A 72,089-nucleotide genomic window follows, 5' to 3' on the forward strand; every position below is an offset into this window, starting at 1 on the left:
AAGTTTGAACTGGATTACATTCTCGAAGACCATACTTGGCAAGAGGGTCTTGTATACTACAAGCGATACATTGACGATATCTTCATAATATGGAAACGGTCAACTGCAGATCTAATTCAAAACATCAAGAGTTTGAATCTCGCAAATTCCAGAATTCAATTCACGCATACCATCAGTAAGGCAGCCCTATCCTTTCTGGATGTATGGGTAGAAATTAAAGGCAATTCAATCAACACTACCCTCTATAAAAAACCTACAGACAAGAATACGGCACTATTGTATGGAAGTTTCCATCCTTCAAATCTTATCAACAACTTGCCAGTGTCCCAATTTATGAGGATTAAAAGAATATCTTCTGACAAGGAGAGTTGTGATAAGCATATCGAAGAACAGAAGCAACGTTATTTAGATAGAGGATATCCGAGAAAATTGCTGGAAGCACACGTGGATAAGATCAAGACAATCCCAAGGGCAGATCTCTTAAAGAAAAAAACACGGACTGAGAATAAAAGAATGGTGTTTGTTTCAAAATACTCCACCGCATCTAGAGATATAAAACGTATCATTCTGAAGAGGTGGGAGATTGTACAAGTGGAAAAAGACGTTGGTACCTTGTTCAGTGATAAGCCTTTGTTTGCGTACAAGAGAGCGCAGAATTTGAGAGTTATTGAATAAACCCACACGTAACATGGGCACCATCCAGCAACAAGAAGTGTATAAAGGTACTACACGCTGCTATAACTGCAAAAATTGCAACAATGTAATACCTGGGAATATCTTATTGCATCCAAAGACAGGCGAAAAAATTCAACTCAGGCATAGCACAACTTGTAATTCTGAACATGTGGTTTATTCCATTAAATGCCCGTGTGGCTTACTATATGTTGGAAAGACGGAGCGTAAACTGAAATTGGGACTTTCAGAGCACAAAAGCCGCATTCGAAATAAAAATTTAACATTGCCACTTGCGAAACATTGGTGGGAAGCTGGGCACACTATTGCGCAGCTGAGATTTCAGATTATTGAATTACTTCCACAGCGATTAGGTTTGGACAACTCTAAAATCCTACTCCAAAGGGAAGCTTTTTGGATTCGTAAACTACAGACCTTGACCCCAACCGGGTTAAATGACAAAATGGATATGGTATGCTTCTTATAGCGAAGTACATGAAAAATTATCAAATAGGTCTCTACAATACTGCACCCCACGGGACACTAACAGACAGTGATACATATAGACACGTCAAATCGAAAGTTAGTCACACTTTTAGTCTTTTGATAAGTGTAGGACCATAATATGTATATGCTAGACTGTATTGATTAGATTGTAAATAGGCAGAAGATACTCTGATTCTATTGCTAGCTGCAATTCTCTGTATATTTTTCTCTATTGTTTTTCCTTTCCCCCTCCTTTTTTCTTGTTCAAATTATTACACTGAAAAATATATTTTTAATTTTTTTAATTTATTCAAATATTGGAATTCATACGTGCTTACAAAATTCATTTGGTAATGAACTTCTAGTTTTATTCACGTATAGGTTAGCAACATATATAAAGGATTTCTTTTTAACATCAAAAATAGACTTGAAATAGTGAAAGACACCATTCAGTAATGGCGCTTATAGATTTCCAGTCCTACTTTCATTTCGAGTGAGCGAAGCGACAGAGATGAGGGACTTTTTACACAACAAAGTTTGGACTGAGCGTTGACGCTTTTGTTTCCAGCCGCGTACAGCAGAGACTGATGGCGAGTACATCGGTAAGCTTAAATCAATCATTAGAGCATTTATTAGCGAGGTCTCCCGCTCGCTATGACAGCTTGTCTAATACTCGTGTGTACCTTTTTTCACGCAGAGTCATTAAAATATCAAGCGGGACCGCCTTAACCCCTAAACCCGCAGGTAAGCGGATGTGCTATACCGAGTAGGGAATGTTTAAGAGTTGTTATATTCGCACGTTACTAAGGGCTGTACATTGGTCTCAATGTTTCACAGGCAGAATTGTTTAACGAGTGAGAGAGCGGGGTCAAGTTATAACCGAAGCCCTGCAGGTAAAAAGAGCTTCTTTATATATAAAAACTTATACCGCTTTTTGTAGTATTCAATAAGAGGAATTGAGATCCACTTATTTGCATATTTCAGATTTGCCGGATTAAGGCCATATTTAAGAAAGCAACAGGTGAGCCCAATATAGCACTTAAGATGCTGAAATATCATCGTTTTTACTTTTTTAATGAGTCCTATTTCTTCAGCAGTCTGACAATTGATAACCTGTGACTATTATTATTTTTCACAGACTCTGTACACCCAAGAGAGGATCAGGTAAATTCAAGGATATTTTACTTTTTCAAAAAATTATTATTACGTCCTCAAATACACAAAGGATAAAACACGCTTTCTCTTTTCATTATAGAATTTTTCTTACATGCACTATATTATATAGTGGCATTTAATACTTGCAATAACGAGGTAAGCTCAACATTATAAAAGGTAACAGTCAGCAACATTGATTCTCCATAACACCAAAAGTAATAAGGTTTCCTTTTTCTTTCTTTCTTTCTTTCTTTAACAGACCCCTGACGAAGGGGCTGATGCCCCGAAATGCATCGGGTGTTATTGTATTGTTTTATTACATTCAATGTATAGATTTATACTTCTGTTTTTCGAATGTAAAGCAAATCACATAACTTTCAATGAGTATTCTTTCATGATGATTGTAATGTTATGAACCTTTGATGACTTATATTGGATAAAAGTGAATAGTAACTTGATAAAAGGAGTATTTCATTTCCTGTAATGCGTGTTGGAGTCCTGGCGGCCTTTTGGCCCCAGGCCACATACAAATTATGTACACTGAATCAAACAAAACCACAGAACACAGGAAGAATAAAAGGAAACCCATGGGTTTCAAAAAAGTCCTGATACCTAGTATTTAAACGGTAGACCCTTCAGGTGTCTTTCATAAGCCTAAATTAAGTATAATAATTAGAGATAGGTGGGGGGAATCCTTATCATAATTGTTTGAAATAGCTGTGGTCCTGTAGAATCTATGGTGAGTGAGGTAAAAATTTAGCTGCAATGAATTCTGGGAATGCACTTTATGTTGTGTGATGAAGAATGACTAGTGAATTAAATAGAATGTGTTGGGAAATTGGAAGTCAGGAAAGAGTTCTAAAAATGGGCAAAATACAGACTCTTCTAATGTCAGGACCTGGGCTCAGATAGCATCACAATCCCCTCCTGCTCCCTCTCAGTCACAACCCCTCTTGCATCCTTTGCGTAGGGGTCTAGCACGCAGGGCTCATGTTGCTTTACCCCTATGGTGCACCATGCACGCTATGATATTTTAACTGATGTTTCCCCAACACGCTCATGGCTGATGCTTCCCCTGCATCCTCATTACCCATGTTCTCCAACACCCCCATGACTGATGCTTCCCCAGCATCCTTCATAACTGATGTTCCCCCAGCTCCTGCATGACTGATGCTCCCCCACCATCCCTCATAACTAATGTCCCCCCAGCTCCCTCATGACTGATGTTCCCCCAGCTCCGCATGACTGATGCTCCCCCAGCATCGCTCATAACTGATGTCCCCCCAGCTCTTTCATGACTGATGTTCCCCCAGCTCCCTCAATACTGATGCTTCTCCAGCATCCCTCATAATGTATGTTCCTTCCAGCATCCCTCATGGCTAGTAGTCCTCCAGCACCCTCATGACTGATGTTCCCCCAGCACCCTCATGACGGATGCACCCCCAGCATCCTTCATGGCTAGTGTTTCCCCAGCACCCGTAATTTCCATTACGCTTTAACTCTTGCAAGTGTTCCCCACATTCAGATAACCAATGGAATAACATGCTCTTTCTGCTCCTAGGGTCTTCGTGTGGCTTTCCATTATATCCTTGAAAGCTTCCCCCAGAATCCTGCGAGCCAATGGCAGCCTTGCTCTCGCTGTTACCTGGGCCTTGGTGTTGTTTTGCAGGTTCGAGCAATAACTATACATTTGTTTCCTGTTATTTGGTTCCGATCACCAAGTTGCACCTGCCCATTCTGTAAGGTTATAGAGAGTGTACTAACAAGTATTTTTCCACAAGATTCGAGAACTTTCCATACTGATCTAGCTCATCCTTTGAACCTTCAAGATGGTATATAATCCCTACCCAAAACCAAATCGTGGCTTGAACTTACTCACTGCAGAACAAGCTTCCCCCTTCCCACTCACCTGAAGAATCCTGCCGGAACCAAGAAGTGCTCTAGTCTCTTTAAAGTCCATCTGAACCGGTGGTTCCCATGGTACCCTGTCCTTCGACGTCTTCTTTCTCCCTCCCTCCTGCACAGCTACTCCAGACCCCCAGCATCTCCTTGAGTCAAGGTTTAGAGATCTACTTCGAACTTCAGGTAAGTTGAAAAACTAGGCTGAGTATCTGATGTCAGGTTTGTGCGCACCAAACCTCCTACAGTAGTAAACAGGATTGAGTATCCCCATCTTAAAGGACTATAGACTTTTCCGCCATTTCTTCTTTGTGATTTATCCATCGCTTCATGTGTGTTTAAACTCCGGACCCTCCCTACAACCTTGATGCTAGAACTGTGACCCCTCAAGGTTTAAAGACTAGTCCTGTGATTCTCTGATGAACAGTAATGCCAAGAGAAAGCACTTTAGAGTCTTTGATATCTGCATCAACCTTGTACCCCATCCTGTGTTTCAAGTGTATCCCTAAGAGTGCAAGTCACTCCAACCTTTGCTCTGGATGTATCCTTAAGAGTTAAAGTCACTACAAACTTTGGTCCGAGTGTATTTCGAGGATAAGAAAAACTTCAATCTGTATTTTTTTTAATTTCAAATCTTTTTTATTGAAGGATCAAAAGTAGGAAAAAGAAACGAAAGGATACACAGAATAATGCATCGCGGACACATATGATATATACATAAGGCAATAACGTCCAGAGACATATCACAAGAGAAGTAAGTATGGCAATTCAGGAGTAGACATTTTACAGTCAATAAGTGCTGACCATGAAGCCATGCATGTGATGTTGGACTTGGAGGACCAAAAATAGAAAGAGAGAGAAGAGAGAAAGAAAGAAGAGAACTGCGGAAAGAAAAGGGAGAAAAAGGAAGAAGACTGAACAGCAGCCGCATGACCTGGTACACTAGCCTTAGGTCCAGACAGCTGGTTCACAGCGTCGGTATAGATGTCCAGTTGTGTGGTTAAACGAGGCCCGGGGCAGAGGTGTAACAGCCAAAACAGGCCTACGATTGATCGTAACAGAGTTCCAGTGAGTCAAGTAAGCTCCAGAGCTTGACGTGGGGTTTTTGCCAAGTTGATGAGTGAAGAACGTCGTTATCTGCACCCCTTAGTGCAGCCAGCCACTCCTGCCAGATTTAAAAATCAACCTCGGATGCACTCTTCCATTTACTCAGCACAACTTTACATGCCAGCGTTACCATGAGATCTAAGAGGTGTTTCTCATGCTCCTTTGTTATTCTCGGGTCAGTCACCCCCAATAGGACATACTCAAAGTCTCTGGGCGGATGGAAGTGAAAAATACGTTGAATATAATTATAAATCCTGTCCCAGAACGTTTGGAGAAGTGGACAATAAAAGAGCATATGAGCCAGGTCACCCACTTGGGATTTACAGCTCCAACATAGGGGGCTATCAAGGAGATTGAGTTTAAAAAGTTTGTCTGGGGTCCAGTACGATCTCTTTATCAACATAAATTTGGTCTGAGAGAGTATCGGAGATATTTTGTTAGAGAAGGGGGTGGGGCAAATCTTGTCCCAATCGAAAGTCATGGTAGAGGAATTAGCTTCTTTTTCCCAATCTCTCTCGCACTTCATGTGTGCTTTCTGAGGCATAGGGAAAATAATTTTGTAGACCTTTCGAAACCATGTGGCCTAGTGAAATGAGATGAAGTAATTTATTGCAAAGTGAAGGCTCGTGAGGTAAGATGGCTCTGGCAGAGACAAGAGCTTTGAGGCGTAGGAACCTGTAAAAATCAATTGGTTGGAGATCAAATCGTGTTTGTAAGGTGGCAAAAGATAGCGGTGTAGGTCCATCGTAAATATCTTTCAAGAGGTTCAACCCCTTCTGAGACCAATTGCTCCAGATTTGGCGAATTTGATTTTGACTTTACAGTGTCTCTCTAGGGTTAGTAGAGCCCTTTTAGTGTTAAGGAATATATATTTGGATCGGCGGTATGCAGTGACATCCTTTGGCGGATGGAGGTGATAAATACGTTGAATATAATTGGCAGGGAGCGGTAAGTTGTTGGTAATAGGCTTCTCAACATGGGCCCATACAGGAGTGTAGTCTTGGTGCGTTTGGAACCAATGCGCTCCTTGTTTAAAGAGGTAAGCCGTTTGGTAGAATCTAAAATTCGGTAAACCTATTCCACCTTTGTCTTTTGGAAGTTGGAGTTTCTGCATGGAGATTCTTAGTTTCTTCCCCTGCCATAAGAAAACATTAAAAAGCTTATATATCTTATTGAGGAAGTCATCAGAGAGTAACATAGGCAGCATACTTATTAAGTAATTGACAAGGGGCGTGATCATCATTTTCAGCGTTTCCGCTCTACCCCACCAAGATAGAAATTTCAGGGACCAACCGTCTAACAGTGAGGAAATCTTTTTATGGAGGGAATGCTCATTAATTTTAAGAGTACTAATTAAATCTTTTTCAAACTCTATTCCTAAGTATTTAAAGCTCTTTGGTTGCCAACACAAGCCCGAGCTCCCCAGGATGCTTCTGTCACCTATATTATTAGGCAACTTTACCTCTGTCTTATCTTTATTGAGTTTATATCCTGACACCTCTGCAAAGTCCGCAATAGTGGACATCAGAGCCAGGATTGCTAACTCCGCATTCTCTGAAACCACCAAAACGTTGTCCGCATAAGCCGAAATTTTGACTGTAAATCCTCCAAAACAGATTCCTTGGATGTGGTCATTATTCCTGAGGTAATAAAGAAAGGGTTTGATTGTTAGTAAAAAGAGGGAGGGAGAAAGGGGACACCCCTGTCTCCTGTCTCGTGCCTTGTTTCAGCTCGAATGAGTCCGACAGGCATCCACCTGCTCTGACCCTCGCGGTCGGGTTAGCGTATAAGGCCATCACCATTCGGATGAAATCGGGTCCCAGATTAAATTTACAAAGAGTGGCTTCCAAATAAGACCAGTCGACTTCAATCTGTATTTTAAGTTTATTCCTAGGAGTGCCAATAACTGCAATCTGTATTTTAATTGTATTGTAGGAGTGCTAATCTTTGATTTTGGGATTTCCGCTCTTATGCCGAGCTGCTGATGAAACTTGTAGATTTGTGTAATTATAACTTAATTTAATTTATGTTCATTGTGTGTAAAGACGTGTTAGTGTGCAGATGGTAACTGCTCCTCTTGTTATTTGCAGTGCATTGCTCCATTGCAAAGCCAGAGGTTGTGGTTCAGTGTACAGCTACCTCACAAACGTAGGAGGTCTCAGAAGTGACAAATCCTGTTACGCAGTATCACACAGCCACTGAGCCGATCCAGTAACACATGTCTCTCTTTTCCTAACTATCCCAATCCCCTTTCCCCCCCAGGGGGCATTGTGAGATCTAAGGTTTTGGTTCTTTGACTTGCATTGTCCTCGGGTGGAATAGGAGGTCCAGCATCAGCTCCCGTGTCGTCTCCACGGTTGGGACCAGGTGAGTGCACGATGGATAGCATTGAGGATGTTCAGACTGATCCTACCTCCTCCCCCTTCTTGTCAGATCATCCTGTGTGGTTATCTCATTGTCTGTGAAGAGGAGAAGAGAGCGAAAGGGAGACACACTCCTGCAGAATATTTGCTGGAAAATCTGGACTGGATTGTTTTGGCACAGAATCTTTGAGCAAGGTTCAAGGGGTCTGTAATTCACCTAGGAACAAGATAGTACAAACCAGAAATAACACACTAAAGACAACACACTAAAGGGGTACTGCGAGAAAGTGGCTCTATATGTACTGGACCAAAGTAAGGTACAGTATGTATAGAGTTCACAATCCCCAGAGGTATAACAGAGGTTAAATTAAGGGCTGACCTTACTCTCAAAAGTGGTAGCTTGGTTGAGCAGTAAGGCAGTACCCGAGGACAGTGTAAAGCATTTGTTGTACACAGTCAGCAAAAGGTTTCACACACTCAAGGACTGACCTTCAGGCCAATTGTTTTTATATCAAAAGATATAGTTATTTTATTTTTAGAACCAACAGGTATCAAAATATAGTTTTCTCAATGTGAGTATTCTCAGGTCATTACTTTGCAAAGAGGCAATACACTTTGTAAATACAATAGGTATAATTGTTGCAGAAGGCAATACAATTCTACACATAATTTAACATTGAGCTCAATGGGTTTTCTACATAAATGCAGCTGATTACTTTATAGATTACTTTTGTAACTTCAGGACTGGATCCTAGATTCAGTCCTGGGGTCTAAGCTGAAAGCAGTTTAGTAAAAACGTTTAAGTAATTGCAATGATTTTTAAAGAATATAAAGGTATTTTAAAAGTTGACCAGCAATGTTATCCAATGGAAGGAAATTCAAAGCACAGGTAAAGTAGGTTCTTGTTACTTTTGTAATCCAGTACTGGACTCCTAGGACAGGTAAATAATTACGTTTTAGTAGTTGGTACGATTTTTAAGAAATATTTGTAATTTTCAAAAGTAGACAGAAGAAATTTCACAGAAAAACAGTCAATGGTTTCCTATGGACGAAATTTAGATTACTAGTAACCACAGTTGTGATTACTTTTGTGGTTCAGTACTGGGCTAAAAGATACAGCACTGGCTTCTCTCCTGATTACAGGTGAGTACTTCGGATTTCGAGATTCGGCTGATTTTAGATGAATATTTTAACATTTCAAAACTTCACACTTGGAAGAAATTTTGCAGAAAAACAGTCAATGGTTTCCTATGGAAGAAATTAAATTACTAGCAAACACGGTTGTGATTACTTTTGCGGTTCAGTACTGGCTTCTCTCCTGATTACAGGTGAGTAATTCGAAATTCGTTATTCAGCTGATTTTAGATGCATAATTTAAAGTTTCAAAACTTCACACTTGGAAGATTTTTCGAGTCAAACCAGTCAATGTTATCCTATGGCAGGAAAGTGAGTCATCGGTTTTCAGGTGAGTACTCGACTGGTGAAGTTAAGGTTCTGGGTATAAACTCAGGGGTCCCCCAGGGTCAGGTAGGTACAGTTGGAACACCCTCAGCGGCACAGGGGCAGCCGGGTGCAGAGGCAGTTAGGCCCAATGTTATCCAATGAGAGACAGGGGGCGTTCGGTTGGTGGCTGCTGGCTAGCAGGCCACGTGGCTGTGGGAGCTGGGCTCCTGGTCACTTGCTCAGGGCAAATAGGGAAGTAGCATAGGACAAAGGTTGCACTGCCAGGGGCACTCTGGCGGATGGGTGCAGGGTGCTGTTGAGCCGTCGGGCGCTCAATGTTATTCAATGGTGATCTTGAAAAGGGAACAAAGGCTGCAGGCTCGGGGACAGAGGATCTTCTGGTGCAACCAACACTTCGAGGGGTAAGTTGGGATCTTGGAGGATAGGTAGGCACCCAGGAGTTGGGCACAGGGGGCCGTGGGGCGCTGGGTGCAGGGGTGTCTTTTGAGGTCGGGAAATCTTGCCCCCTGCTGGTCGCGGTTGGAGGGGTTCTTTGTCTTGAAGCCGCAGGCGTCGTCGAGGTCATCGATGAGGGTCCTTGAGCACTGGATTCCAAGTCAGAATCGCCGGGGGGGACATCCACGGGCCAGGCTTGGTGGGTGCAGATTGTGTAGGGTTCGCGGTTCCGGGCTGATGCCAGGGCTTGTTACATGCTTTGAGCAGTACCACTGCTCGTGGGAGACCCAGGTAGTCAGAGTCACAAGGCAGTCAGGTCCTCCGGGATTTTTGAGGTTGCCGACCACTGGAGACGCCAGGGTTTAGCAGGAGCAGGTTCGAGGATCGACAGGCCGGTAGAGCTGGGGCCAAATAAGTTGGTGTCTTCCTCTTCTGAGCAGCTGCACGGCATGTCTTCTTGTTTCTTGTTCTTCTCTCTTGTTTCAGAATATGGATCTGTGGAAATAGGTTCCGGGTGCCCCATAATACTACATTTAGGGGCGTTACAGGTAGGGCAAGGGCAGGGACCAATGGGTCCCTGTCCTGGGGTGGGTACACCCCCTAGCCTGCTCCTCTCCTGTGGGAGGGGGGCAGGAGCCTATCTGTGATTGGGCAGGGCTCCCCATCTTCAAGATGGCTGGAGCCCGGGGTCGTGCATCACTTTGCCTCTTCTATCTGAGGGGTGGAGTTGGCACAGGCTGGCACAACCCCCTGTCTGACATAGGGTTTCCCACCAGTCTTCCCGCCAGAGTGGGGGTCAGAACTGGTGGGGGCCAGTTGCTGAGTACAGCAAGTGGTCTGGAGAAGCTCACAAAGGCAGAATGCCTTTGAAGCTTCTCCTGCCCATCCCTGGGGAGGAGGCTTGGCAGCTCGTCCCAGGATGTGCATTTTTGCTGGCCCAGGAGAGCGGGTGCTCTCCACTCAGGGGTCCAGCAACATGTCTGCTGTGCTGCAGCCTAGGCAGCCTCTTAGACAAGACGTGGATTGTAGGTTAGGTTTCAAGGGGCATCTCTAAGATGCCCTCTGTAGTGCTTTTTACATTAAATCCCAGATTGGCATAAGTGTGGGTTTAATGTGCTGGGAAGTTTGATATCAAACTTATCAGCCTTCAGTGTAGCCATTTTGGTGCTGTGGAGTTCGTAATGACATCCTCCAAGCACCATATACTCTTAATGGCATCACTGCACTTACAGTGCCCAGGAATGGCCCTGGGTACTGTAGGGGCACAGGGCTCATGCACCCGTGCCCACACCACTGGCTTAGGGCACCCAGCTAGAGGAGTGGCTGATGAATGCCAGTGCAGTGGGTTTGTGGGCATGTCGACTCTTTGTTTAGTTCTGTACCAGGACACTCAGCCTGCAAAGGCAGTGTGTGTGTATCAGGGTACAGGGCCCCTAAGGGTGGCATAATAAGTGCTGCAGCCCTTAGGGGTCTTCTCTGGTCACAATGCCCTGGGTAACTAGGGTACCATTTACTAGGGGCTGACATGCGACCAGAGATGCCAATTGGGTTTAGGCTTTAGTACAGTTTTTGAGGAAGGAACACAGGCCCTGGGTACCTGAGTGGCAGGGACCCTGGGCACACCAAGGAAAAAGTGCATTAGGTATCAGGCAAATAGTGGGGGGGTAGTGGGCGTGGCTACGGCGGCTGTCATGGCAGACGCAGCTTTGTAGAGCTCTGTCCCGCTGCATCATTTTCTGGCCATTTATCCTGCCTTCACCCATGCCTTTGCCCATCCCGCGGCATTAATAGACGGCGGAGGGTGTCCGGCAGGTGCGAGGAGATTTCTAGCCGCGCCGGAGGTGCGGATCGGGCGTGGCGGGCCCCGAGAGCAGTGCGGCCTGTGCCGGCAGCTGCAGCCGGGCCGTAAATGTTGGCGACGCCCGAGAAGTGAGAGGGCGGACAGCGGCTGAGGAGGGGCAGTGGCGTTGCGGCCCTGCCCCACTTGAAACTTGGTCACTGTTGAGGGGCCGCCAGCGGAGCTCCGGGCCGGACGTGGTGGTGCCCCTGGGGGATCGAAGAGCTGCCGAGAGGCGGTTGCCGATGCGGAGCTGCTCATCTGACTGCTGGTGGCGGCGGGGACCCAAGTGAGGCCTGGATCTAGTGACGCGACCCCGGTGCTAAGTGTACACTGGGGGCGCGAGGCGGGGACTGCACTAAGCGGAGGAGGGACCGTGGGGATTCCGGCGGTCAGGTCGGACCGCGGCTGGCCTGGTCCTTGAGGTGCGAGCACGCCACTCTTCCACAGAGGCGCTTGGAGGGTGCCTGATCTACTGCCATAGAGGCCCACGACTCGGCGGCTGAATTGAGCCGCGGCGTGCACCCCCGTTGGGAGCCCCCTTGCCGCGGAGCAGTGACCTGGGGCTTTGGGACCGAGGTTTGATACGCCACCCCCGATACTGGCCTTCCTGATCGCGTGGGGACTGCCGGGGCGGCGCGGGCCTGGTGGTTATGCTGCCACGTCCCGATCACGGGCCTGTGGAGCTGAGTGGTAGCTCGGGCGAGCTGTAAAGACATTTGAGACCTGCACAGCACGGTGAGAGTGGACTGTCTGTCCTGGCGCGCCGGACTGTGAATTCACTGACCGCTTGTGCCCGAAACTCCACCGGCGGGCGGCTGGCGGAGGGTCCTCCCGGGTTGATTGAGAGGGGCAGTTTCCTACCGAGCGGTCTTCACCGGCTGTGGACCATGACCAGAGGCGGAGGAGGCAGCGGATCCTCGAAACAAGGCACCCTTGATAAATTTACCGGGGCGGCTGGGGCTGCCGGGGGCCCTCCGCCCCAGGAGTCGGACACTGCTGCAATATTGGCAGCAATTGCTCAGTCTAGAGATGCCCTGGACGCCAAGATAGGGGCAGTCGGAGCTGATGTTACACTGTTGCGCCAGGACCTAAGAAACGCAGTGGAGTGCATCACCGAGGCCGAAACAAGGATCACCGGGGTGGAGGATGACGTGGCCATATTGAAGAAGAAAGTCGCCGCCATGGAAGGGATCCAGAAAGGCCTGGCGCTTCGAGCGGAGGATGCCGAAGGGCGGGCCTGGCGCAACAACCTCCGGTTCGTCGGTTTTCCGGAGGGTTGTGAGAAGGGAAACATGGAGGCTTTCCTCACTCAATGGCTGGAGGGATGGCTGCCGGCGGAGTCCCTTTCTTGCTGTTTTGTCATTGAGCGGGCGCACAGGGCGCTTCCTCCGAAGCCGCCAGTTGGAGAGCGCCCAAGACCGGTCATAGCCAAACTACTTAACTATCACAATAGAGACTTTATTTTAAAGCAAGCTCGGCTGAAGGAACCTCTCATGTGCGACAATCATCGAATCATGATATTCCCGGACTACACTAAGCTGGTACAGCGTCAACGGCAGTCCTTCACAGAGGCCAAGGCTCGCTTGAGGGGACTCGAAATCCAGTACGCCCTCCTCTACCCGGCCCGCCTGCGTGTGGTCTTTCAATCTCGAACCATGTTCTTCAATTCTCCGGAAGAGGTGTTAACATGGACTGACGAGACGGTTCGGGTTCGACCACACACTCCACCGGCCCGGGACTCTGCTTCATCCTCCTCGACGGAGCCGCAGCAGACCCACGACGCTCACGCAGTAGGAGCAACTGGCGGTCCTGCTCCACTAAGGGGTCCCCGGCCAAGAGGGGCGAAGCGGGGAAATCTGCTCCTCAGAACTCCCAGGAGTCAGCTTCTTGAAAAGAGAAGAGCCTTGCGGTTCTTATTTGTGTTGAGTTGTAGAATGGACTTTGCAGGCTACTGAGAGTGGCCCAGCCTGAGATGTCGGACAATGGCCGAAGCTCTGCTAACCTGCATTATGGACTAGACAAACAGTTCTGAGATGTGGGGTGGGAGGGGGTTGGGGGGATGGGGAGGCGGACTACTGCCACAGGGTAGCAGCAGTACAGTCGCCCGCAGACGTTCCTTGCCCACCTAGTGGGGCTAGTTGGGGGTTGAGGGAGTGGTTAATGGGGATCCATTGGAGTGGGTGGCCGCTGACCTCCCGTTGGGGGTTAGGGCACTCCTGCACCGCGACAGATACTTCAATGTTGTTGAGGTATAGGGGAGGGGGGAGGCCAGTTTTCTGGGAGTTGGTTTGGGGCTGGGTTCGGGGGGGAAGGTGGGGCGATGCAAACTATTTGGGTCCACAGGGGTAACTTCTTCACGCACGATGGTCCACCTGGTTGGGTACATGTTTTATGGGTCATTGCACTCACGCACACCCAGGCGATTACTGCTCTATCTAGTTGATGGCGGCTAGAGGTTCTGCTTCGGAGCTCCCACGAGCTGCGCTACGAATTGTGAGTTGGAACGTGAGGGGCATGCTAGATAAAATTAAAAGAGGCGCTGTGCTGCGACAGGGGAAAAAGGAGAAGGCTGATGTCCTACTGTTGCAGGAGACTCATCTCCTAGGTACCAAGACTCTGAGTTTGCAGCGATATGGGTATCATCAAGTATTCCATGCTGGCTTTGTACTGGGTCCCCGGGGTGTGGCGATCTTGGTTCACCGCAGGGTGTCCTATGTTCATTCTACGCATTGGATAGATGCTCAGGGCAGATATGTTTTTATCAAAGGAATGATTGATGGGAAACAGGTGGTCTTTGGTAGTGTGTATGCTCCCCCCCCCTACAATGGTCTCTGGTGGAGAAGCTGTTCACTGTTTGGGCCGAGTTTCCAGACGCGCTTGCGGTGATTGGAGGTGATTGGAATGACGTTATGGATGGAACCGTGGATCGTTGCAGGCCGGATGGCGGACAGCTGGCGGCTGCCCCTACGAAACTGAATGACTTGGTGAGAGGCATGGGATGGATGGATGCCTGGCGCTATCAACACGCACACAGTCAGGAATATACCTATGTTTCGGCAGTCTATCGGTCCTTCTCACGGTTAGACTACCTATTTGTCCCATGCGTCATGATGGGAAGAGTGACATCGACGGCCATACTGCCGCGTGGGCTCTCTGACCACTCCCCTGTTGCGATTGACATCTTCCTTGACAGGAGGCGGCAGCCATTCCGATGGCGCCTCTCTACTTGGCACCTGCAACAGGACGACTACCAGTCCCATATGCGGGAGGCCATCGCTCACTACTGGGAGGACAATGAACGGTCGGATTCAGACGCGGTGACCCTTTGGGAGGCCATGAAGCCTACGCTTAGGGGAGTGGATATAGCCTGGTGCGCGAGGGCCCGTAGGGCATGAGGGGAGGATCTGGAGAGGGCGGCGGATCGCGTCCACACTTTAGAGGCGCGGTCCACGGAGACTGGGGCTGAGAAGGACATACGACGTCTACTGCAGGTGCAGAGCGATGCTGCTTCCCTACATCTTGAGGAGCCACGCCATATCTGGCTTGCAACGCAGAGTAGAATATACCAATGGGGGGACAAGTCAAGCTCAATGTTGTACAGGCTGTGCCAGAGCGGGTTCCAAGCTCAGACGCTGCCGGCGCTGAGAGATGAAGCCGGAAATTCTATAATTGACCCAGGGGTCATTGCCGACAGCTTTGCGCGCTATTATGAAACACAGTACGCCCCCGAGAATCTCTCCACGCGGAGGCCGTGGACAAATTTCTGGCGGACCTCCCACCACGGGGATCTCCGATGAGGAGCGAGATGGTCTCGAGCTTCCTTTGTCCACAGAGGAATTAGGCGTGGCACTCGGTGAATTGACCGCCGGGAAGGCCCCGGGGCGAACAGTTTCCCGTGCGAGTTTTTTCAGAAATACCATCTTCAGTTAGGGCCCCGTTTCAAGAAAGCATTAGATGCGGCTAGAGAGTTGGGTCAGCTGCCGCCAGATTGGAGGCACGCCAAAATCGTAGTGTTCTGCAAACCGGGAAGACCGCCGGAACGCCATGAATCGTACCGCCCTATCTCACTTCTGAATATCGAGGCGAAGATACTGGTGAAAGCGCTCACCAACCGCCTCCTCCCACTGATTACCGCCCTGGTCCACCCGGACCAGGCTGGCTTTATGCCACACAAGGCCACTAGACACAACATTAGGCGGGCCCAGGTGGCCTTGGAGATGATGCGGGCCACAGCCTCCCAGACGGCGCTTCTGTTGGCGGATATTGATAGAGCCTTTGATTCACTGAGCTGGGTCTATTTGCAGGCACTACTACCCTGTCTGAATCTCGGCCCTCATTTTCTCTCGTATGTTCGGCTGCTATATACTGATTTGACAGCGTCTGTGCGGGTGGGCGGTGCAATTTCGGACGCCTTCCCCATCGGACGGGGTACCCTACAGGGATGCCCGCTCTCACCGTACTTATTTGCGCTCGCGATGGAACCTCTTGCGGCCTGGGTGCAAATGGACGCGCAGTTGAAGCGATTTGAATGGGAGGCTGGGCCGTCAGACCGGATCGCGCTCTACGCGGACGACGTGCTGTTCTTTCTTACGGATCTCAACAGGTCAGGCCCAAGAGTTCTTGACATTATGAGGGTGTTTGGTGAGGTTTCAGGGCTTAATCTCAATGTAAAGAAGTCCGTCCTGTGGACCATGGGCAGCGGAGTGTCTCTGGGAACTTGGGCATCCGCCTTACAGAGGGCGACAGGAGGCTTTAAATATCTTGGGGTCTTCGTGACCGATATCCCTGGAGTCTCGTGGGAGCGCAATATCGTTCCGGTCTGGGACAGGGTCCGGTCGGATATGAGAACGTGGTCCCGTATGTCCTTGAACTTGTACGGCCTGTCGGCCATCTTTAAGATGGTGGCCCTCCCTCGTCTGCTCTATCAACTACAAAACCATCCCTATCCTATCCCACCACAATGGTGTCGCCAGGTTAACTCGGCGCTGGGCCCCTTCCTCTGGGCTGGGGGGCTATTCGTGTGGCCCTCTGCACCTGTTTCCTCTCTACTTACTGCGGTGGCCTAGCGTCTTCGGACATCCTCTCCTACTACCAAGCGTCCCATTTATTGGTACTCAACGAATGGTGGTACGGGGATCGGGGTGACCCGGAGTACGCCCTGGAGAGGTACCTAATGGACCCAGATACTTTGCACACGTTGCTCTATTCGGCGGGGAAGAGAAAGAGGCTCTCGGTGGTCACGCAGGTTGTCTTCCAGGTTTGGCGTCGAGCACTTAGTCATATGGGATGGTGGAATACGCTGACTAGGGAGACCCCGCTATGGCAAAACGGTCGCCTGCCGGCCTTTTCGACTCTGCATGGGTTTCGCAGCTGGGACTCGATAGGGATCTCGGCGCTGGGGCATGTCATGAGGGGCACAACCCTTAAATCCTTCCAGGAGCTGAGGGACGAATATGATATGCCACGTGCCCAGTTCTGTAAATACCTGCAGTTCCGCCACGCTATCTTCCCCGCCTTGGAGGGGTTAGACTCTCTGCCGGAATTTAGTCCGCTCGAAGCTAAACTATTTATGGGAGACTTGACAGAAAAGAAAATATCCTGCATCTACCAATCCCTTGTTACCCATTGTTCGTCCTCACTGGATGGCCTGCGGTCCAAGTGGGAGAGGGATGTTGGAGAACTTGATGAGGAGGGATGGATGGAGGCCCTTGCGGCTCCGAGGGAAGCGGCCGTAGCCGTACGACTGTGTTTTATCCAATTTAAATACCTGCATAGGGCACATGAGAGAGAGGCTGTGGCGAGCCGGGTTGATTGCCTCCCCTGATTGTCTGAGGTGTGGCAGAGAGGTGGGCACGTTCCTCCATACTGTGTGGACCTGTGGGGCTCTGGAGGGATTTTGGAGGCGTATATGGGACTGTTTGGACGAGGTTCTGCATTGGCAACTCCCACATACATCACAGCTAGGCCTCCTTCATGTTTTGGAGCAGGTGGGTGGCAACATCTATAAAAGACACTTGTTACTCCTGGGCCTTACATTGGCCAAGAGGGACGTGGCCCGCGCCTTGAAAGACCCTAGGGCTCCCCCAATGGAGGTATGGAAACGGGGCATGGACTATTGTATGGGGCTGGAACGCCCAGTATTTGAGGCTCGTGGTTGCCCCAGAAAGCATTATAAAATCTGGAAGAGGTGGGCCGATAACAGGGGGCTGTGGCTGGAGCTGCTACGCCGCGACAGAATGCAACTGAAGACCAATTGTCCTGTGAACCGGGGTGAGGGTGTGAGTGCTTTACCGTTATTGTATAGACTGATTTGCGAAGATCCAGGTAACCATCGTGGACAGGGCTAGGGTGGGACCCGGGAGGGGGGGGTTTTATGGGGTTGGGGGGGTTCGGGTAATTCAAAGTTAATGTCTTATCCTGTTTGCAGCATTGATTGCTTTGCACTGCCTCTTGATTATCTGCTCACAGCCCCTTCGGTGTTCGGAGTGCTGTGAATATCTTGCAATCATATCTGAAATGTCAATAAAATCTAGTTCTGAAAAAAAAAAGTGGGGGGTACTGCAACAGCAACTCACTTTCTTACAGGTACTAAAAGAATTATTACAGGAATAGCATTTTTACTTACCTGAAACAGGATGAAGGCAGACTGTAACTACCCCCAAGTATACAAGGTGTCCTGCTCAAGAGACGAAGTCACATGTAATGTCACTGCAGCACAGGGAAGGAAGGAGCCTAGGATGAGAGAGATTAAACTAACAAACATATGATATAGGCAGGCCATGGGAACAATCTATATATAAATAAAAATGTAAATATTTGTTTGTTCAAAATCGCAAATCTCCGAAAGTTCTTCAACGATTGCTTTGAAATTTTGACACAACGTTGGATTCGAATACGCGCGTGTTTTTATATACACAACATTGGATTCCAATACGCCTGTGTCGAATACTCTCGTGTTTTTAATCGAAAGCCCGAACAGACACATAAAACTGTCAATGTTCGTTTGTTCAAAATCCTAAATCTCCGAAAGTTCTTCACAGATTGCTTTGAAATTTTGACACAACCTTGGATTCGAATAAGCACGTGTATATATATACACAACGTTGGATTCAGATACATGCGTGTCCAATACACATGTGTTTTTAATCGAAAGGCCGAAAAGACCCTATTGATTTGGTTGCTGCGTAACAACTACAAGGGACGGATTGGTGACGTTACAACGCAGGCTATTACAACGCCTGCTGTTACAACGCTGTTTTTACATCGCATACCATTACAACGCATAGTGCTTTTAAGCGCTGGATAGTGAATTATTTAATTTACTATTCCAACTCCAGTCCCCGTGGATAGTAGGGAAGGTGTTGGATAGTAAATTAAATATATTCCCTATCCTAGAGCGCCCCCCAGCGCAATGCGTTGTAATGGTTTGCGTTGTAATGGTTGCGTTGTAATGGTAGTGCGTTGTAATGAATGCGTTGTAAGTGATGTTTCCCCAAGGGACGCATAGAGACAATAGTCTACATATATTAGGATGGACAGTTGGTGTCAGGATGGCAGACCGGGAAGTGGGTGGAGGGAAGGGGGAGGAGTTGGTTCACTTTGCAACATTAAAAAAGGATGCATAGAGACAATAGTCTACATATATTAGGAAGGACAGTTGGTGTCAGGGTGGCAGACTGGGAAGTGGGTGGAGGGAGGGGGGAGGAGTTTGTTCAGCTTGCAACATTAGCTCGTGTTTATATATACGCAACGTTGGATTCGAATAGGCGTGTGCACAATATGCGGGTGTTTTTAATTGAAAGGCCGAACAGACCCTTTCGATTTGGTTGCTGCGCAACAACTACAAGGGACGCATAGAGACATTAGTCTACATATATTAGGATGGACAGTTGTTGTCGAGTTGGTTCACTTTGCAACATTAGCGCGCGTTTATATATACACAACGTTGGATTTGAATATGCGAGTATACAATACACACATGTTTTTAATCGAAAGGCCGAACAGACCCTATCGATTTGCTTGCTGCGCAACAACTACAAGGGACGCATAGAGACAATAGTCACAAAAACCATATTGTATACCCACAAGCATTGTGAAATTAAACATATTAGAAATGTGCGCTTACTCTTTTCTTTCTCTTCCATTTAACTAGACTGAGCCACAGCAACGCTTGGCCGGGTACAGCTAGTAAGAAATAAGGAACTAAAGCTGAAGTAACAAATGGGCAGAGTGTGAACCAAAGAGTAAGCAAAGCAGTCATAACAACCACTGTTGCCAGACACTTTGAATCCACACATGGTAAGTCTCCCTCTCCTAGTACTGACCAGGAAATGCTCCTGCTAGAACTCGTCCTAATGTGGATGGTGAAGCTCCAGTGATCTGCCTCCCTCTGGAAGCAATGTCTCTTACTATACAAGTCTATACTTTTCTTTGGCCTGTCGACCTGTTCTCCACCTTCTCCAAGTTTGAATTCTTTGGGGGCTTTTACCAGTGAATATGTCAGGCATACTGACACTTAGTACCAGTCATTATGATGGCTGGATTATGTACCAGTTGTAATCGTTTTATCAGTTTGTATGAAAGATTCAGCTATACCGAGGCAACATTAGATTAGAATATTGATGAAAGGAATATGCTGTTCTCTGTTGAGAAAGGACAAACCATTCTGTACAGTTTGACTTGCCAAAAGCATGTGCTAGTAACTTTTTCTACTTTTTCCTCAATCCCTTCCATGCGTCAGATGGCCCCCGGCCGTCCGATGTCACAGTGTGCGTTGGGGAGGATGGCCGGGGGCCATCCGAACCCAGCCCACTCAATAAATCACCAGCACTGCGGCGGAATTTGTGCTGCGGTAAAGGTGCTAAAGGACAGACTAGGAACAAAATACATACCTAGATTGCATATGGTATTAGATGGAACTAGAGGAGAACCTATAGCATCAGGCCAGAAAGATGGAATGCATTTATTCATGTTATGTTGTTGCTGGTGTTAAGGGACTCCATCCTAGCTGGATTAAGTTTCAGCAAGTGAGATATCATCCACCAGCATACTGTTACTAAGACATTGGTGAAAAAATATTGAAAAGCTATGCCTGGGCTGATTTTATGGTTGTACATCTAGATTATTAGGGTGTTGTCAACATAGATATAGGGCCCGATTCACAGAGTGAACTTAAGACTCAATCCTAAACTTACTACTGTTTTGGTATTCACAGATTGCACATACTACTTTTGGTATTCACAGAATGAACTTACTACTTTTGGCATTCACAGAATGCACTTACTACTTTTGGTATTCACAGAATGAACTTACTCATTTCGGTATTCACAGAAGTTAGGACTCCTAACTTTAGGACTCCTAAATGCCTTCTGTGAATACCGAAAGTCTTAAAATTAGGATTTTTCTCAATTTAGTAGTAGTAAAGTTAGGACTACTAACTTCAGGACGCCTAAATGCCTTCTGTGAATACCAAAAGTCTTAAAATTATGATTTTTCCCAATTTAGTAGTAGTAAAGTTACTTTACTACTACTAAATTGGGAAAAATCCTAATTTTAAGACTTTTGGTATTCACAGAAGGCATTTAGGCGTCCTAAAGTTAGTAGTCCTAACTTTACTACTACTAAATTGAGAAAAATCGTAATTTTAGGACTTTCGGTATTCACAGAAGGCATTTATTATTATTATTATTACATTTCTTATATTATTATTACATTTCTTATATAGCGCCAGAATCAACCCCCGAAGGGGTATCCCCGCGCTTGCCTTGGGAACCCGTCCTGGTTTTTCCCTGTGAGATAGCCCCTACAGGGCATCCCCAAGGTGAAAGCCAGGCATCCCGCCGCGGGGGGGCCGTTGTGGAGATTAAGCAAGCTTAATGCCCAGAGTTGCAGAGTGTGAACCCATGATTAGGTCAGGCACCGAAGCGAGAATTATCAAGTCCATGGACATTTGAGCTCAAGACCCTGCTGCGTCGGGAATTGAACCCTGGTCCCGGGTCTGACCTCTGCTTCAGGGTCTGCCTGCTCTAACCAGTGAGCCACACTTCTCAAAGGAGTCCTAAAGTTAGGAGTCCTAACATTACTACTACTAAATTGAGAAAAATCCTAATTTTAAGACTTTCGGTATTCACAGAAGGCATTTAGGAGTCCTAAAGTTAGGAGTCCTAACTTCTGTGAATACCAAAATGAGTAAGTTCATTCTGTGAATACCAAAAGTAGTAAGTGCATTCTGTGAATGCCAAAAGTAGTAAGTTCTTTCTGTGAATACCAAAAGTAGTAAATGCAATCTGTGAATACCAAAACAGTAGTAAGTTTAGTATTGAGTCTTAAGTTCATTCTGTGAATCGGGCCCACTGTATTAAACACCCAAGCAATGCAAAGGTTTGACCAAAGGCAGCATATTGGGAATAGCCTCTTGGACAGATCAGAGGTGTTTCCGCTAAATGTATATTACTTGTACACTTATTGAGAGCGAAATACTGAATTTTTAAAAATCCCCGTTTTGTCCGTTTTTTTGCTGTATTATTTAGGCACTGTACCCTGCTTTTAAAAATCATTGTGACTGCATACCTGCACCCGTTTTTCGCCACATTACTGTGTTTAGAGCTGAGCTTTTCTATCAGGGAAGGGCACCACACTGCCTGAACGGCAGACATCTTTGGTGAGGGCAAGGATCCAAAGCAAGGATTGGCTGCTCTAGTTGTCAGAAGGATGCTAGAACAGTATTTAAGACAGGCAAATTAGGCGGCCAACTACTTGGGAATAGCCTCTTGGACAGATCAGAGGTGTTTCCGCTAAATGTATATTACTTGTACACTTATTGAGAGCGAAATACTGAATTTTTAAAAATCCCCGTTTTGTCCGTTTTTTTGCTGTATTATTTAGGCACTGTACCCTGCTTTTAAAAATCATTGTGACTGCATACCTGCACCCGTTTTTCGCCACATTACTGTGTTTAGAGCTGAGCTTTTCTATCAGGGAAGGGCACCACACTGCCTGAACGGCAGACATCTTTGGTGAGGGCAAGGATCCAAAGCAAGGATTGGCTGCTCTAGTTGTCAGAAGGATGCAAGAACAGTATTTAAGACAGGCAAATTAGGCGGCCAACTACTTGGGAATAGCCTCTTGGACAGATCAGAGGTGTTTCCGCTAAATGTATATTACTTGTACACTTATTGAGAGCGAAATACTGAATTTTTAAAAATCCCCGTTTTGTCCGTTTTTTTGCTGTATTATTTAGGCACTGTACCCTGCTTTTAAAAATCATTGTGACTGCATACCTGCACCCGTTTTTCGCCACATTACTGTGTTTAGAGCTGAGCTTTTCTATCAGGGAAGGGCACCACACTGCCTGAACGGCAGACATCTTTGGTGAGGGCAAGGATCCAAAGCAAGGATTGGCTGCTCTAGTTGTCAGAAGGATGCTAGAACAGTATTTAAGACAGGCAAATTAGGCGGCCAACTACTTGGGAATAGCCTCTTGGACAGATCAGAGGTGTTTCCGCTAAATGTATATTACTTGTACACTTATTGAGAGCGAAATACTGAATTTTTAAAAATCCCCGTTTTGTCCGTTTTTTTGCTGTATTATTTAGGCACTGTACCCTGCTTTTAAAAATCATTGTGACTGCATACCTGCACCCGTTTTTCGCCACATTACTGTGTTTAGAGCTGAGCTTTTCTATCAGGGAAGGGCACCACACTGCCTGAACGGCAGACATCTTTGGTGAGGGCAAGGATCCAAAGCAAGGATTGGCTGCTCTAGTTGTCAGAAGGACGCTAGAACAGTATTTAAGACAGCCATGCTGACGCACAGCGGGCACGCGCGGCGGGCTCGCCGGAGTGTCGCCGGAGTCGCGCCAGAGTCCAGCCCGTCTGCGCCCGTCCGCGCACGGACGGGCTCGGGGGCAGGGACCTCTGGACTAATGCGCTCCTACACCTCGGAAGACCTACGTAATCTGGATAAGGGTGAGGCTTGCCTTGATAACAACACCCTGAAGATACTAAGAACCCATGCTATCTACAAACCATTGAACATTATACATCAAGATGCATTCTCCACCCTGAAAATAGCATGTCTAAATACCAGATCACTCCACTGCCACCACGTCGAGGTCTATAACCTGTTGCAAAACAACGACACTGATATACTGACCTTAACAGAGACCTGGATGAGTGAGAGCTCAATGCCAGACATCCTGGCCGCTCTCCCCAGCGGCTATGATGCTTTATGGCAAAACCGCCCAGGAAACACACGGGGAGGAGGGGTAGCTGTGATTTTCAAAAAGATGCTGTCAGTAGAAATCCTACTATCAGAGACAGTCGACCTGGCTGATCTGCTTGGGGTGAAAGTCACAGTAAACAGCTCATGCTGGGTGGTGTTAGCGGTCTATCGCCCTCCCAACGCAACCCCAACCTTCCAGGACTTATTCGCCCCCATCATATCTGACCTTTGTACTCGCTACTCGAAAATCTTAGTCACAGGAGACTTCAACTTGCACTGGGATAAACCTCACTGGGACGCTCCTATGCGCCATTTGGACACTTTGATGTCAGCGCTAAACTTTAAACAGATCGTGAATGTCCCCACGCACACCAAAGGTCATACCCTTGACCTGGTATGGACTACAGACCCCTCACTAACGCTGAAAGAAGTTGCCCCATGTATCTGGTCTGATCACTACCTAATTTCCTGTGAGCTACGTATTAAGGGCCAAATAATCAAACCAACATTGGAGGCTAGGAAAACCCGCAAATGGGCAGAGGTCGATTTGAGGACCCTGACCGAGGTATTCCTGCCCAGAGATTGCCCCCCGAACTTAGATCATAGTCTAGATCAGCAATACGCGGATTTAACGCATTCCCTGACACTAGCTATTGATCAGATAGCGCCAATAAAAATGAAGGCGCTAAAAGGCCCGGGTAAGGATGCCCCTTGGTTCACGCCAGCACTGAGGGACCATAAAAAGAAACTTAGAGCCCTAGAAAGAAGCTGGAGGAAAACTAAACTGGACTCAGCCAGGAACCTCTACCGTGCCTCCTTGAACGCATACAAAAAACATATCATCCTTGCCAAAGCCGAGTACTACGAATCCCGTCTAAGTAAGGCAGTCAACGTGCAGAAAGAGACTTTTAAGATCCTGTTGGAGTTGACCAAAAAACCAGACAGCGTTCAGTCTCCCATAAACTGCAATTGCTTTCAGGATTATTTCTTGGAGAAAGTAAGAACTATCATCCAGGACATAAAAAATGGGCCGCTTAATGGAATGGATACACCTATAATCCCCCAAAATCAAACTGACTGTGCTATCACACTGTTTCCAGAGATTGACATCTTGAGCCTGCAGCAGTTGATGGCCAGAATCAAATCTGGATCTCCAGCGGACCCTTGTCCACCTAAAGTTTTTCAGGCAGCCCGTCCACTATTGGAGGAGCAAGTCATCCATCTCCTAAATAGATCTCTGGAATTAGGACAACTACCAGCAGCACTTAAGGAAGCGCGGGTAAGACCGCTGTTGAAAAAACCTGGCGCAGACCCCGCAATACTAAAAAACTATAGGCCGATCTCTCAGCTACCATTCCTCTCTAAAGTACTGGAGCAACATGTATTAAAATCTTTGTCCATGTACTTGGAGTCCCACTCCCTGCTTCACGAACGACAAGCAGGGTTCCGAGCACACCACAGCACCGAGTTGGTGATGCTCTCGGTGCTGGATGAATTGAGAGGCTTGGCTGACGGTAAAAAACCGAGCGCCCTGATTTTATTAGACCTTTCAGCGGCGTTCGATACCGTCAGTCATGCGCTGCTACTGGAAAGGCTGAGTGACTTTGGCATCAAAGGCCGGGCTTTCGAGTGGTTGCAGTCCTTTCTGTCAGGAAGGACACAAAGAATACAACTCGGAGAAGAAATCTCCGCAGTGGGAAAAATAGAATGTGGGGTACCTCAGGGCTCGGCCCTATCCCCACTGCTGTTTAATCTATATCTGCAGCCTCTGATTGCCTCCCTGGCGAGTATGGGCTGCACCGTATATAACTACGCAGACGACACGCAGCTGCTGCTGAGTGTTGACAATACAAACACCGCCCAACTCCACACTCAGAATATCTTGAGACACACGGTCCAGTGGATGACAGGAAACCTCCTAAAAATCAATCCAGATAAGACTGAGGTCTTGGTTATTTCATCTACCACCTCACCATGGTGTGACCTCTACTGGCCCGCAGAGTTAGGTCCAGCCCCAAAACCCAGTTTGAACGTGAAGAGCCTGGGGATCAAACTGGATTGTGACCTCTCTATGGTCAGCCAAATCTCTTCAGTGGTGGGCAGCTGTACTAATATCATCCGACAGCTACGGAAATTAGTGCCTATCATTTCCCAATCTATGCTACGTTCCATCGTCGCAGCTACTGTGATTTCACGCATAGATTATGGAAATGCCCTCTACCTTGGCCTACCAAAAACCTTGATAAATAGACTACAGGTGGTGATGAATGATGCCGCTCGTCTTATCTTCAGACAGCCAAGACACACTAAAGCTTCCCCCCTGCTACAAAGCCTCCACTGGCTCCCTATTAAGGAGCGAGTGGAATTTAAAAATCTGTGCATCGCCCATAAAGCCATCTATGGCATGGCACCTGCTTACATCAAAGATCGCCTGGCAATGTATAGCCCAAAGAGAGCTCTTAGGTCCTCAGACTCTCAGTTATTAGTCTGCCCTCGGTACAAACTTGCCACCAAGGGCGGTAGAGCCTTTTCGGTGCTGGTTCCGCATTTATGGAACACACTACCTGAGCCACTACGAAAGGAAGGTAACCTCCTACGTTTCAGAAAGGGGCTGAAAACGCTGTTGTTCAGGAGAGCCCTGTGAGCCACGTAGGCTAGTGGATGCCCTCTGTACTGTCAAAGTTGTTGTTTACCATCGATTCCCGAGCGCTTAGAGGCCTGTAGGTGATTGAGCGCGCTACAAATCAAAAATAACAATAACAATAACAATAACATATCGATGAATAACAGTGGGGAAAGCACCAAGGCCTGGGGCCCACCAGAGCAGATCTTTTTCTGACATATGAAGGGAGTTAAAGTGAAAATGTTTTTCTTCTCCTCCAAGAAAGACTGAATCCATGTAAATGTGATGCCTCCAATACCCATTTCTTGGTCATGAGGTTGGAATCATATGTGAAGTTGAAATACAGCTGAAAGGTCTAATAGAACAATGGCCCGACATCTTTGTCATCCATAAGCCTACGTAGGTTGTCCAAGATTGAATTTATCACCAACTTGGTGCTTAGACCACAAATGATGCTGATCTGGAAATAATCCAGCTTAACATTATACTCAATTTAGATTTGCAGTAGGTGAAAAAAACTGTTACTCAAAAATGTTTCCTATTTATGCGAAAAGTAAAAATGAAGAGGACATTGTTAGGCTTGCTCAGGCTTTGAGATGGCCTATTTGAAATAGCTCAACCATTGGGATTTTCCAAGACAGAAGTGATTCTCATTGCTTAGAAAACCGTTGAAAAATGACAAACGTTGAGGGTCCCGGACAGGTTCAAGTAGTTACATTAGTCTGGTCGGGCACGGATTGGTATGGAAGCCAGGGTGCTACCAGACAACATTTTCCTGGCAAAGGTGCCTTAGAGGACAGGCTGCTTAGCGCTGCTAAGGACTGCGCGCTCGCGCTATTCGCGGTGATTTTAATACTGCTGTTTCAGCGCTTTTACTTTACTTTACTTTGTCAATAGAATTATTCTGTTTTTTACCTCGCATGCTTTAGCGCTATTCTCTGGCCCCTCACTCACACGTAAAATTGACCAAAGCACCGCTACTTTGCGGGTCCGGTTCTGGGGTGGTGAGGGAGCGCCATACTTGTTCAGGCTGCTAAAGCCAGACGCCGCCATATTGATGCGGGTCGTGGCGCCTGAAAATTGAAGTAACGCCGGCCTACTTAAGGCGGAACCCAATCTGGGGCTCTCCCTGGCAAAGGTGCCTTAGAGGACAGGCTGCTTAGCGCTGCTAAGGACTGCGCGCTCGCGCTATTCGCGGTGATTTTAATACTGCTGTTTCAGCGCTTTTACTTTACTTTACTTTGTCAATAGAATTATTCTGTTTTTTACCTCGCATGCTTTAGCGCTATTCTCTGGCCCCTCACTCACACGTAAAATTGACCAAAGCACCGCTACTTTGCGGGTCCGGTTCTGGGGTGGTGCGGGAGCGCCATACTTGTTCAGGCTGCTGAAGCCAGATGCCACCATATTGATGCGGGTCGTGGCGCCTGAAAATTGAAGTAACGCCGGCCTACTTAAAGCTCCACCCTTTTCAACGCGCAGGGTGGCGCCTTCTCTGTGCCTGAGTCGTGCCAGAGTCCTGCCCGTCTGCGCCCGTCAGCGTTCCGGCAGCAGACGGGGCAGGACGGCTGGCTGGCACATATATCTGGTTGGTGCACTAATCTTCTTCTACCAGATCATGTTGCTTTCCTATACTTCTGAGACCCTTTTAAACCTTCGTCCTCCGGTAGGTTGCTGCCATTATGTTTTCCCCGGTAGTCGTGCCCTAAGGAAAGGCTGCACAGACTGCGGCTGGCGCCTTCCTAAATATGAAAAGCCCATATTGATTAACCATCCGGCTCCAGTCGTCTGCCTACTTCTTAATACACGCTCCTTGGGTTGTCACGCACTGGACATTTGGAACCTGCTTTATAACTCTAATGTATCCTGTCTTTTTTTAACAGAAACCTGGCTTAATGATTCTTCGGCCCCTGACTTAGTTAATGCCATCCCTCCCAATTACTCCATCATTAGGAGGGATAGATCATCTGGGCGTGGGGGCGGTGTGGCTATCATAGTAAATAATCAGCTGCACTGCACCACTTTTCCGATTGACAGTATCCAGGAGACTGAGGCCCTTGGCTTCACACTCCATCTGTCCTCCTCTCAGGCATGTACCAGCATTCTCTTATACAGAGCCCCCGGCCCCTTAGGCCCTTTCCTGGATGAATTACAGGTAGCACTCTCAGTCCCTTGTCTTAAATCGGAGCACTGCTTACTCCTGGGCGACCTAAATATACATATGGATGAGGCCACTAATCCTGATATCATGAAACTCATGGATGTTACTACCGCATTAGGACTGTTACCGTTTATTCACGAACCTACGCACAACAAGGGTCACATCCTGGACCAAGTCTACTCTACCATCCCTATTGACGCTCAAGCTCCACAGCCGGTGCTTTGGTCGGATCATTATTTAATTACTTTCTTCCTTTCATGTGCCCCACCTTCTAGAATGAAACCTACTATCCCTTCCAAGCGAACTTCTAGACCTTTCCACCTTCTCTCAAATGAGATGCTACTGCAGGCTATGAAATGCGCACCCTGTACTCTGTCAGGCAACGTGGAAGATGACCTAGCCTATTTTGTTGAGTGGCTTACGGCAAGACTGGCGATTCTCGTTCCCGAGAAAATAGCTAAGTCAGGGAACAAACGGCCCACTGCCCCTTGGTTCACCTCTCAGCTTAGGGAAGTTCGCCAAAACTGTAAGAGAGCTGAAAGAGCCTGGAGGAAGGATTATAATCCTCTGGAGAAAGTAAAACTTAAAAATCTAACTAGATCCTACCACAAGTTGTTGTGGAATGAGAAAAAATCTTATCTTGAACGTCGCATCGATGATTCAGGAAACACATGTAAGGAAATCTTTAAAATTGCCAAAGATTTTACTTCTCCGTCCCCAGGCACCCCTGCTCAGTCTCATTCAGAACCCTGGCTGATTGAATTGGCGCATTATTTTGTCGATAAGATAACATCTATCCAAGCCTCCCTTGCCGCTTACTCCACACAAACTAAGGTTGATCTACCAGGTGCCCTCTCCTCCTCAAATCCTGTTTCGGCTCCCACTCTCTGGGAATTCCCCCCGCTGAGTCTTGCTTCCTCATTAGACCACCTAACTGGGCTGAAGTCGGGCTCACCTCTTGATCCCTGCCCAGTTCCATGTCTCAACAAAATAGCCCCAGCCTTAAATGGTCTCATCAATTCCATCCTCAACTCCTCACTGTCTTCTGGTGTAGTCCCTCGGGCTTGGAAGTGTGCTCTCATTCTTCCACTTCTAAAAAAACCAGCCCTTGATCCCAGCGTCCATGCCAACTACAGGCCAATCTCTCTCCTCCCCGCTCTGGCGAAAGTGGCAGAAAGACATGTGCACAGATCAATCTCTGATTTCATCGAGGAGAACCATCTGTTGCACAACACTCAATCTGGTTTTCGTGCTAATTATAGCACAGAGACCGCGTTACTTGAAGTCACTGTCGCTATCAGAGAGGTGTTGGATGCTGGAGGAAAGGCCATGTTGGTCATGTTGGACTTGTCGGCGGCGTTCGACACCGTTCCCCATGATACCCTCCTAACACGACTCTGGGAATGTGGTCTTCGGGAGACGGTGTGGAACTGGCTTAAATCCTTCCTAGCCGGCCGTCGGCAAACGATCTGGGCGCCCCCACACTCCGCCGTTATGGCACCTCTGGAAGTAGGGGTCCCGCAGGGGTCTATTCTTAGCCCCCTGCTCTTTAACATCTTTCTGGCCCCCCTTGCAGAGGTGGCGGAGTCCTTCGGCGCTCAGATCGTGTCCTACGCTGACGACACCCAGCTCTTGTTCACATATGACAAGAATGAGGTGTTTGACGGGACTCGCATCAGAAGCTGCTTAGAGACAGTATTTGGTTGGTTCAGAGGGCACGGCTTAAAATGCAACTCCGACAAGTCGGAGCTGCTTTTATTTGGCTGCGCCACTGAACCAAATTGGAAAAGCTGGTGGCCGCAAGACCTGTTTCCACCTGCAAATGCTAGTGTCAAAGCTAAAAATTTAGGAATCATCGTCGATAATGACTTAGCTTTTGGGCCCCAAGTATCTTGCCTCTCGGGGAAATGTTTCGGCATCCTTCGGATGCTCAGAAAATTTCTCCCCTTGATTTCAATCAACCATAGAAGGGTCATTGTTCAAGCACTTGTTGGGTCTAGACTAGACTACGCAAATGCCCTTTACCTAGGTCTCCCCAAATACATTGTGAGGAGACTTCAAGTAGTCCAAAATTCAGCTGCCCGGGCTATCTACGGGCTCCCCAGACGCGCTAGTGCCTCGGACCTGCTAAAAGAACTGCACTGGCTTCCTATAGCCAAGAGAGTCCTTTTTAAAAGTCTGACGCTGACTTTCAAAGCCCTTCATGACATTGGCCCTAGTTACATCAGGAAACGTCTTGTTTTTTATAAGCCTAACAGAGCCCTACGGTCCGCCTCTTTGTCCAAAATGGTAGTTCCGACCATCAAACGCGCCAGACAAGGTGGCCGATCCTTCCACCACTTGGCTCCTCGTGCCTGGAACGAGCTTCCCCTCTCTCTTAGACAGACCTCCAGCCTTATGTCTTTCAGAAAGGCTTTAAAAACCTGGCTCTTCACCAGATAGAGCCCCCACCTTTCCTTACGGTTTCAGTTATGTTGCCACCCCCGAAGGATTTCTTCGCCAAAGCGCCGGGACACTCCTTTTGGAGTAGCTGTTGCGCTATAGAAGAACGTGTTAACATAACATAACATAACAATAGTTCATTTGTGGAGAGTTTTTTTTAACTGTGCTAGCCTATCGATAAAGGAGGGCACCTGTTCATATAATATTAAAGATTAGGGCCAGAGTACAGGCTCTTTGGTGATATGACCATGTTCTATTGTATTTTCCCCATATTGAACTTTTTTAAAAGAAAATGTTTTCCTATGGGCTAATGCCCTAAAATGGCAATATTATTCACACAGAAAGAAATGTTGAAGTGGTTGCATTACTAAAAGCCTTTAATTTTATTATTGTTTTCATGGTACATTTTAGTGTAAGAATTTATCCAAACAATGCCTCATCTATCAATATAAATAAAAATGTAAATGTTCGTTTGTTCAAAATCGCAAATCTCCGAAAGTTCTTCACAGATTGCTTTGAAATTTTGACACAACGTTGGATTCGAATACGCGCATGTTTTTATATACACAACGTTGGATTCCAATACTCGCGTGTCAAATCTGCGTGTGTTTTTAATCGAAAGCCCGAACAGACACATAAAACTGTCAATATTCGTTTGTACAAAATCCTAAATCTCCGAAAGTTCTTCACAGATTGCTTTGATATTTTGACACAACGAGTAAGAGCAGGTTTATAGATACACAACATTGGATTCAGATACGCGTGTGTCCAATAAGTGGGTGTTTTTAATCGAAAGGCCGAACAGACCTTATCGATTTGGTTGCTGCGCAACAACTACAAGGGACGCATAGAGACAATAGTCTACATATATTAGGATGGACAGTTGGTGTCTGGATGGCGGACCGGGAAGTGGGTGGAGGGAGGGGGGAGGAGTTGGTTCACTTTGCAACATTAAGAAAGGACGCATAGAGACAATAGTCTACATATATTAGGATGGACAGTTGGTGTCAGGATGGCAGACCGGGAAGTGGGTGAAGGGAGGGGTGAGAAGTTGGTTTACTTTGCAACATTACCGCATGTTTATATATACACAACCTTGGATTAGAATACGTGTGTGTACAATACGTGCGTGTTTTTAATCAATAGACCGAACAGACCCCATCGATTTGGTTGCTGCCCAACAACTACAAGGGATGCATAGAGACAATAGTCTAGATATATTAGGATGGACAGTTGGTGTCAGGATGGCAGACAGGGAAGTGGGTGGAGGGAGGGGGGAGGAGTTGGTTCACTTTGCAACATTAAGAAAGGATGCATAGAGACAATAGTCTACATATATTAGGATGGACAGTTGGTGTCAGAATGGCAGATCGGGAAGTGGGTGGAGGGAGGGGGAGGAGTTGGTTCACTTTGCAACATTAGCGCGTGTTTATATATTCACAACATTGGATTCGAAAACGTGCGTGTACAATACGTGCGTGTTTTTAATCGAAAGGCCGAACAGACCCTATTGATTTGCTTGCTGCGCAACAACTACAAGGGTTGCATAGAGACAATAGTCACAAAAAGCATATTGTATACCCACAAGCATTGTGAAATTAAACATATTAGAAACGTGTGCTTACTCTTTTCTTTCTCTTCCATTTAACCAGACTGAGCCACAGCAACGCGTGACCAGGTACAGCTAGTTTATATATATATATATGATTGTGTCTTCGTGGTGGGTGAAGGCAGGGGTTTGTGGAGTGACCACATTGTCGTGAATGGAAAGGAAAATGATTTTGGAGCATGAGAAGGCTTTACAGGCAGGTACTGCACTGAAATCTATAGGGTGCTTTCAACTTCATTGGAGGGTAACATTAATTCAAAGCTAGGTGGCACCCTCCACTCCTCCAGAGGATGATTGAGAGGTATCCAAACTCTGGCAAGGAATTAAAACTCTTGGTTTAAATGTGTGTAATCATAAAACACCAATTTGCATGCAACAGTTACTACATAAAAAGTCAGCACTGGCAACGACAATAGTTCTAGTATTGGCAAGTGGTTAAAACATTTTTTATTATTTTTGCATGAAAAATGTTAAAAATGCAGCAAAAATATGAAACTAAGGGTGTGGTCCAGAAACAGAGGCTCACCATCCATAATACTGAAATGCACTTCTCTTCGGGTGGCTATGCACATCTGATCTGGAAATATGCAGTCACTCAGTGTAAGAAAGCCAGTGGCTGGAAGGGGAATTCCGATTGTCCCAAGAGGTATGCTGTGGTCGGTTGAAGCAAAATGTAAACGACAGTTGAATTGACCAATTCATGAGGAAGGCAGATTGAAAGCACATGCATGTATGTATATGTATATATTTTATTGATAACTTTGAGAAAAAAACAAGCTGGCAAAGCAGCTACAACTATCTCTAAGCCAGACCTAATAAACATCATGCCATTTTCTCCAACTTTTTGCCAGCACACACTGATGTTGTTTAGTTTATGCTTTGGTCTTCTGCAGTCTCGTTCCCTTGAGAGACTATGCCGTCATATTTTCGTTCAGGAGCTCAGATAATTTACACTTACAGCTGCAAATCTATGCGTTTGATTAATACATGTGGCACTCTTCTGCAATTCCTTAGTGCGGCATTTCGGGAAATGTTACTATATTTGAATGTTACTATACTTTACTGAGTGAACAACCAACCCAAAATGATACTGTAGTGTATGTACTATTTTACTGAATTAAAATGTGTTACATGTTGGTTTAACATCTCTATAAGGTGTTCTCCAGGCTATCCTTTTTAGCACTCCTTGCATGTTTGCGACAGAGCGTACTTCCAGCCATCTGGCTGCTCTGAAGCATGACGCCTTTCTGCAGCCTCTCCAACATTTCCGCAAATCTGACTCACTACCACATCTCTCTGACTCACGCTGACCCGCCCAGAGTTACAGCGGTCATGAGGTTTAGTTGAAGTTGTAAAAGAAACTTCACGCTCTTTCAGGCCAGCAACATATTCGTTTTTCAAAGGCTGTGCCCCGAGTCATGATACTATTACCCACTACCCAGGGCTGTAGGTGGGATGAAAGAAGTGGGGCGGGGCTCTAAAAGAGGTATGGCCTCTACAATAGAGGGTGTGGCAAAAACATGTAAACTCATTTCTAGGATTTCCTTAGTGTGCCATCAAACTTGTGTTTTGTTTCCCCTCTGAGCTTTCTTTTATTGAATCCAGCAATACACCACAAATAATACATACACCTAAAGCCAGCCAGAGCCATTGACTTGGCTTTATCAGTGGTTGATAGCTGTTTAAGATAAATGAGTCACAACGACTGTGTTGTAAATAATTAATATTGAAAATGACTCAAATCTGAAATTGTTAGACTGTGTATTAAACACTGTTGAGGCCTGTAGAAGGTGAAGTGGTTTTCAGAATGTCTCAATCACTCGTGTAATGTTCACTCCATATTAGACATTAACAGAATTTTTCTCTCCACATCTTGTACATGCAGGGTCAGACTGGGACGAAAAATAGGCCCAGGTACCAAAATAACGTAGGCCCCATTAATGAACTGATAGCTAAAGAAAAGCAGCCCATGTATGTAAATTGGGACCGTTTTAAACTTCTAAATAAACACCATATAAATGTTTTGCAAGGTATGAAAGACTGCACATGTTTGAGCTTGTTGCAGGCGTTTGTTTTATAATCAGGAAAATCAACAGTAAAATCCTGCCGAACAGGCCCACAAACAGTCAAAAAAACAGCCCACAGAGTGACCTGTCAGACCAGTCCATCGAGCACTCCCTGATTTCCCTATAAGCCAGTCCATCAACCAGGGCCCATGCAGGTAAGAGCGGTGGTCTGTGGGGCCAGATTTGGAGCTATTCGACAGATGACCACAAGGGAAAATTAAATGAATAATTAATTTTTTCTCGTGGTCGTCAGTCGAAATCTCCCCTCACCCGGCCCCGCCGCCTCACTGCTCTTACCTGCATGGGCCGCCGCTGCAGTTCATCTGCATATCTTACGGCTTATCTCTATCCTCCTCAGCACCCTGTTTTCACTCTCTCCTATATGCACTTCCTTACGTCCCCTTCACATCACCACTCGCCAAACACACAAGGCACCCACTCATTTATAAGCACAGCATTTGCTTTTACTCTCACATTGACATGTATGTAGCTCCTTCATGCACATTTGCACAGAATCAAAATTGCAACTGGAATACTGTGTTCTGTTCAGACAGGCTAAGGATTGGATGACCATGAATTCTGAACACCCTGGGGGCGTCGCTATGGCTGCAATGGAGACGGACGTGTTTGGGTAGAGCTCTGCAAGAGGCTCCCCTGAACAGGCCAATAACTCCTCATGCAGTCAATACTGGGGACAGCAAACGAGCCGAATAAGAATGTGGTGTTATCCTGATGCAGCGGTGTTAATTTGGACCTGCCCATGTTCCTCTGTGGTACAAAAGGGGGTGGTGATGGACGGAGCATCTGAATCAATCAAACAGTCAAAAGATCTGGGATTAATCCATCACCGTTCTTTAGCCCACTCTGTCACCCCAGTTCAGACATGGCTATATGCAAATCAGTCTGACCCTGTGCCTCATGGGAACAGTCCAGCCCGAACTGCCAAGCCATGTCTTCCCTGGACCGGAAGCAAGCTTCTGAGGACCGGTTTCTGGCATTCCAGCCGTCTTCAGCCCGGCTTGCCTGAATCCAGTGGCAAAGTGAGCAAGGGACTCATGTCTGAGCATATCCTGCCACACTTATGGCGGCCAAAAGCGGTACAAAAAGGGTGGTGATGGACGGAGCATCTGAATCAATCAAACACTCACACCCAGTCAAAAGATCTGGGTTTGATCCATCACTGTTCTTTAACCCACTCTGCCACCCCAGAAACCGGTCCTCGGAAGCTTGGAAGCGACAGGGACCCCATCCTACCCGCTACAAGCCACTGTTCTGCACCAGCACTGGTGAGCGTCATCAGCCGGAGTCCCTTACTGGCATTGATGGATAAGATGTCACGCTGATCTCCGGCTGCCCTCGCTCCAGATCGGACACCCTCCCTACATCTTTCGGGTAGCAGAGCTTTACTATTTCAGGACCCCCCTAACTCTGCTGAGTCTGCTGCAGAGAGTACATGAGGCTAGCTCCCCACCTGGACCGTTGCTGCAAGGTCGCTGAGACGTGACCCTGGGGACAGAATTATCATAACCTGGAGCAGCGGTGCAACCTAAGCCATCACAATAGCGACTGCCGTGCAGGTGATGCAGGTTTGCCGCTGTCCGACCGGGCAGCACCTGGCGTACCCTGTGGGCACCATCTAGAGCAGAGGATACTTGTAGACAGATGCCCCACCGGCCCAGGCCTGACCTGCTTACTTGCTGCAAAGTGCGTTGATGCACTCTCACCTGCTGAGGCCTAGATAACAGTGCAGTGGTTGACAGCTGGGCCACAGGGACGATATAGGACAGCAGTGGGATCGACCCTGCTGCCTCAGCTGAGATATGTGCTCCACCCCATCAATGTCCCAGTGGTTTCATGCACAGGAGGGTCATTATACGTTACGTGCTCTCCGTCCGCACCCAGAACACCACGACAGTCCCGGCCATTTCACCCCATGTCTGGCGACGCCGATAGACTTCGAGTCCTGTTCCTGCCGAATGATCGAGGGCCACACTGCTGCTGCCGTTCTCTCCCAGTGGAGCCCACAGAAGAAGTCGGAGATTGGGGTACTGCGTTCCTCCAGCCGCCCCCCTGCCTGGGGCCTCCCGATGATTGTATATGCTCCTCCAATCAAGCATGCACTTCTTCCGGGGATGTGAAAAAGAAGGATTTCCCATTCGCTAGAAGCTTGAGACGCGCCGGAAAGAACATCATGTATTTAATACCATGATCAAACGATCAGCGCTCTTGCTGGACCTTGAACGTAAAATCAGGAAAGAGTCTAATAGTGGTGTTTTCAATTCATAGATCTCCATGTTGGCGGGCTGCCTGCAAGATGGCGTCCCTATCCCTATAGTTGAGGATCCGCGCGATGATTGTTCTCGGGGGAGCTCCGGGACGCGGCGGTGGGACCGGCACCCTGTGTGCACGTTCAATGACGAAGAATTTCGACAGGCGTTTGGGCTTAAGGTGGTTTAGTATTATATCCTCTAAGAATAAGTCAACGCTTGGCCCTTCCATCTTCTCTGGCACTCCCACCACCCGTATATTATTCCTTCAGGCCCTTCCTTCCTGGTCTTCCAGCCGGGCCGTCACCAGCTTCTGCTGATGGGTCAGTTGCTGGACCCACTGCTGCTGTTTGGTGGTGCGTTGAAGTTCTATAATGTCCGTGGCGTTCTGAGTGGCCTTTTCTGAGGTCTTGTTTAAGTCCGCCAGCTAAATGGATACTTTATCAATCTTTGATTCCAGCAGGGTGCCCAGAGTTTGTTTAGCCTGCATTATAGAGGTCAGGGAAGGCTCCTGTGCATCAGCCAGGTTCCCGGGGTGGGCCTCATTCCCGCCACCTGTCGCAGCCGTATAATTGCCCCTGGTGTTGGTCTGTGTCATCGTGGATTTTTTAGGCTTCATGGACGTCTCTGATACAGTCCACGGGACTACAGGGGTTGCGGCACACCACCTTTTCACACTCTGGAGCACTCCCCCACCATGCTGCCCGCACCCCCCAGTGCCAACTCCTCGCCGCCCAGGAAGCGCTCGTGTGAGGATGAGCGGGATTCACGACTGGGCCTCTTGGTGATACTACGCCCTCTCCGTTGCCACAACATCTCAGGCCACGGATCTGCCAGCGCCTTCGTCACTTAGGCTCCCCAGTCAAGGAACCGCAGGGCCGCCCCCCAGTAGGCCAGATCGTCCGCCTTGGGGTCTTACCACCCTTGGAATTTGTCGGTATCAGGGCGTCCTCCCACAGGCCACACGCCGTACCTCGCAATTCAGGGCACCGCGCCTCCACCACCACTAACACTCCTGCCCAAGTTCACTTGCCTGGCTCCGTGCTCACGCCGTCTCCCACTCATCGGCCATCGCCACGTGGACTGAGTGTCTGTCTTCCAGGGTCCTCTGCCCCTGCAACGTGCTGCCTCTCTTTGCTCCACAGCAGGGGGCCCAGGTGCTCGCCGCTGGTCTGATGTCGCTGGCCCCTGGGGTCCGCCACTTCCCTGCCAGGGCCTTTACGTTCCCTCGGTATCCACTCTCCAGGGCTGCCATTCACCGTCTCCCACCCTCTCGTGGGCCCGGCAGCTGTCCGCAGTAGTCCACCGCTCCTGCCGCCCACACACAGGGGGATATCTGTCACAAATGCCTGACCTCGGGGCAGAGCCCCCCACTCCCCACACGGGGCTTGCCGCTCTCCATCCCTCGCCGTCGCTGATGTGGCTCCACTGCGCCCGGCCCGCCAACCACGCTAGGCCGGTGCTGCTGTCGCGTTTTCCAGAGGCGTAGGCCCCAGGAAGCCCCCAAACGCTGGGGGCCATTGCCGCGCTTCCGGACGTCGGAGAGGAACGAGACACACACCTCCCGGCTTCGAAGCGCAGCAGCCTGCCGAGACCGTCGCCCAAAGCAGTGAGACGGTAGGATTAATGCCGGATTTTCGGGGCCTTCGGAATTTCCTCAGGAGCGCCGCAGTATTATGCGGCCGTCTTGGTTGCCGCCAAGCCACACCCCCCAGAAAGAAGCACTTTTAATCTTTCAAAAAGCCAAATCTATTGAGTAGTCAAGGCTTGTTTTCTACATTGCTGTAGTGGCCAGACAGTCTAAGAAGTTTTTCTGTGGGGAAGGGTGGCAAGCAAAGAAATGGGTGAATGATATGCAGGGCAATATCTGTGCTAAGGAAGAGGGGTGGAATTGCATGCAGAGACATGTGGTGTTCGGGCATGGAAACCTTGGTTCTAAGAGGGGTAAGTGAATAGAGAACAAAAGTCCTTTTGCACATCCAAGATAAAAAACACAGCAATATGTACAGTCTACGAGAATGAGTGCTTAGAATAGGAAAATCTATTAATTCCACTTAAATGTCCTATATTTTAGGCCTATTTAAAGACCTCTGCGAACCAGCTCTGTACTTCCACCTAGATGGACGGACCACAGCTGCGTTCACTTCATCTACAATAAGACCACAACCCACAACCATCCTCAACCTACTCTGCGAAGAAACTGGAACAAAATCACCACCGACCAGATCTCCTCATCGCTTGATCAAAACCCCCCTGCCCACTCATCGAACGCCAACCAGGCAGCCATTAACCTCACTCATTGGCTATCCAACAGCGCCGACATCCTAGCACCGTTGAAAAAACGCCACATCAAACTAGGCAGAAAAAACGCCCCCTGGTTCAACGATGATCTTAAGAAATCTAAGAAACTCTGCCGCTCCCTCGAGAAGGCATGGAAAAAAGACCCGAACACCAGCACCAAAGACGCCTTCAAAAACGCCTCCCGCATTCACCACCAACTAATCCGGTCTGCCAAGAAAGCCGCATTCAAAGACCGACTAGATAACAACGCTCACACCAGCAAGGAATTATTCAACATCGTCAAAGAATTTACCAACCCCTCAGCCAACTCCAACGACATCACCCCCTCTCAAGCCCTTTGCGACTCCCTAGCTTCGTTCTTCCACGACAAAATCGCAGACATCCATAACAGCTTCAACAACCAACCCGGAGACCAACCCACCCAACCGTCTGCCGTACCTTCACCCCCCTTGAACATCCTCAACGACTGGAACCCAATCTCCACTGAGGACACCATCCGCCTGATGAACTCCATCCACTCAGGATCCCCCACAGACCCTTGCCCTCACCACATCTTCAACAAAACAGACTCCATCATAGCACCACACCTCAGAGACGTCATCAACTGCTCCCTCAACTCCGCCACCTTCCCGGAAAGCTGGAAACACGCAGAACTCAGCGCCCTTCTAAAAAAAACCACAGCTGACCCCACCGAACTCAAAAACTACCGCCCCATCTCGCTCCTTCCATTCCCGGCCAAAGTCATCGAGAAAGCTATCAACAACCAGCTCGCCGCCTTCCTCGAAACCAACAAATCCCTTGACTCTTCACAGTCCGGCTTCCGAGCCAAACACATCACTGAGACCGCACTCATCGCAGCAACAGACGACATTCGAACTCTACTGGACAATGGAGACACAGTCGCCCTCATCCTCCTTGACCTCTCCGCAGCCTTCGACACAGTCTGTCATAGCACCCTGCTACAACGCCTCAGAAACATCGGAATCCAAGGAAAAGCACTGGAATGGATCACCTCGTTCCTTACAGGAAGAACTCAGAGAGTCCGCCTTCCACCATTCAAATCAGAGGCCACTGAAGTCATTTGCGGCGTGCCACAAGGATCTTCACTAAGCCCCACCCTCTTCAACGTATACATGAGCCCCCTCGCGACCATCGCACGCCAACACAATCTCAACATCATCTCCTACGCTGATGACACTCAACTGATCCTCTCACTCACCAACGACCCGAACACCGCCAAAACCAACCTACATGAAGGAATAAAAGAAGTAGCCGAGTGGATGAAGCAAAGCCGTCTGAAACTGAACTCAGATAAAACAGAAGTCCTTATCCTAGGTACCTCCCCCTCCGCCTGGGACGACTCTTGGTGGCCAGAGGCCCTTGGAAAAGCACCCATCCCGACGGACAACGCACAGAACCTGGGCGTCATCCTGGACTCCTCACTCTCAATGAACAGACAAGTCAACGCCGTTTCATCATCTTGCTTCAACATTCTTCGCATGCTCAAAAAAACATTTCGGTGGATCCCAACCGAAACTAGAAAAACGGTCACCCACGCACTGGTCACGAGCCACCTGGACTACGGAAACACCCTATACGCCGGTACCACCGCAAAACTCCAGAAAAAACTCCAACGCATCCAGAACGCTTCAGCCAGACTCATACTAGACATCCCGCGTAAAGACCACATTTCCGGTCACCTGAAAAACCTCCACTGGCTCCCCGTCAATAAGAGGATTACATTCCGCCTCCTAACCCACGCACACAAAGCACTTTACGAACTTGGACCCGAATGCCTCAACACACGACTTTCCTTCTACACCCCCTCCCGCCAGCTACGATCCTCCAACCAAGCCTTTGCTACTGTACCTCGCATCAACAAAACCACCATGGGAGGAAGATCCTTCTCCTACCTGGCAGCTAAAACCTGGAACTCACTTCCCACTCACCTTCGCCTCACTCAGAACCACCTAGCATTCAGAAAGCAACTTAAAACCTGGATATTCGACAAATAATTCCCCTCCCTTCTTCAAGCGCCTTGAGACCCTCTGGGTATGTAGCGCGCTATATAAATTATTTGACTTGACTTGACTCATGATGTTGTTCGTGGAGATGTCCGCCTCATTGTATTGCTGCTCACTTTTTTTAGTTGGATTTAGATATGGAGTCATGATGAAAGAACGCACAGCGTATGCGCTGGGAAACATCCATTACAACGCGGATGTTTCCCCGCTGTGCTGTTACGACGCGTCCGTTACAACGCAAGTCGTTACCACGACTTGCGCTGGAGGGCGCTAGAAGATTAAAAATAGTAAATTTACTATTCCAACACCTTCCCTAGTGTCCACGGGGACTGATGTAAGAATAGTCAATTATTCTATTCGAAATCCGCGCCCCCAACGTAAGTAGTGGTAACGACTTGCGTTGTAAGGGACACGTTGTAACAGAACGCGCGGCCCGGGACCAGGGTTCGATTCCTGGCGCGGCAGGTTTCTGGACCAGGGTCAGCGGACTCGATAATTCTCTCGCCTCGGTGTCCACTCTGATCAGCGATCACACTCGGCAACTCTGGGCATTAGCTTGCCTCATCTTCACTAACGGCCCCACCAGACCGCTGGGGATGCCTGGTCTCACCCTGGAGATACCCATTAAGGGACCATCTCTCAGGGAAGCCAGGAAGGGTTTCGCAGCGGTCGAAGCGCCTTGGGACCCTACGGGTAAGTAGTGCGCTATATAAATGCCTATACATACATACATATACATACATCCGTGTGCGCTATCACCTACAGGATGTAATAAGAAAATACATTAGTCACTGCTATGTATCACCATGGTGGACAGCTGTACAAGAGAGTATTCCAAATGTTTACCAAGCAAATATCCTTCCCCAAATTTCCCCGCAAGTAGATGTCTTTGTATGTCACTATGTCGGAAGATATAGGAGTCATGTGCACTGCCAGGATAATTAGCCACTATGTCTGTGATTATGTTTTTAGAATTGCAGATTACTTGACTGTTCAATGAATGGTAAGAGTTTTGGTCACGGTAAATATACTCATTCACTGAGGGGGGGGCAAATTACTACATGCGTCCCATCAATGCAACCAATGACATGTGGGAAATGGGAAACATGATAAAAATCTAAATTAGTTTGCTGTAATTCCTGTGGTGTTGTGGGAAACCTGATGTGGTGGTGTATCCTCTGCAAGATGTCATCAAGGAATGAGTTAAAAAATCGCGATAGGGCACTTTGAGAGACACCTACAGCTGCAGTAATTACTCCCTTGAAGCTCCCTGAAGCATGGAGTTGCAGTGAACATATGACCTGCACGGGACTGGGTATGGCATGTGTCCTGTGAGTCTGACGCTGCAGTATTGGATCCAATTCAGCTATGTGCTCATAGATTGTGTCTGCATTTAGCCTATATTTATCATAAATCTCTTCCTCCGTCTGCCCTAGCAAACTAACGTGCACTCTGAAAATGCACTCCTGTATCCTCCTTCTTCTCTGTGCTGCTGCACTTAGCCTCATCCTCTTCGCCATGACGTAGAACACTGCCATTGTGAAGCATTCTGATGCCTTCTGGGACTGTTTAAGTAGTTTACTGATTATTTGTACATGATTTGTTCAATTTGAAATGGTTACCACCTGATAGGATTTGTTCTTGCTAATAGTGATTCTTGACATATTCGGTATTTGCGATTTTGTGATGCATAGGAGTAGCAAATTCTTATTAGCAATTACTTAATGTCGATTCGCAATTTCATATTTGGTATTTAGGTCATTGCTATTTTTTGCGAATTTGTGTGATATTCGGCAAATGGGCTTCATGCATTGGAGTAAGCTATTTTGCAATTGAAAACAGCCTTTTTTAGCGATTCGCTACATTTGCGATTGCAAAATAGCTTGATGCATGTGCCCCATAGATCGAAAAGACAGAGGAAGAAAAAGACAGCTAAACAGTCACAAACAGAAAGCAGGAACCTGCAAGTGATATAAAAAGGGGAGGGAGGTGTCTGGCAGTGGATTAAATGTTTAATTGCACTGGCCGCCGGCTTCTGAGTAGAGCTTTGGGCACCGGAACTCTTTCTTTTACAAATATAGCCAGCCCTACCAAAGTCATCCAGTTTTGTGACACAGGAATATTGCAATGTTGAACAAAGTTTACCTTTCTTTGAGACTACACACTTTGCCAGCTCACAGAATAGTGCATACAATTCACAGATTCTATTGGGAAGTCTGGTAATCTTTGTTATACACACAACATGCCACACTCTGTTAAACACATGGCACAAAAGTCAAAGAGTAAAACATGAGAATATACTGAGTAAACACAGGAAAGAAGCTTTCCCATAGACAAAGCCCTCAATACTTCAAACCAGCACATCTCCGAAAAAGTACATGGGTCTGTCCAATATCATCCATGCAGTGAAATACCAGATACCAGGCACCACATATGGAAGAGGGGTTTGGGGTGACCCAAATAAAAAATTCTCGGTTTGGTAGTTATGCCTGGGGTCTTGAGTTGGGTCTGCTAAGTCTGCTAAGTCTGTGTCGGTTTTTCTCATGGCCAAAAATAAGAGACAGCATCGCGAGCTCTGTACTAAAACGTAAAAGAGTAGAGAGAGAGACACACAGACAGACAGACATGCAGGCAGAGACAGAGATATACATCTGGTGGCTAAACTTCAGATAACCTGGAATCAATACAATCATCTGTGCTTGTCTAAATTTTGTGATCCTAGGCAAACATTTTATTTCACCTACCTCTTTTGTCTTTTCTTTAATTACTTATGACATCACTTTTGAATTCAGGATATGCATTGTATAAGCCCCTCTTATGTTTGATTTAATAGATTATACATTGTTCCATCTATAATAAGAATCTACGCCATGTACAGGGTATTCATGTCTCAGTTCACTAATTGCGTTGTCTTTGGAAAACAGGGTAGCCACTAATGTTTCTATGTTCATGTTTAAAACTATAATTTTTAATAAATGTCTGTCTACGCAGTGATATATTTTGATGTATTAAGGTAATATGCTTCTGCATGTTGAAAACTATTATTTTCAATTTTATAGAGGCTGTATTACATTTTTATTATGTTTGTTGCACAATATACATACATACTAAACATTTCATGGCTTGGCTTGTGCATAGACTGTTAAGCCAAGCTTGGCTCATCAACATTTTTTTATTTGCTGATATGGCCACTTCTATTTGCAGCTCGGGCTTAGTACATGTAGCTGTCAGTTACTTGATACACTGATTTCCAAAAGGCAAGAACTGGAAACTGTACTGAGGCTTCTCATAGCAGAGGCAAAGAAGAGTGTGTGCAGTGAAAATACATTTAAAATAAGTGATCCCAGGACAGGCACTCTGTGCCATTGTGTTGTACATGACCGTAGTCATGAGTACCCAGGGAGACCTACAAGACCCAGGTTGGAGTGTAAGGTGTGTAGCTCAGAGGAGTAGTTGGGGTGTGACACCCCTAGATGCATTTATAGTTTGGTAGTTGGGCCTGGGGGCTTTTTTGGTTGAGGGGGTGTGAGCCCTACTGAAGCAAAATCCACAGTCCTTGCCAGAATGAACCACATTATCACTAAATTAACTTGTACTTAACCCTCTGGTAGTTGGGCACAAAAGCAGTCAGGCCTAATTTAGAGGCAATGTGTATATTATTTATGCAGCACAGAAACTTTGATAAAGTGAAAACACAACCCAAGAAAATTCCCACACCAATTTAGAAAAACAGAGTGAAATTTAATAAACAATATAACACCAAAACAATAAAATCCAGCCAGAGTTATGAATTTTTAAAGTTTAAAGTGGAAAAAATTGCTCCAAAAATAACAAAGCTAAAGCTGTGGGTATCTGGTCGTGCAAGACTGGGGCAAAGTTGAAAGTTAAGACTGCCAAAATGGAGCACAGTTTGACAACATGGAGTGGAGGGGGCCGAGTATCAGCTTCCCTCTGAGCTCCGGAGAAATTTTGAGGGAAAAAAGTCTGAGAAGGTAGAGTTCTGCAGGGCAAGACAGCTGGCGGTGTCCTAGGATGGGGTGTTAACGTCAGGAGGCCGCTGGACGAGGTTGTGGTACTGATTACTACTTTGGGACTTTGTCATTTTTTAAAAAGTCGAACAACTCCAGTGGAGCAAGGCAGAAGGCTGTAACCAACAAGAGTTTCACAAGCCAGATACATTCTCTGGGAAGCCCCAATAAACAGGATTTGTTGCTGCAGAGAAAAACATAGTAGGAGCTACCACAAAGTCAGGCTGTCTGGCAGTGCACCGTGGTCGGATCAGCAAACAGTTAGGTTCCAGTCTCCTGTTAGTTATCAGGCCACTTTTTGGTGAAAATGTCTAAGTCCCAAGTTTTAGTCTTTGGCTGTTTGGGCACCTTTTCCAAGGGCCCAGGACTGGGTGGGAACCATTTGGAGGACAGGACTCAATTCAGGAGGGGAACAAGGGCAGGGTTCAAGTTGTTGCAGCTTATTATGTTCCTGTAGCTCTCAAGAGGAAACCAGCCAACTAGCCATTGGAGTCACTCAGGTAGTCCTGGGTTCAAGCAGCAAAGCATGCTTCAAGCAGCAAGGCCCTCCACTGAGAGCCCAAGACAGGCTTCAGGCAGGAGAGAAGCCCTCTGGGAGAAGTAGGGCAGTATTCTGAAGTACTCAACAGGCTTCAGGCAGTCCTCTGAGAGTCCTCCACAGGTTTAGGAGTGAACTGAAGATTGGGTCTTAGGGTCCTATTTAGGTCTCATCTGGCGAAAGCAGCGCATGCGCTGCTCTCGCCATGAAGAGGACCTTTTGGAATCGATTCAGCCAAAGTTGACTGCACAGGTTTCCAGATGGACAAAGTTGGCTGCTCTCGCCGTCTGCAAAGCAAAACTTGCACGTGTAGGGACAAAAAATGCATGCGCATGTGGACAGCCCGACGCCATCTTTCACACACGTGCGTGCATTTTTTTGTCTGTACGTGTGCTTTCGCTTTTCCTCCCTCCCCCGTCGGCCCCTAGGTACCGGCACTCTGGATAATGCTTTTCGGGAGGAGGGGGCGAGGAGGAGGAGGTTGTTTTATACGCACGCTGCAGATGTGACATAGGAGGGTTGAGTTTCTAGTCAAAGGCTGGCACATGATTGGCAAAATTCTTTTATTGGGCGCGCATGCCCACTTTCACTTTGAAAGTGCAGCGGGTCAATGTGGCTGTTGCTGGCTTAATTTTACGCCCCCGTACTACATAGCTCACAGAGTTTCAACAGCTCAAGAACCTGGTGAACGAGTTATGGGTCGAGGACCTGCAGATCACGCCGCGGAGCTGCAAGGGCGGTGCACCGCCAGCTGCTCCACACAGCCCGCCCGTCACCTACATGCACATTTACAAGATGGAGAGCTTTAGCATGGGTGTCGTCCTGCTGCAGAGCGGGTAGGCGTGTATCCCGCTGCACGACCACCCTCAGCATCTGTGGCTTTGACCGGCTGCAGGAGGTATCTGGGGCCACGTCGCCCCCGCCATTCAGCCCACCCCTCCAGGCCTTTCAAAGAGATGCGCTGCGCGAATCATTCTGCCAGTTCGGCTCCACCAGCCCTCCCTGCCTGCTGAGCCCGCGCAGGGCAACCTGCACCAGATCAGCGCTCTGGACGGGCCTGCTGCTTTCCTCAACATTCTGGCGCCAAGTAACGACGCGGAGGATGGGCTTGAGTGCCACTACCACCAACTGCTGCAGCCATCCTCCACTGAGCCCAATGCCCAGGGCGGCAACGAGGAGGGGGGTAAGAGCTGTGAGGTGTGGCTCCTGGAGGTCCCCCAGCCGGCTGACTTCTGGTGTGGAGGAGAACCCTACCCGGGGCCCAGGGTGACACTCTGCGAACATCGGTGACCAGTGAGCACCTTAGTAAGAACCGTGTCAGCCACCCCGGAACTCATCAAATCAGTGCTTGGGGCCCTGGCTTTTTGAGACAGTGGGTGTGCGAGCCGCTTCTGTCCTCCTGTGTGTTAGGTGGACGCACAAGCAGACTCCCTGACTGCGTGTGGAGGTGACAGGATGGACCTGGCAGGAAGAGGTAGGCAAGGGGTCAAAGGACTGGGTCTAAACAAGCTCCTTCCTGGCCGGAATGTGTATGTTTGTGGGAGAGGGCAGTGCCCATGGATGGCACTCCACACGAGTCTCTGTGGAAACAGTTTATCTGTCATCGCTGTCCCTTAGTGTTCCCTCTTGGGTATTTGAATATTTTACTTCCGGAGTCAATCTCTTTATCTCCCCATACCTACCAAAAATGAATGTGTCCTTGCGTTATGTAACTGGTGCCCATGTAAAGCGCCCCAACACCTTCTGGTCGTTAGCGCTTGTAATGGCAGAGTTTTTGGCTTTATTTAGCAGTGATATAGATCATTAATCTTGCTCGCATCTAGTATAGGTATTCTTAGCCTGTGTTGGCCCTTTTAAGCCCTTTTTTCCAGATCTAGAAGAGGATAGCTGCTTAATATGCCTTTATTCTTGACTTTAACCTGTCTATTGCCTATTGGCTTTGACATATTAGACACATTGGTATGGTTTATGTAGGTATTCTGACAGAGCTAAGGAGCATTTCACCCCTTTCAGGCCTACAGGCCTAGAGCTAGAGGGACTCCATCTTGATGAAGCTGAGAGGCTTTTCAGGGCAAAGGCAAAGTTTATAGTTAAGGCTGTTGTGTGCTAGAGGAAGATCCAGTTAGGACCGCTTCTTATCCGAAGAATGTGTTTTTCTCTTGGGCCCAGACGTAACAAGCAGATGGCCACTGCGGTTGCGTGGAAGCCTGGGAGCTGGCACAGGAATTCGGTAAGAGACAGCCCTCTGCTGGAAATTTCCATGAGGGGAGAGGAATCCATATTAGCGAGCTACAGGAGAGGAGGAGTGTTCATTCCAGCTTGTGTGCAGTTCAGTTCAGTTTGGAGTGCAGTGCAGCGTGGTGCTCAGAACAGCTTGGAGCACAGAACAGCTTGCAGAGAGAGAGAGGATGTCTGCTGGAGCTGCAGAATAGAGTGCAGTTCTTAAATGGAGAAAGAAGGCAGACGATTGCTGAAGATGAGGAGAGAGAAAGCAGTGCAGAGAGCATCAAAGAAGGCTGTCAGCTGGAGCAATTGGACCAGAGGCGTGGTGATGTGGTGAAGGAGGGAGAGACAGAGAGAGCCCTAATCCCACCAGAGGCAGAGAGAGAGCCCTAATCCCACCAGAGGCAGAGAGAAATCTTCCTTCTAATAGGTGAGGTAGTCTGAACCAATCACACTTACATCTTAATCTTATCTTTATTCCCTAGGCTTTTGCATAGCTAATCTTTTCCCTTTCAGCGGAGTGTTCCTGTTATGTTTAATCTTTTCTCTTTCAGCGGTGTGTTCTACCTATAGTCTTTGTCGGTTACATATCTGTATATGTGTATTTTATTAATGTAATAATAAACATCCCCATAACTACAGTGCATGAGTTCTTTCATGATAAAGTTATCCTGGCTTCAAGCCAGTTGCTGTTGAGCCACTGATGGATCAAAAGGGGGGTAGGAGCGCTTAAATCAAGAAATAACTCAGTCACATAGTGTGTATATCTTTATCCCCATACAGTGAGGGTAATCACTCCTGGTAGGTATTACTGTTTGAACAGATGCTACCCCTGATCAGGTAAGTAATAGTGAGGGAGAGAGGAGACTTGCAACCAAGGGACTAAGTTAGTACACCATCCCATAATATTATTGTAGTAGCAGACCCTTAGTGAAGAGACTTCCCAATATATATATATATATGTATAGGTGTTCATAGGAATGTGGTCGTCGTTGATATGCGGCGTTAGTGAGAACACTGGGTGGGAGACCAGTGTAGATACCCACTGGATTGTAGCTTGAATAAGTGAGGGCGCTAGGGGGTCGAACTAGCGTGTAGATCGACAGGATTGTTGATCGTTTGGAAAAGGGAGCATTGGGTTCTGCAGGCCCATGTGTAGTCGCACCGGATTGTGCGCAATATCTGCCCTAGGGTAGACCGGTCTGGGTCTGAGTGGCCGCGAGACCAACTGATGTGAATAAGTGTGGTGTAGGGTATGGATATCCCTAGTAATCAGTGAGTATTCTTAGTATCCCTATAGATTTAGTGGTGTTTTCAATAATATGAGCTTGTATATTGCGAGTTCCCCATCCTCAGGTAGGTACCAGGTGCCTGGATAGGTGGTCCTGAGGAGGGAAGGTGAGTACGTTCTGGCTGGGTTGGAGGGGCCCCTGGGGGCTGATCCCACCTACTCAGAAAATCCAGCCATTACATTTTGGCGTAGTCGTCATCTTACGAATCCTGTGTGTCCTGGCCATGTGCTTAGATTGTTTCCCATGTGTTGTGTGGGAGTGCCCTGAACGCCATAACATCTGGCGTCTATGAACAGTTTACGAAACCTTTGTGACCTTGCCATGTGCTTAGAGAGGTTCCTGGCCATGTGCTTAGAGAGGTTCCCATGTGTTGTGAGTGAGTGCCATGAACGCCATAACATCTGGCGTAGTAGAACAGTTTGCAAAACCTGTGTGATCTGGCCATGTGCTTAGAGAGTTTCCCATGTGTTCTGAGGGAGTGCCCTGAACGCTGGTTCCATCTGGCGTAATGTTGCAGTTTATGTAGCCTGTGTGACCTATGGGCTTCAACAGTTGCAGCGTGAGGAGATTGCATTACATCATGGCATTTGGCTTATTCAGGGTGGAAGGAATGGTTTTCATCTTGGTGTTTAAACTGTCAGAGTTGAAGGATGGCATTACATGAGGAAGCCAGTTACATCTTTGTGATGGTCCAATTGTATAAATGTGTGTAAAAAATGCTTTTAAATTGCCCATTAAATTGCTTGCTGCATCTGCTTATGCTGTGCAATGTGAAATGTGTTCATTGTAATATGATCTGTGGAGTTTTTTGAATATAGCTCCTTGTAAATATGACTTGTGAATAGCGCCATATTATTGTGGCTTATGAGGTGCATGTTCTCATGTTGATCTGCTGTGTTGCTTGTGAATGGTGCTTTGGATATATTCCTTGTGAAAAGCGTGTCGTTTTTTGAGTTTGTTTACTGTCTTGTAAATATGGCTTGTGAATAGCGCCATTTTAATGTGGTTTGTGAGGTGCATGTTCTTATGTTAATCTGCTGTGTTCCTTGTGCATTGCGCCTTGGAAATGTTGTTTGTGAAAGGCTTGTCTTGTAAATATGGCTTGTGAATAGCGCCATGTGGTCATGGCTTGGACAGGGCATGTTATCATTACGTTTGGCAGGAGTGAGCTGGATCTCTCTCGGGTGCTTGGGGATAACGTTTTTGAAAATATGTGTACGTGTTAGCTGTGAACGTGAAGAAATGTGCTCATGATTTTCCCATGTATCCATGGACATTGGGAAATGATTGTGCTTGAGCTGCCAAAGGGTTAATATCTTGAGTTGAGATGGCAGTCTTTATTTTTTACATGCTGTCAACATGCATGGTTATCTGACCTGACTATAAAAGTCAGTGGATTATTTGATGGTTTGATTTTGACTTTTTTTTGATTCCTTGGTCTGCCTATGTGTTTTGTCAGTTTCTTGACGGAAAGGTACCATCTTGTGTTTTGCGAAGGGTTCTGTTCATTTCACATTCTTTTTGAAATGCGTCTACGAATTTTTGTGTGGGTTTGCCTTGGAACTGATGTGGTTATAAATCAACCAGTCGGATTATGGAGAAAGCTGTGTTCTTTTAAAATGAGTGAAATGTTAAAAAGATGGCCCGTTAGAATGCATGCTACGGAGCTGTTTTCATTAATTATTTATTTGAGGGTTTCCATCTAGACAGGAATGTGCTGTTGCAATGTTCAAAGGTTGAGAATAATCAATCTTGCCCGACAGTGCGTGGTAACATGTGCTTTTAATTAGTGGAAGGCAACCATGTGCCTTTGAAAAAAAAAATGTTAAAATGTAACATTATTATTTTCCCAAATGTAAATTAAAATGTATTCTTTTATAAATGTGTCAGCAAAACCTTTTTTTAATAAATTCACCAACTCAGTTAGAAAATAATTAGTTGTTTCTCAGTGTGTGAATGTGGCCCTTTTATTACGCTGGCTTGAATGGCTTGCATGTTAAATTACACTGTAATGTAAAATGATATAATGCCCCTGGTTGAGTTAAATACAATGTTGAAATGTATCTGCATTTTATGTTGTTTTACAAATTATTTCTCTTTCAGCAGCTGACAATGGACCATGTTAATTCGTTTTTTTCCCAAATGCAGAATGTATAATCTTGTGTGCAAACAGTTAGTTGCCCCTTTCTAAATAAGTGCCCATATTTTAAATGTCTTGCCTTTAGCTGAATTAGTTAGACAAAAGTCTTTTTTGAAACTGGAGCTTTTAATTTTAAAATGCTAGCTTTAGTTGGTTGGCACAATCAGGCCTGAGAATAGGCAAAGGTATTTGTTTGTCGACCTTGGCAGACCAGCTGGTTTGTGCAGACGAGTTTTTTTTTTTTCTTCCTTCATTCTGTTGGTTTCGATCACGTCCCTGTTTGTTATGATTGGCTACAATCCAATTTTCTTCCGCGAACGGCTTGTTTATTTAAGGGAGGGGCTGGCTTAGAGAGGCTCATCATTTGGCGGTATTCCAAAGTAGCGTCATACTGTAGCCTGGCTCCTGCTCTGAAGGGAGGGGGCTGGCTTGGTGAGGATTAGGGTATGTTAGGCCCTGCTAATCATTATTACAAGTTAAATTTTGAATGTTTTTAATTAATTAGGATATTTTCTTTTCAATAATGAAAGGCACCCGGGGTGCTTTTTCAATGGAAAATTTTATTTTTGCAAGAATAATGATACTTGTTCTCTTGTTCCTAGGATTGCTGTGGTTGTGGTTCTGCGTGGGTCCGTCCCCCTTCCACTTCCTTTTCTTGTTTTAGCTTTTTACTTTCATGTTTTTATTTTAGTTTATTATTTTTGGATGATGGAATCAGACCAGACCAGACCAGACCAGACCAGACCGGAAGGGTGATGGATGGCCGCATCGGAGGAAGTGTCCGGATACCGAAGATGCAGGGTGGTGGCCTACACTGAAGAATTTGGACATAATTCCTTGGCCTGCATTTTTTTGTTGACATCACTATGAGCAGGCCCCACTTTTAAAAAAAGAATAACACAAATATGTTTTATTTGGGACAGAATTCTGCATAATCCCTTGGACAAGCAGGCCCCACTTTTAAAGCAAAAAACATGTCACCTATTATAGTTTTTCTGTTTTCTTCAAAACAGTTTTTGCCAATGAAGGACTTTTTTTTTTTGAATGGTGCTGCACACATGTGTTCCACCGTGTGATTTAAAATGATTGTTTTGTTGTTCTAAGCTTGATGTTACACCAGCTATCTTGTAGAAATGGGGTTGTTTTCTACTGTTCTTACATTTTCACCTTGATTGATCAAAGGGTGGTTACCTTACACTTTGGATTGTTCTGGGAGGTGTGTCTTTTAGTATGATTATGTATTAATGTTTATCCAGACCTTGCAACAGTTTGTCATGTTTACTTCTCAGATTTCACTTTAAATTGACAAATGTCAGTAGGTAGGCCTCATTTAGGAACATTGTTATTTTCATCCCACAAACAAGCCCCTACACCAATAGTTTCATGAGTCATCATTAGCTTAAGTTGCCTATAGTAGGTAGGGCTCATTTAGGCCCTTTATTGTTTTCTCATTAGAAGTTGAAACACATTTAGTTCTTAAGTTGACAATAGTAGGTAGGCCTCATTTAGCCTTAAGTTGTCCGAAGTAGGCCCCATTTAGGCCCCTTTCTGTTTTCATTCAACACATAAGTCCCTACATCACTAGATTTCACCAGTTATCATTAGAAGTTGAGGCACATTTAGTTTGAGGATGCTTTGGTTAGTTTCTGTTGTTATCAGATCCAATCTCAGATATGTTTCAGCATTCAAGTCAAGGGTGCTTTGATTTGTTTTCAGTTGGTTGTTAGGTTTCTATTCCCTACAATTGAGTTTCAGGTGGAATTTCCTTGAGTTGTCATTGTTTTTAGGGAGTTTTTTAGGTTTTGATTTGTTGATAGATTGTGTTGATGCTTGTTTATCTGGATGTTATTGTTTATAAGATGTTCGCAAGATGAGGATCTAAGGGTGGATGGCAGAGTTATTTAGCAGTGATATAGATCTTAATCTTGCTCACATCTAGGATAGGTATTCTTAGCCTATATTGGATAGATTATGTTGATGTTTGTTTAGATGGTTGTTGTTGTTTACTGATGCTCGCAAGATAAGGATCTAGAGGTGCAATGTAATGGCAGAGTTTTTGGCTTTATTTAGCAGTGATATAGATCATTAATCTTGCTCGCATCTAGTATAGGTATTCTTAGCCTGTGTTGGCCCTTTTAAGCCCTTTTTTCCAGATCTAGAAGAGGATAGCTGCTTAATATGCCTTTATTCTTGACTTTAACCTGTCTATTGCCTATTGGCTTTGACATATTAGACACATTGGTATGGTTTATGTAGGTATTCTGACAGAGCTAAGGAGCATTTCACCCCTTTCAGGCCTACAGGCCTAGAGCTAGAGGGACTCCATCTTGATGAAGCTGAGAGGCTTTTCAGGGCAAAGGCAAAGTTTATAGTTAAGGCTGTTGTGTGCTAGAGGAAGATCCAGTTAGGACCGCTTCTTATCCGAAGAATGTGTTTTTCTCTTGGGCCCAGACGTAACAAGCAGATGGCCACTGCGGTTGCGTGGAAGCCTGGGAGCTGGCACAGGAATTCGGTAAGAGACAGCCCTCTGCTGGAAATTTCCATGAGGGGAGAGGAATCCATATTAGCGAGCTACAGGAGAGGAGGAGTGTTCATTCCAGCTTGTGTGCAGTTCAGTTCAGTTTGGAGTGCAGTGCAGCGTGGTGCTCAGAACAGCTTGGAGCACAGAACAGCTTGCAGAGAGAGAGAGGATGTCTGCTGGAGCTGCAGAATAGAGTGCAGTTCTTAAATGGAGAAAGAAGGCAGACGATTGCTGAAGATGAGGAGAGAGAAAGCAGTGCAGAGAGCATCAAAGAAGGCTGTCAGCTGGAGCAATTGGACCAGAGGCGTGGTGATGTGGTGAAGGAGGGAGAGACAGAGAGAGCCCTAATCCCACCAGAGGCAGAGAGAGAGCCCTAATCCCACCAGAGGCAGAGAGAAATCTTCCTTCTAATAGGTGAGGTAGTCTGAACCAATCACACTTACATCTTAATCTTATCTTTATTCCCTAGGCTTTTGCATAGCTAATCTTTTCCCTTTCAGCGGAGTGTTCCTGTTATGTTTAATCTTTTCTCTTTCAGCGGTGTGTTCTACCTATAGTCTTTGTCGGTTACATATCTGTATATGTGTATTTTATTAATGTAATAATAAACATCCCCATAACTACAGTGCATGAGTTCTTTCATGATAAAGTTATCCTGGCTTCAAGCCAGTTGCTGTTGAGCCACTGATGGATCAAAAGGGGGGTAGGAGCGCTTAAATCAAGAAATAACTCAGTCACATAGTGTGTATATCTTTATCCCCATACAGTGAGGGTAATCACTCCTGGTAGGTATTACTGTTTGAACAGATGCTACCCCTGATCAGGTAAGTAATAGTGAGGGAGAGAGGAGACTTGCAACCAAGGGACTAAGTTAGTACACCATCCCATAATATTATTGTAGTAGCAGACCCTTAGTGAAGAGACTTCCCAATATATATATATATATGTATAGGTGTTCATAGGAATGTGGTCGTCGTTGATATGCGGCGTTAGTGAGAACACTGGGTGGGAGACCAGTGTAGATACCCACTGGATTGTGGCTTGAATAAGTGAGGGCGCTAGGGGGTCGAACTAGCGTGTAGATCGACAGGATTGTTGATCGTTTGGAAAAGGGAGCATTGGGTTCTGCAGGCCCATGTGTAGTCGCACCGGATTGTGCGCAATATCTGCCCTAGGGTAGACCGGTCTGGGTCTGAGTGGCCGCGAGACCAACTGATGTGAATAAGTGTGGTGTAGGGTATGGATATCCCTAGTAATCAGTGAGTATTCTTAGTATCCCTATAGATTTAGTGGTGTTTTCAATAATATGAGCTTGTATATTGCGAGTTCCCCATCCTCAGGTAGGTACCAGGTGCCTGGATAGGTGGTCCTGAGGAGGGAAGGTGAGTACGTTCTGGCTGGGTTGGAGGGGCCCCTGGGGGCTGATCCCACCTACTCAGAAAATCCAGCCATTACAGCGCTATATAAAAAAAACAAAAGACAGCAGCTTTCTTAAAGTATGCACCCAAGTTAGAATGTCATCTGTATCCAACAAGACTGGCTCACCAATGCTCCAATTATAAAACTCACCACTTAAAAAAACAAGCATTAAAAATGCAATAGGCCTCGCCTTTTATTCAGTTAAAGCCATTTGCTTTGCTATACAATACCATTAGCAAATCAAATGGCTTTAACTTAATCAATGGCGAGACCTGTTGCATTTTCAAAGTGTGTTTTACACCTGGTGTCAGTTTTGAAGTGGGAGAAACGTCTGGAGTATCCCCACACACAGATGGTTTGTGAATGTCTTTCCTCCCTGCTGTGGTCCCAAGATGTCTTGGGTGACAAAAGACTAGTGTGAAGTCCTTTGTGACTATGCTGAGGCAGCTCCGTTGAAACGTAATTGGGGCTGTGCATAGCTCCTCCCCTCCTGTCCTCGCAGTATGACGCATCTTGCCAACACCTACTCCATCTGTGTTAAACTTATCTCTGCACCGATCCCAGCTTACTTAGGAAACAGTGTAAGGCTTTTTCTCTATGGTTTTCCTCATTTGCTCCATTGTACCATTGGAATTTTCCAGTTACGGCCTCCTTTGCTACATGCGCCTTGCTTTGCCGCCTCCTTGAGGGGTTGTCCATAAATATTTTTATTAAATGGTCACTTTCGGTCATCCATCTCAATCTCAAGTGTCAAAGTGTGTTATTATTATTTACTCTGTGTACAGATAGGGTGGAGGGGGAGAAGTGACAATGGCGAAGATGACTTCAGAAGAAGTTAAGTGATTTCGTCAGAGCATAAAATGCAAATTAGGGGATATTCCATCCTTTTGATCTAGAAGGAATTCATTGTGAACTCTGTTGGAAATCTGCTGCGACAATCGTTTTGTATATCCTGGCAGGGCCCATTCTAGCTCTACTGCCTGTTCACTGAGCGTTTTGGGTTCCTTTGCATACTTTTAGGCTGATTTGTATCATGCAGAGCAGTAAAGTTGTTATGGTGGCATTTTAGCATCTTTGTCGCGGGTATTTGTTTTACCTGGGGCGCTAATAAAATGTGTTGCTTTTAGCTGGAATCGTAGCACTAAGTAAAGTCTCCACACTAAACAGAACACATCACATGCATTCAACACAGCACAACAGAATTGCCCTTCAAGGTGCAGACCACCCTACAACAGCACATGACGGATAACATACAGAAAACACTGGGCAAATATGCGACTAACTGGCTAACAAGCATGGTTGTAGGAGGCTCTTAAATTCTAGGGGGACAGGGACAGCCACAAGACTCTAGTACTACCCCAGCTAAACTTGCCGAAACTTTACTTTCGAATACCGTAACTCCCTGCAAATATAGATAAACATGACAATCTCAGGCTTTCAGTCAACAGAAGAAGAAAAAAACTGTGGAATAGAACATTATGTGCAAATATGTATTCTGTCACTTACAGGGCACAGCTGATGAAAGCTGGAGCTAACTGGAACCACACTGAGGAGGTCCTACAGTACTGGGAAGGCGCCTCTGGGAAAGGGCCTCATAGCTGCGAGGTTTTCAGATTATCTGTGATATTTCTATGGTTTTAATGTAAGTATGTGTGACATTCTGCTGCCAAACATGTGACATTTCGAGTGACACTTTCTCACAAGTAAAACCAAGCAATGAAGTCCATATGAAGGGATGAGTATAGGAAAGTACCCCCTTTTTGAGCAATAACCTCTAAAAAAAGGCCTTGAAACTGCTGCAAAACCTGTGAAATGAAAATTGGCTAACATGTCATAACTGATCATACTGTAGTGATTGCCTGCCCTCCGTTTTATGACTGCCATGAATACTACCTGAACACTTTTGGGAGAACTTTTAAGCCCCTATTCTACATTAGCTATAGTGTACCAGAGAAACCTCCCAGCAGGTACTAAGAAAGAGGGAAAGTGACAGATACACCACCCGCTCACAACGGCAGCCACTAACCCATATTTTCAAGTCCATCGAGGTAACATCATGGGAACAGGGCAGACTAAACTACCAAGCCAATTCTTCACCAGAAAGGAGACAAGCTACCGGGGACCGGTTTCTGGCATTTCAGCCGTCTTCGGCCCGGCTTGCTTGAATCCTGATGGTGCAGTGAGAAAGGGACTCATGTCTGAGTATACCCTGCCACACCTATAGTGGCCAAAAACGATTCAGAAAAGGGGGTGGTGATGAACAGAGTGTCTGAATTAGGCAGACCACTCTTACTCAGTCCAAAGAGCAGGGCTTGATCCATCACCGTTATTTTTCTCATTGCACCATCCCAGCTCAGAACCTGGCATATAGCCAAGTTCTGAGCTGGGATGGTGCAGTGAGCTAAAAAACGGTGATGGATCAAGCCCTGATCTTTGGACTGGGTAAGAGTGGTCTGCTTAATTCAGACACTCTGTTCATCACCACCCCCTTTTCTGAATCATTTTTGTCCACCATAAGCGTGGAAGGGTATACTCAGATGTGAGTCCCTAGCTCATTGCACCATCAGGATTCAAGCAAGCCGGGCCGAAGACGGCTGAAATGCCAGAAACCGGTCCCCGGTAGCTTGTTTCCTTCCCAGTATAAGAATTGGCTTGGTAGTTTGGTCTGCCCTGTTCCCATGATTCACTGGGCCAGGGTCAGACTAATTTGCATATAGCTAAGTTCTGAGCTGGGATGGTGCAGTGAGCTAAAAAACGGTGATGGATCAAGCCCTGATCTTTGGACTGGGTAAGAGTGGTCTGCTTAATTCAGACACTCTGTTCATCACCACCCCCTTTTCTGAATCATTTTTGTCCACCATAAGCGTGGAAGGGTATACTCAGATGTGAGTCCTTAGATCATTGCACCATCAGGATTCAAGCAAGCCGCGCCGAAGACGGCTGAAATGCCAGAAACCGGTCCCCGGTAGCTTGTTTCCTTCCCAGTATAAGAATTGGCTTGGTAGTTTGGTCTGCCCTGTTCCCATGATGCACTGGGCCAGGGTCAGACTAATTTGCATATAGCCAAGTTCTGAGCTGGGATGGTGCAGTGAGCTAAAAAACGGTGATGGATCAAGCCCTGATCTTTGGACTGGGTAAGAGTGGTCTGCTTAATTCAGATACTCTTTTCATCACCACCCCCTTTTCTGAATCATTTTTGTCCACCATAAGCGTGGAAGGGTATACTCAGATGTGAGTCCCTAGCTCATTGCACCATCAGGATTCAAGCAAGCCGGGCCGAAGACGGCTGAAATGCCAGAAACCGGTCCCCGGTAGCTTGTTTCCTTCCCAGTATAAGAATTGGCTTGGTAGTTTGGTCTGCCCTGTTCCCATGATGCACTGGGCCAAGGTCAGACTAATTTGCATATAGCCAAGTTCTGAGCTGGGATGGTGCAGTGAGCTAAAAAACGGTGATGGATCAAGCCCTGATCTTTGGACTGGGTAAGAGTGGTCTGCTTAATTCAGACACTCTGTTCATCACCACCCCCTTTTCTGAATCATTTTTGTCCACCATAAGCGTGGAAGGGTATACTCAGATGTGAGTCCCTAGCTCATTGCACCATCAGGATTCAAGCAAGCCGGGCCGAAGACGGCTGAAATGCCAGAAACCGGTCCCCGGTAGCTTGTTTCCTTCCCAGTATAAGAATTGGCTTGGTAGTTTGGTCTGCCCTGTTCCCATGATGCACTGGGCCAGGGTCAGACTAATTTGCATATAGCCAAGTTCTGAGCTGGGATGGTGCAGTGAGCTAAAAAACGGTGATGGATCAAGCCCTGATCTTTGGACTGGGTAAGAGTGGTCTGCTTAATTCAGACACTCTGTTCATCACCACCCCCTTTTCTGAATCATTTTTGTCCACCATAAGCGTGGAAGGGTATACTCAGATGTGAGTCCTTAGATCATTGCACCATCAGGATTCAAGCAAGCCGGGCCGAAGACGGCTGAAATGCCAGAAACCGGTCCCCGGTAGCTTGTTTCCTTCCCAGTATAAGAATTGGCTTGGTAGTTTGGTCTGCCCTGTTCCCATGATGCACTGGGCCAGGGTCAGACTAATTTGCATATAGCCAAGTTCTGAGCTGGGATGGTGCAGTGAGCTAAAAAACGGTGATGGATCAAGCCCTGATCTTTGGACTGGGTAAGAGTGGTCTGCTTAATTCAGACACTCTGTTCATCACCACCCCCTTTTCTGAATCATTTTTGTCCACCAAAAGCGTGGAAGGGTATACTCAGATGTGAGTCCCTAGCTCATTGCACCATCAAGATTCAAGCAAGCCGGGCCGAAGACGGCTGAAATGCCAGAAACCGGTCCCCGGTAGCTTGTTTCCTTCCCAGTATAAGAATTGGCTTGGTAGTTTGGTCTGCCCTGTTCACATGATGCACTGGGCCAGGGTCAGACTAATTTGCATATAGCCAAGTTCTGAGCTGGGATGGTGCAGTGAGCTAAAAAAACGGTGATGGATCAAGCCCTGATCTTTGGACTGGGTAAGAGTGGTCTGCTTAATTCAGACACTCTGTTCATCACCACCCCCTTTTCTGAATCATTTTTGTCCACTTTAAGCGTGGAAGGGTATACTCAGATGTGAGTCCCTAGCTCATTGCACCATCAGGATTCAAGTAAGCATGGGCGGAAAATCCGTTACGCTCGCAGATTTTGCGGATTTTCGGGAAATACAAATACAAAAAAGCCTCTGCTCTGTGGGGGCCGGGGGAGCAGTGATTGTCTGCAAGGTCTGCGCACCGCCAAGGAAGGCTTGCCGGGCCACCACCGGCCCGCGGGCCGTACTAGGAGTACCCCTGCTCTAGATACACATATGCTATCTAAGAGTCAGATAGTAGCATGATCCAGGTATATGGACACATACAGTTTCTGTGTCCCCCACCCAGGCTGTTGTCCTTAAGCATGGGCGGAAAATCCGTTACGCTCGTGGATTTTGTGGATTTTCGGGAAATCCGCAATCCGCGAGATTTGCGGATTTCCCGCAAAATCCGCAAATTCGCACGCAGCAGATTTTTTTGGCGGCGCGCGGCGTTGGTGATACAATTTTTGCGGCGCGCGGCGTTTATCATCGTTTGCCGAGTTGTTTTTTTCGATAGTTTGCGAGTGCTGCGCCATTTTGGATCTTGCTGTGTGATCCCGCGGGAATTGGCGAGCGCGATTACGTCATCGCGGCTTGCCAGCGATAGTTTGTCAACGCGAGTACGGCGAGATCACGTCTCGCGGTACTTCGCAATTGCGAGATTTGAGATGCGGCGAGCGAAAATATAAATTTGCAATTCTGCACAAGAAATCCACCAGCAAGCAGCATAAACCTTCTAGAAATGATGATTTTTATGTGAATAACTCCTTAGTTTGACATTTGCCTGCACTTTTTTAGCGAGGAGTCCATTTTGGGGAGGGGGGCAGGGGGGTGGGAGGAAGGAAGTGCCCCATAGTCTTCAACTTCCTGTTCCTGTTCAGCAGGCTCCTCCCAGTGCTTTGTCCATCTCCTGGTCACTTTTCATTTGGATGTGGACCTGGAAGGATTACTTTTTGTGGATGCTGCTGGATCTTTGGATTTGAGGCCTTTTTGACTTTCTTTGGATCACTGTTGGATTAGAAATTTTACAAGTAAGTTTGTTTGGGGCATTACAGTTGCTGCAACTAAAATTTTGGGATTTTCGATTTTTGGGCTGTTTTGGGGCCTTTTGCCCAGGGGTACTCAGTGGTGGGTGGACTGATTCTTTCTGTGGGTTGTCTTGAACTTAAACATCATGGAGGCCATAGATGAATTGGGATTGTGCTGATTTTTCTGTGTTTTTCGATTTTTTTTTTTTGTAAAATTTTGTGTTTTTCGATTTTTGACCTGTTGTTGGGGCCTTGACCAGGGGTAGTGAGTGGTGCATGGGCCTAGTCTTTCTGTGGGCTGTCTTGAATTTAAACATCATGGAGGCCATGGATGGAATGGGATTGTGCTGATTTTGCAGTGTTTTTCGATTTTTGGGCCTGTACTTGTGGCCTTTTCACCAGGGGTATTTGAGTCTAGCATGGGCCTAGTCTTTCTGTGGGCTGTCTTGAATTTAAACATCATGGAGGCCATGGATGGAATGGGATTGTGCTGATTTTGCAGTGTTTTTCGATTTTTGGGGGTGTTCATGGGGAGGGACATGCCATGTGGCTGGTGGCCATTTTGAGTGCAGCTACAGGCACTGGCCATGTGCTGGCAGGCAAGTGGCCATTTTGAATGCAGGCTTTGTTGTTAGGCCTCCAACCATTTTGCCTACTTTTCAACCTTTATTTATGCCCAGGCGTAGTGAGTCTTGCATGGGCCTAGTCTTTCTGTGGGTTGTCTTGAATTTAAACATCATGGAGGCCATGGATTGAATGGGATTGTGCTGATTTTGCAGTGTTTTTCGATTTTTGGGTGTGTTCATGGGGAGGGACATGCCATGTGGCTGGTGGCCATTTTGAGTGCAGCTACAGGCACTGGCCATGTGCTGGCAGGCAAGTGGCCATTTTGAATGCAGGCTTTGTTGTTAGGCCTCCAACCATTTTGCCTACTTTTCAACCTTTATTTATGCCCAGGGGTAGTGAGTCTTGCATGGGCCTAGTATTTCTGTGGGTTGTCTTGAATTTAAACATCATGGAGGCCATGGATTGAATGGGATTGTGCTGATTTTGCAGTGTTTTTCGATTTTTGGGCCTGTACTTGTGGCCTTTTCACCAGGGGTATTTGAGTCTAGCATGGGCCTAGTCTTTCTGTGGGCTGTCTTGAATTTAAACATCATGGAGGCCATGGATGGAATGGGATTGTGCTGATTTTGCAGTGTTTTTCGATTTTTGGGCCTGTACTTGTGGCCTTTTCACCAGGGGTATTTGAGTCTAGCATGGGCCTAGTCTTTCTGTGGGCTGTCTTGAATTTAAACATCATGGAGGCCATGGATGGAATGGGATTGTGCTGATTTTGCAGTGTTTTTCGATTTTTGGGGGTGTTCATGGGGAGGGACATGCCATGTGGCTGGTGGCCATTTTGAGTGCAGCTACAGGCACTGGCCATGTGCTGGCAGGCAAGTGGCCATTTTGAATGCAGGCTTTGTTGTTAGGCCTCCAACCATTTTGCCTACTTTTCAACCTTTATTTATGCCCAGGGGTAGTGAGTCTTGCATGGGCCTAGTCTTTCTGTGGGTTGTCTTGAATTTAAACATCATGGAGGCCATGGATTGAATGGGATTGTGCTGATTTTGCAGTGTTTTTCGATTTTTGGGTGTGTTCATGGGGAGGGACATGCCATGTGGCTGGTGGCCATTTTGAGTGCAGCTACAGGCACTGGCCATGTGCTGGCAGGCAAGTGGCCATTTTGAATGCAGGCTTTGTTGTTATGCCTCCAACCATTTTGCCTACTTTTCAACCTTTATTTATGCCCAGGGGTAGTGAGTCTTGCATGGGCCTAGTATTTCTGTGGGTTGTCTTGAATTTAAACATCATGGAGGCCATGGATTGAATGGGATTGTGCTGATTTTGCAGTGTTTTTCAATTTTTGGGCCTGTACTTGTGGCCTTTTCACCAGGGGTATTTGAGTCTAGCATGGGCCTAGTCTTTCTGTGGGCTGTCTTGAATTTAAACATCATGGAGGCCATGGATGGAATGGGATTGTGCTGATTTTGCAGTGTTTTTCGATTTTTGGGCCTGTACTTGTGGCCTTTTCACCAGGGGTATTTGAGTCTAGCATGGGCCTAGTCTTTCTGTGGGCTGTCTTGAATTTAAACATCATGGAGGCCATGGATGGAATGGGATTGTGCTGATTTTGCAGTGTTTTTCGATTTTTGGGGGTGTTCATGGGGAGGGACATGCCATGTGGCTGGTGGCCATTTTGAGTGCAGCTACAGGCACTGGCCATGTGCTGGCAGGCAAGTGGCCATTTTGAATGCAGGCTTTGTTGTTAGGCCTCCAACCATTTTGCCTACTTTTCAACCTTTATTTATGCCCAGGGGTAGTGAGTCTTGCATGGGCCTAGTATTTCTGTGGGTTGTCTTGAATTTAAACATCATGGAGGCCATGGATTGAATGGGATTTTGCTGATTTTGCAGTGTTTTTCGATTTTTGGGGGTGTTCATGGGGAGGGACATGCCATGTGGCTGGTGGCCATTTTGAGTGCAGCTACAGGCACTGGCCATGTGCTGGCAGGCAAGTGGCCATTTTAAATGCAGGCTTTGTTGTTAGGCCTCCAACCATTTTGCCTACTTTTCAACCTTTATTTATGCCCAGGGGTAGTGAGTCTTGCATGGGCCTAGTCTTTCTGTGGGTTGTCTTGAATTTAAACATTATGGAGGGCATGGATGGATTGGGATTGTGCTGATTTTGCGGTGTTTTTCGATTTTTTTGTGCTCTATAACTGAACTGATGTTCCTCTGTCTTCCATTTTTTTTAGGTGCACAAGACTCAAGAGAACCACCAGTGCCAGGAAGAAGTCCTGCAGCGGTGTGTGTGTGCAGCATAACGTCACGCGACGTCACGTCTGGCCTCAGACAACTCTACAATTCGTGCAACTGCGGCCTGCTGTCTGACCTGCTCTGAAGAAGATGGCCCCGCCCCCAAAGAAAGTTCTCCGTAGCTCCTCTAGCAAGAAAGTTGCTAGTAAGGAGCAGAAGAAGCAAGTTACCAAGGAGGCTGGTGTGCCACCCGCCACTTTTTTTGGGAGCAAAAAAAAAAGTACGCCTGCAGCAGCAGGATCTGCTGGGGACCAAGCTGAGAGCAGCACCCCTGCTCCATTGGGTTCAGTGCCTCCACCACCACGCCAACTTAAGTCAAAGCCCTTGAGTGCTTCAGAGGCAGTCAGTGTACTTCTCCAATCACCATCGACCAGTGATGTTGGCTCATCGCAAGAAAGTAGCAGCAATGTCCCTGAATCAACACAGGTTGTTGTAACTCATCTGACAAGTGTTGAACAACCACAGCCGCAACAACAACACCATGTGCAAGTACACGCCCAAGTACATGTGGAAGGAGAGGCAGCAAAAGGAGATGCGCAAGCAAAAGTGCATGGAGGTTCACAAGTGCCCACAATAGTTGTTCCTCCCGAAGTAGGGGCACATTTGGAAACCGACAATGAAGCCGAGGTATCATTGGAAGCCACTCCTCCTGATGATCATTCATTGTCTTCCACATCCCTAGCAAGGTAAAGATCAAGGGGGGTGTCTACATCTTCTTCAAGCCCACCTCGTTCTGATGCAAGTGATCTGTCTTGGGAACCACAACTGCGGTCTGACAGTGAGGCACACCATGATCTGACACCGGTACCTAAGCGTAAAAGGAAGGTCGTCCAAAAACTCAAACCTATGGAGTGTGATGAGGCTCAACAAGAAGTGACAGATACTGCTGGTGATGAAGCCTCTCACGATGACGACGAGCCAGTCATCACAAAGGTCACTGCAGCCCCACCGGGCATGCAGCAAAGAGACATTTTGACCCTATCCCGAGAAGCTGCTGAGCGTGATGATGATGTCGGCGAGGAGGCAATGGAAATGGAATCATTAGATTTGGAGTTAAGTAGTACACCAAAACCTACCGCTTCCATATTTCTTCGCAAGAAGGTACCCACCTCGTCCTCGACCTCAATTCGTGGTGGTGAAAGTGCAAAACGTACTGAAGTTCGGCAATCCACATCCTCCACTTCATCTGTCATTAGCAGCAGGACCACCACCACCAGTATCGCCGCCTCCTCCGGCCCCCGAAGACATTTCAAGTCTCCAGTTTGGGACTTCTTTAGTGTTTGCCCAAAAAAGGAAAACGTAGCTATTTGTAGCCTTTGTAAGCTTCGATTTAGTCGTGGTAAGCTTGGTTCTAACTATGGTACCGGAGGCCAGAGAGGTCATCTTGAGAGAAGGCACGCTGTCCAATGGTTTCCGCACCTAGAGGCGGTCAAGAAAGCCGGAATTGCACGTAATGAAAACGTTGATTTGTCATCTGCTGATGACGAGGAGGTAGAAGAAGACGATTCAAACACTTCACTTACACCCAGTTCCCATGTCAGCAGCACACCCCATGGGAGCCACACTAAGAGTGTGGGAGAGAGTGAGACATCAATGCGGAAAAGTTCATCAGCGAGCGTAACTGGGTCGAAGAGATCATCATCATCCCGTAAATCATTGGTCCAGGGCAACATTAAAAAGATGTTGTTTACAGAAGCGCAATATGAACGCAACCACCCAATGACCCGTCTGTATAACACTAAGCTGGCTAAAATGCTAGCTCTGGACCTTCTCCCTTTTTCTTTTGTAGAAGGGGTTGGTTTTCTAGAATTAGTGACAGCGCTCTGCCCTAAATGGAAGGTTCCTAGCCGGTTCTATTTTGCCCGAGTTGCGGTTCCAGCACTACATGAAGATGTTCTGAAGGTGATTGGGGCAGCTTTGCAGAAGAGTGCTGTTCACACTATACATCTGACAACAGACATGTGGACCAGTGGCGCAGGCGCTGATTACATGTGCATCACTGCACACTGGGTCTCTTTTTCAGGGGCTAAAGCAAAGCTAAACTCAGGTGTTGACACTAACATTGTTTTTAAAGGTGCTCGGAAACATGCAACACTAGCCATGTTTGGTTTGGAGAAACGTCACACAGCAGAAAACATTTTGGATGTCTTTAACACAAAGGTCCTTAACTGTCTGTCCCCACTAAAACGCAAGGTTGGTTATGTTTCCACGGACAATGGCGCCAATATAGTTAAGGCCATGAGGGACGGTTACTATTTCAGAGTGCCGTGTTTGGCGCACTGTATAAACCTGGTTGTCCAAAAATTCTTGGGTAATAAACGCAGTGCAGCGTACAGTGTATTGGAGAACTGCCGAAAAATTTGCAAGCATTTCAGGCATTCTTTTAAGGCCCGGAAGCAGCTGAGGAGCATGCTATATCAATGTCAAATGCCAGTGAAAGCACTCATCCAGGAGGTGGTAACACGTTGGAACTCAACCTTCTACATGCTTGAGCGTCTGTATGAGCAGTATACGCAACTCGATCAATATTTCTTGAAAGAGGGTATAGAGGAGCTGAGGATGGGTGGGCCGCAATGGAACATAGTTGAAAGCCTAACACGCATGCTTCGTCCTTTTGAGGTCTTCACGCGTGCAGTCAGCAAGGAGGACTCTAATTTGGGAAAAGCTATCCCATTGTTGTACATGCTGGAGGACCAACTGAAGGAGGTGTGTTCTGTGTTTGGAAAAGATGACAAAAAGAAAGACTCTTTGCTTCTGGCTGAGCAATTATTAGAGCTCCTACAAGGTGATGAACGTCTTAAAAAGATCCACTCAGAACAGCATTACATTTGTGCTACTATTCTGGATCCACGCTACAAAAAGGCGCTGGCAGGCAGAGCATTCTTTCCTTTTGGTGATGAAGATGTTACAAAGTACAAACGTTGGCTAGCCTTGTCAGCCAAGAAGTTTGAAACAGAACGGCTGGAAATTGAAGGAAATGGCAGTACATCAGCAGGCCATCCCCAGTCAAAACAATCCACTTCTGCACCTGTGGCTGTGGCACAAGTGACCTCTCAGCCGTTAAAGACACCGGCAACCGGATCATCTGCACGAAAGACAACAGAAACATTGGAGGCTGAAGAGGATTGGCTAGCTCTGCGTGGGTTTGGTTCTCAAAAGGTCAGAGGCACAGCAAGAGCTACGCAAAGTGGAGGAACCTTGGAGGAGGACCTTGAGTCGATGGTGAAGGACTATCTGAATGACTCCACAGAGGTCTATGTTAATTCTGACCCATTGGCGTATTGGCATGGGAAAAAAGAATTGTGGCCACAGCTCACCAACCTGGCTTTAAACTACTTGTCTTGCCCACTCGCAAGTGTGTCTTCTGAACGGGTTTTCAGTGCGGCTGGTGGGATTGTAACTCCCAAACGGAGCCGCCTCTCGCCCAAAAATGTGGAGAGGTTAACAATGATCAAGATGAATCAGCACCTCATACCACCAGATTTCAGAGTACGAGAGAGCGTGCCGGATGAAGAGGAGGTGGCCAGCAACATAGATGAGGGAATTTCTACTCTGTCAGGTGGCACTGACCTCACCCTGGCTGAATTCGCAGAGTATGATGACGAAGCCTTATTCTTATTCCTGGACCGTGATACCGACTTCGAGCCCTGAAAATGAGACAACGAATCAATAACTTTCTTTTTCATCCTTATTCACTTTTATTCCTGTGTGTCTGTCTTTCTTTGTTGTGCACAGTTAATATAATTCAAACTTTAATCAGATAATCACAAAAACAAGCCCATCAGCAGAACTGTCTTCACTTGTTTGCTAATTTATTTGAAGGTGCCGCAGTCTGCATTCCTCAGGTTCACAAGTTCAGAAGAACATGCTCCTCTATCCTCCTCCTCCAGACTCCTATTTCCATCAAAGCAGAGGGCTGGTTTACGCCCAATGAAGAAAGACTCAGCACTTGTGGGGGTGTTGTTCTACCTCTTTGCAGGTGAGTTGACGGGTCTGGGGCCATTGCTGGGAAGCACTAAAAGTGGTTTGGACCAAATCCGAGGCGGAAAATTTTTTGTGTTTTTGATGACTTGCTTGCCTTTGAGGTGCTCTTAGGGGGGGTTCCGTCTGTTTGTGGGTGAGTTTCGTGGTCTGAGAGCATTGCTGGGACACTCTAATCTTGATTGCATTTGCTTTTCAGGAAATCCGTCGTGCCAACCCCGACTTATGGCCTAGCTACGCAGCGCGTTTGGACCGAAGGCCCAGAAATATTGCAAGTATGAGATTTTGCTTTTGGCCTGTTTGGGGGTGTTATGCTTCTTGGCGGGTGGGTTGCCGGGTCTTGGGGCATTCCTGGGAAGGTCTAATACCGGGTAGAAGTGGTTGGGACAAAATCCAGGCCGATTTTTTTTTGGGCTATTTCTGACATTTTGCTCTATGTAGCGTTTTCGGGGGCCTGTTTGGGGGGCTTCCTGGTGTTTGTGGGTGAGTTTCGTGGTCTGGGAGCACTGCTGGGACACTCTAATCTTGATTGCATTTGCTTTTCAGGAAATCCGTCGTGCCAACCCCGACTTATGGCCTAGCTACGCAGCGCGTTTGGACCGAAGGCCCAGAAATATTGCAAGTATGAGATTTTGCTTTTGGCCTGTTTGGGGGTGTTATGCTTCTTGGCGGGTGGGTTGACGGGTCTTGGGGCATTCCTGGGAAGGTCTAATACCGGGTAGAAGTGGTTGGGACAAAATCCAGGCCGATTTTTTTTTTGGCTATTTCTGACATTTTGCTCTATGTAGCGTTTTCGGGGGCCTGTTTGGGGGGCTTCCTGGTGTTTGCGGGTGAGTTTCGTGGTCTGGGAGCACTGCTGGGACACTCTAATCTTGATTGCATTTGCTTTTCAGGAAATCCGTCGTGCCAACCCCGACTTATGGCCTAGCTACGCAGCGCGTTTGGACCGAAGGCCCAGAAATATTGCAAGTATGAGATTTTGCTTTTGGCCTGTTTGGGGGTGTTATGCTTCTTGGCGGGTGGGTTGCCGGGTCTTGGGGCATTCCTGGGAAGGTCTAATACCGGGTAGAAGTGGTTGGGACAAAATCCAGGCCGATTTTTTTTTTGGCTATTTCTGACATTTTGCTCTATGTAGCGTTTTCGGGGGCCTGTTTGGGGGGCTTCCTGGTGTTTGCGGGTGAGTTTCGTGGTCTGGGAGCACTGCTGGGACACTCTAATCTTGATTGCATTTGCTTTTCAGGAAATCCGTCGTGCCAACCCCGACTTATGGCCTAGCTACGCAGCGCGTTTGGACCGAAGGCCCAGAAATATTGCAAGTATGAGATTTTGCTTTTGGCCTGTTTGGGGGTGTTATGCTTCTTGGCGGGTGGGTTGCCGGGTCTTGGGGCATTCCTGGGAAGGTCTAATACCGGGTAGAAGTGGTTGGGACAAAATCCAGGCCGATTTTTTTTTTGGGCTATTTCTGACATTTTGCTCTATGTAGCGTTTTCGGGGGCCTGTTTGGGGGGCTTCCTGGTGTTTGTGGGTGAGTTTCGTGGTCTGGGAGCACTGCTGGGACACTCTAATCTTGATTGCATTTGCTTTTCAGGAAATCCGTCGTGCCAACCCCGACTTATGGCCTAGCTACGCAGCGCGTTTGGACCGAAGGCCCAGAAATATTGCAAGTATGAGATTTTGCTTTTGGCCTGTTTGGGGGTGTTATGCTTCTTGGCGGGTGGGTTGACGGGTCTTGGGGCATTCCTGGGAAGGTCTAATACCGGGTAGAAGTGGTTGGGACAAAATCCAGGCCGATTTTTTTTTTGGCTATTTCTGACATTTTGCTCTATGTAGCGTTTTCGGGGGCCTGTTTGGGGGGCTTCCTGGTGTTTGTGGGTGAGTTTCGTGGTCTGGGAGCACTGCTGGCTATATATACTTTACTTTGCAAGAGGTTTGAAGCAAATCCATGGTGGCAGAGGGGACTTAGGGCCTAGCTGCAGAGCGCGCGTGGAGTGATTTGGGAAATTTGTGAAAAATTGACTGTCCCCATTTTTGTACTTTTGCTCTTTGGCTGTTTGGGGGTCTTCTACTCGTTTTCTCCTGGGTTGACGGCTCTGGGGCCATTGCTGGGAAGCTCTAATACCGGATAAAAGTGTTTTGGACCAAATCCCAGGCGGAATTTTTTTTGTGTTTTTGATGACTTGCTTGCCTTTGAGGTGCTCTTAGGGGGGGTTCCGTCTGTTTGCGGGTGAGTTTCGTGGTCTGGGAGCACTGCTGGGACACTCTAATCTTGATTGCATTTGCTTTTCAGGAAATCCGTCGTGCCAACCCCGACTTATGGCCTAGCTACGCAGCGCGTTTGGACCGAAGGCCCAGAAATATTGCAAGTATGAGATTTTGCTTTTGGCCTGTTTGGGGGTGTTACGCTTCTTGGCGGGTGGGTTGCCGGGTCTTGGGGCATTCCTGGGAAGGTCTAATACCGGGTAGAAGTGGTTGGGACAAAATCCGCGCGGAAAAGCCTTTAGTTTTGGCACTTTTTGTAACTTAGGGTTCGTTAGGGTTAGCCCTAGCAGCAGGATTGCATGTGTTTCGGGGTGTTCTAGATTTTTCAAACTGAGTTCTGGGGTCTTAGAGCACTCGTGAGAATGTGTAATTTTGGTTGCAAGTCATTTGAAGAAAATCCATGGTGGGAAAGGGGGGATTTGGCATAGTTAAAGAAAGCCTTTGCCACTATTCTTAACTTAGGGTTCGTTAGGGTTAGCAGTATTTCTATTGCATGTGTTTGAGTGGGGGGGATTTCGAGTCTTGGAGCGATGCTGGCTATGGCTACTTTTGCTTGGTTGCTTGCAAGTGGTTTGAATGCAATCCACGGTGGGTAATGGGTAATTAGGGTACTTCGGCCTACTTTTACTTTCAAAGTAAGTTTTGTCACCAGTTTTCTGCTAGGCCTCGTTTTTTGAGATTTGATTGGGGGTCTTCTACATTTTTGCGACTGGCTTTAGTAAGGGTCTGGGTGGGAGCACTGCTAGGAAGATCTAATTTTGTTCTAAAACACAGTTTACAGTACACCTAGCTTGAGGGGCAAGATCCGCTACATTAATTTGCCCATACTTATTTATCCTTCAAAAGGTGACTCAGAGTACGCACTTTCAAAAACATTGTACTGTCTACTAGGAAAAACAAATTGTGACTTTTTGCACTCCACAGCCTACATACCTTATATTTATTTATCAGTGGTGTTGTAATATTATATCACTTCCTGTTTTTCGTTGAATAATTACAGGCCGGGTTTCAGTCTCTGCAATGGGGAAAAAAGGATGGAGTCAGGCTTCACAGTAGCGAGCCACAATTCAGCATCAGGCAGGCAGTGGACAGGGTGTCTTCTGGTGACCAACATCGGTGGACGAAGCGTCGGCTGCAATGGAGGAGTGCCGCTAATAGGAGGATTTTTTTTCTGCGGGCAACTTACTTACCACTTCCAACAGGACCACTACAACCACATAGATACAGTATCCCTTGCCTTTTTCTCTGACTGTGACTGCATTTCTTGGCTCTCTCTCGGCTTCTACATTGATCCCTTAACACATCACTTAGTCCACTCCACTATCTGCACCACACATAGTCATTTGTAAGTGCTCCTACGTAATTCGCAAGTCGCAGCACGCCCCAGGCCGTAGAGGACTGGGATGGCCCCAATGATGAAGCATGTCACCAAGGGGCAACCCTGGTGAGTGAGGGGACACCTAGAAAAAAAGCAATTTCTCCTTTTCTATCTACTATACCTTCTGTCAGGTTACGCAGCCCCTAAGCGCCTACCGTACTATGAAACTACATTTCCCATGAGTAGGCGGGAGACTTGCAGACTATTTAGTGAGACTATATGAGAGTACCCTTGTATGTTAGGACAGCACTTCACTGATGCCTGTCTTGTCTTCTGTTACAGGTATCCTTTCCCTGCTGACCCTACCTTTACCCATCCCACATTTTTTATTTTAGTTTGTTATTTTTCTCCCCCGCCTAATGCCTCGAACACCCTGTGTTTACACTTCTGGGTGTTGGTGACATTTGGAGGTGGAACCATATTTGCATCGACTGGATCACGGGGAGTAAACCTGACACCTTCCAGACCAACCCCATTGAGTGTTGTTGTGAATGGATTTATAGTGACCAGCAAGGCTCTCGGGTATCTGGCTACAGAGACCTTATGTTGAATATCGTTATCAATAATTCCACACAGGCCCTGTACTGTCGCATTCTTTCTTTCCACAGTTGTCGATGATATATTCTTACTCTGCTTGACAAAGAACCATTGCTAATGTGAAAGAACTTCA

At 46.9% G+C, this 72,089-nt stretch overlaps 1 pseudogene; it reads left to right on the forward strand.

The window, feature by feature from the left end:
* The first annotated feature begins 14,330 nt into the window (after positions 1–14,330).
* Positions 14,331–46,993, forward strand: LOC147728442 (2-aminoethanethiol dioxygenase-like; annotated as a pseudogene).
* The last annotated feature ends 25,096 nt before the right edge of the window (positions 46,994–72,089 follow it).

Source organism: Lissotriton vulgaris, chromosome 3_1 (genome assembly GCF_964263255.1).
Source record: "Lissotriton vulgaris chromosome 3_1, aLisVul1.2, whole genome shotgun sequence".
Classification (NCBI taxonomy): domain Eukaryota; kingdom Metazoa; phylum Chordata; class Amphibia; order Caudata; family Salamandridae; genus Lissotriton; species Lissotriton vulgaris.